Here is a 72,089-nt window from a genome sequence, read left to right as displayed (position 1 = left end):
ATCACTTTTTAAGAAAGGAACATCAATTTAACAATCACTTTTTGTCTTTTATGATATCCACAAACTTGTGGGTACAATTATTAATTAAAGATCACAAATGGTTTCACTATCATTTTGTCTCATTCTCCAACTTTAAGGAAGTAATATTATTGCTTACGTTGATTTGATCAACTTCTTTTTCAAATTCAGCAATTAGAGAGATAATTACATTAAGAAATTCTTTTATGTAAACTGGAAAAACTCTCACTAACACTCTTGGACAAGTTTGTTGTGATTTGCTAGAAGAAAGAAGTATTTTTCCTTTCTTTTGGTGATGCAAATTCAAGTCAAATTCCAACCTAAGAGCATGTTACGATCTTTTCACAAGGTATATTTCCTTACTATTATATGCTATATCTCAGTACAAACAAGACGGAGAATGAAGTCTGTTTTCAATTTCATGACATTTTATATCACTGAAAATCTATATTGTGACTTTTTTATATAAGAAGGAAAATAACACTTACCATCATCATCATCATAAGAAACTAAATCATCCATTTAGAATATTTGGGTAAATGTTTGGTTGAATTCAAAGTTTTAGATATTACACAAAGTTATATGTTTTAAAAAAGTACATTAATATGTTTGAAGGAATAGTTTAGTCTTTTAAAGGTACAAAATCGGTAAGTTGAGATCTAAATTAAAATTTATATTGTGCCATTATTGTTGAATGGATATACATCGGATAAGACTTCATAGGTCAAATATGACGCCATGGAAAAATAGGTGACTTTTTCTTCTTAGAAAATTGAATATCCTATAATATAATAGAAGAAACTATAGGAAAACAGTAAATTGTCACGATCCAAAATTCCCACCTTCGGACCGTGATGACGCCTAACATTTCACTTGCTAGGCAAGCCAACGTTAGAATAATATTAACCAATTTTTAAACAATCTTTAAATTATTAATAATCAAAAAAATAAATGCGGAAGCAAAGTTTGAAATATAGTAAAATGACCCATAAAAACAACGGTGTCTAAATACCATCCCAGAATTGGTGTCACAAGTGCACGAGCTTCTAGAATAAATACAAATAAAGGTTTGAATAAAATAAATTTGTCTGAAAATAATTAATAATTGAGTGAGTGATTGTTTCGAACTTGAACTCGAAGTATCGTAGCCCGTGGGCCTTTTATGATCGAGTGAGTGATTGCTCGAACTCGAAGTAAGATAGCCTTAGGCTTTAATAATTGAGTGAGTGATTGTTTCGAACTCGAACTCAGAGTATCGTATCTCGTAGGCCTTTTATGATCGAGTGAGTGATTGCTCGAACTCGAAGTAAGATAGCCCTTAGGCTTTAATAATTGAGTGAGTGATTGTTTCGAACTCGAACTCAGAGTATCGTAGCCCGTAGGCCTTTTATGATCGCTTGTATCAAAAATTCTTTTGATGGTGGTTGGCCTTTAAGCCTGTTTGAATCATGAAGCGGGAAGATCTTTTCAAAGTGTGAGATATCTGAAAAAAGAAGTTCTCCTTTATAAGTAATTATACATGTGCTTGTATCTTGTGCCAGAGTTCGAGCAAAACTACGTGGGCATGGTTCGTTTTGACCATTTGGCCCTTACACTTTTCTCTATCGAGACCCTATTCGACATGAATTTGATATGGAACAACTTTCTTGTGCCGAACTTGATATATTCGATTGGTAGCCCCCCAATATTCGAGGTTGATTACGAAGGAGCCTCGGATACTATTGATTTATCCCCGGGTAGCACATAGTTGTTGCCTCGTTAAAAACCTTGCCGAAAAAACTCATTTGGGATAAAAAGCCAAACTTAAGGGAAAAAAGAGTACAATGCGTGCTTTGAAACCAGAGGTCTTAATATTTTTTGTCGAATTCCTGCAATGAGTTAGTGTCAAATATACGTATATAGATGATAGAGAAGAGAAAATCATACCTTAACAATAATATCGTTTGAGAAGCGATATGTTCCAATTGTTTGGTAATGGTTTTCCATCCATTTCTCCAAGTTTATAAGATCCTTTTTCCCGACTATATCGAGGACTTGATAGGGTCCTTTCTAATTTGGGCCGAGCTTCCCTTCATCAGGATCTCAAGTGTTGACGGTGACCTTCCTTAGGACCAAATCCACGGTCTTGAAATGGCGGAGGTTGGTTCTTCTGTTGTAGTACCTTTCGATTTGATGTTTTTGTGCAGCCATTCGAACCAGTGTCGCTTCTCGTTTTTCATCTAATAATTCGAGGCTAATATTCATTGCCTCGTAGTTCGATTCTTCCGATGTATGTTGGAACCTTGCGCTTGGTTCCCCGACTTCGATCGGAATTAAAGCTTCGGAGCCATAGACTAAGGAAAATGGAGTCGCTCATGTACTGGATTTAGATGTTGTCTGATATGCCCAAAGGACTTCGGGCGAAATTTCTCTCCACTTTTCTTTAGCTTCGTTCAATCTTTTCTTTATGTTTTGGATGATAATATTGTTCGTTGATTCGGCCTGTCCGTTCCCACTAGGATGATATGGTGTTGATAGTATCCTTTTTATTTTATGATCTTCGAGAAATTTTGTCACTTTACCGCTGATAAATTGCTTATCATTGTCACATGTTATTTCTGCTGGTATACCAAATCTACACACGATGTGATCCCAGATGAAATCTATAACCTCTTTCTCTATTACTTTTTCGAATGCCTGTGCTTCAACCCATTTAGAGAAATAGCCAGTCATAAACAAATAAATTTAGCTTTACCTGGGGCCGATGGTAGAGGGCCGACGATATCCATTCCCCATTTCATGAATGGCCATGGAGAAATGACCGAATGAAGCTACTCTCCGGGTTGATGGGTCATTGGTGCAAACCTTTGACATTTATTGCATTTTCGAACGAACTCCTTAGTGTCCTTTTCCATGCTATCCCAGTAGTATCCTGCTCTGATGATTTTGCGAATTAGTGGTTCGACGACGGAGTGGTTTCCATAGGTGACTTCATGGACCTCCCGTAAAACATAATCGGTGTCCCCTGGTCCCAAGCATACTGCTAGTGGTCCATCGAATGTCCTTCTGTACAATGTTCCATCTTCAACCAACGTGAATCGAGCAGCCTTGGTTCGTAGAACCCTCGATTCTTTAGAGTTCGATGGGAGTTTTCTGTTCTTTAAGTATTCAATATACTTATTCCTCCAATCCTAGGTTAAGCTTGTGGAATTTATCTCGACATTCCCTCCCTCGATTATAGATCTCAAAAGTTGAACAATAGTCCCCGAGTCGATCTTATCTTCTTCGACCGACGACCCCAGATTTGTGAGCACGCCGGCCTCATTATTTTGTTCTCGAGGCACATGTTGTAGGGTCCATTCTTTGAAACGGTGTAGAGATACCTGCAGTTTGTCCAAATACCTCTGCATCCTATCTTCTCGAACTTCGAAAGTTTTGTTCACTTGGTTCACCACTAGCAAAGAGTCACATTTGGCTTCAATGACTTCTATTTCCAAGATCTTAGCTAGTTTAGGACCTGCAATCATGGCCTCGTACTCGGCCTTATTGTTAGTTAATCTAGTAGTTTTGATGGATTGCCTAATAATGCCATATGTGGGAGGTTTTAATACGATGCCAAGCCCAAATCCCTTCACATTTGAAGCACCATCTGTGTAGATGGTCCAAACCCCCGACGATGTACCTGATTTTAACAAGAGTTCCTTTTCAACTTCGGGTGCGAGGGTTGGTGTGAAATCGGCCACGAAGTCTACTAAAATTTGGGACTTGATGGCCGTTCGAGGTTGATATTCAATATCGTACCCACTGAGTTTGATGGCCTATTTGTCCAGTCGGCCCTATAGTTCGGGTTTGTGCAAAATGTTTCGAAGTGGGCAAGTTGTTAAAACGCATACGGGGTGATATTGAAAGTATGGTCTTAATTCTCTAGAGGCGCTTATCAATGCAAGCGCCAATTTCTCTAAGTGTGGGTATCTAGTCTCTGCCTCTCTTAAGGTCCGACTTACATAATAAACAGAAAACTGCGTACCTTGCTCTTCTCGAACTAGGACACCACTTACCGCGATTTTCAATACCGCTAAGTATAAGTAAAGCTTCTCATCTGTCTTCAGAGTGTGGAGTAATGGTGGGCTCGATAGGTACCGCTTCAGTTGTTCAAGTGCTTGTTGGCATTCTGGGGTCCAGGTGAAATTGTTCTTCTTTTTTAGCAGAGAGAAGAATTTGTGGCTTCGATCTGACGACCTTGAAATGAATCAGCCTAAGGCAGTTATCCGTCCGGTTAGCCTTTGCACTGCTTTCACACTATCCACGACGGTAATGTCTTCGATGGCTTTGATTTTGTCGTGGTTGATTTCGATCCCCCGATCCGACACCATGAACCCGAGGAACTTGCCTGATCCAACCCCGAAGGCACATTTCTCGGGGTTGAGCTTCATGTTGTATTTCCTTAAAACTTTGAACGTTTCGTGCAAATGAGTCAAGTGGTCCTCTGCACGCAGGGACTTAACTAGCATATCATCAATGTAAACTTTTATCGTTTTACCTATTTGTTCTTCGAACATTTTATTCTCTAGGCGTTGGTACATAGCCCCTATTTTTTTTAAGCCAGAATGGCATTACATTATAGCAATAGGTTCCATACTTAGTGACAAATGAAGTTTTTTCTTGGTCCTCCGGGTTCATGCTAATTTGATTGTACCCGGAATAGGCATCGAGAAAAGTGAGGATCTCGTGGCCGCTGTGGCGTCGATCAAGTGATCGATGCTAGGCTGTGGAAAAGAATCTTTGGGGCATGCTTTGTTTAGATCTTTATAATCTACACACATTCTAAGTTCGTTCCCTTTTTTTGGGACTACAACCACATTGGCTAACCATTCGGGATATTTTACTTCCCGAATTGACCATATTTTGAGAAGTTTAGTTACCTCATCTCTTACAAATGCGTGTTTTACCTCGGATTGAGGTCTTCTTTTTTACTTCACCGGTTTAAACCTAGGGTCCAAACTCAGCTGGTGCATTGTTATCGATGGTGGGATCCCTGTCATATCTAAATGGGACCAAGCAAAATAATCTATGTTATCAATAATAATTTGAATAAGTTTTTTCCTGAGTTCGGGGGTCAACTTGGTCCAATATTTGATTAATATGACCTGCTCCAATTCTTCTATCGTCGACTTGGTGGCGTCGGAGTCGTCAGGGACGATGAGAGCTCGAGGTGTCGAAAACTCTTCCTCGTCATCTTCTATTTCCTGCTTCACCGATTCGGTCGAGACTGGTTGTTGTGATTGCTATTTGGTTTCTCACCTATCTTTTGTGCTCGACCTTTCTGGGACCGATAACCTTGGTATCGGTGTTATCTCATCGACCGCAAACATTTCCTTCACAGAATATTGTTCCCCGTATATTATCTTCACGCCGTTCGACGTAGGAAATTTCATCACTTTGTGTAGAGTCAAAGGCACTGCCCTCATATTGTGGATCCATGGTCTTTCGAGTATGGCATTGTACCTCATATCGCCTTCGATTACATGGAACTTGGTGTTTTGGATGGTTCCAGCCACATTTACGGGCAGAATAATTTCCCCTTTAGTTGTTTCACTGGCCATATTGAAGCCGTTTAAGACCCGAGCTGCGGGCACGATTTGATTCTGTAAACCGAGCTTCTCCACTATCCAAGATCGGATGATATTCGCAGAGCTACCTGGATCCACTAAGACTATACCTGTTAATCGGGCCGGGCTGACCCTTTTACAACCCGGTTCAGCCCGGGTCAGCCCGGTACTATAGCATTAGGGGCGGGCTGGGACGGGTTGGGCGAGGAGCAGGTTTTAAACGAACAGTTTTTTCATACCGGTACACCGGAACCCGCTAAGCCCGCTAATCCGTTAACGGGTTTTTAACGGGCTACAGTCCGGTTCAACCTGGTATCAAGGAGATAATAGAAGTGCTAGATTAAATGTATTTAAAGAAAAATATGTACACCATGGACTAAAACCAAGACTCATGCCTGAAGAAATAGTTACTAGGTGGAATTATACTTATTTATTCTTAAAATGTTGTTATAAATATAGAATGTCTATAACTAAAGTTGCTAATTCTCATTGTACCGATCCTAACCGTTTGTTAACATCTAGAACTTGGGATGTCATTGAAGATGTTGTAAATTTTTTACAAAAATTTTATGTGGCTACACTTGAGTTTTCTGGAGCTTATTATCCTATTATTGCAAATGGTTTAGTTCATATTGCTGAAATTTCTCTTTTACTACATAATTTAAAAAAGAAAGAAGGATATACTTCTATTGTTGAACTATGCTAGATAAGTTTAAAAAATATTTCTACCCAATTCCCCCTATTTACCTAATTGGTGCTATTTTAAACCCTTCTATCAAAATGGCCACTTATCGCCAATTAATCAGTGCTTTATATTCTTATATGAATATTGTATCAACTAAAACTCCTAATATTGACACTTGTATTTCTGATCTACACAAACATTTAGAAACATTATATAATTATTATGCTAACATTGTTGATGCTTCTTCTGTTGTAGATGCAAATATTCCTTCAAGTTCAGTTTCTGATGTACTATTTCTTATTTTTTATAATTGTTGTAAACTTTTAATTGCAAGTTCAAAAATAAAAAAATCAAAAAAGAACTTGCAACTTAATTTGAAGTATTATATATTATTAAATAAAAATATAAAATGAAAGCCTTCGGAGCTTGATCCTTACATATTGCCTATTGGTCGTATTAAATAATTTTTTGTAGCCACTTACTTTCAAATTTTAATTTTAAAATTTTAAAATTCAAATTTTAAATTTCAAATTTAAAACTTTTAACTTCAAAGTTTAATTCTAAGCCTTAAAAGTTTGCAAACACTTAAGTATCAATAACATTGAATAAGAAAAATAAAATTTACTTTTAAAAAAAATTTAAAAAAAATAGTCCGGCCCGGTCCAGCCCACTAAGCCCAAACCCGGACGGACAAAAAAAACCCTGAAAAATTACAACCCGCTAACACCCTGCTAATTCAGCCCGCTAACAGCCCGAAACATTAACGGACGAGCTGGGTTTTTTTGTGTACAGCCCGTCTCAGCCCGCCCGTTAAACACCTCTAACTAAGACACGCTTAACTTGAACTTTATTTATTAGGATAGAAATTACCAGAGCGTCATTGTGAGGTTAAGAGATGCCCTCGGCTTCTTCAATTCCGAATGATAAAGTGCCCTCGGGTACATAGCCTCGAGTTCGTTTTTCCCCTGTGGCCGGTATCTTGCCGTATTTGAGCACGGGTCCCTGTGGAGTATCGACCCCACCGATGATCATATGAATGGTATGCAGAGGTTCCTCTTGTTTATCTTTTTTGCTGGCGTCCTTTTCTCTGAAGTGATTCTTGGCTCGGTCACTGAGGAACTCTCGAAGGCGGCCCTCATTGAATAGATGGGATACCTCTTCTCTTAATTGTCTGCAATCCTCAGTCCTATAGCCATGTGTACCATGATACTTACACATCAAATTCGGGTTCTTTTAGGAAGGGTCGGTTGGGAATGGGTATGGGCCACCTAGTATTTTTGATTCTCCCGATCGCCGATACAATGCCCGATGCGTCGACGCTGAAATTGAACTCCGATAGCTGAGGTGCCTCTATAGGATCAACATATTTATCAAAGCCACTCTTGCTCATAAGTCCCCGAGAATTTTGTCCTCGATCACTCCTTCGATTGTCCCAAGCAGCATTGCGCGTTGAACCGTTGTTCATTCGATCTGCGACGTACGGTTGATATCGGTCTCTGTTCGGCCTTTGCTCTCTGTCGATGTCCATCTGGTTTTTAATAGCTGTCATGTTCTGATGCATGGATCCGGAAGGAGCTCCCAACAGGTCGTCTTCGACCCTAATTTTTGACTGATATCGGTTGTGTACATCCGCCTAAGTTATTGCTGGATACTCGATCAAATTTTGCTTCAGCCAACGTGATGCTATTGAACTTTGCTCGTTCAACCCTTGGGTGAAAACTTGGATGGCCCAGTCGTCTGTGACCGGTGGCAATTCCATGTGTTCCATTTGAAATCGGGACACGAACTCCCTCAGCATTTCATTGCCCCTTTGTTTTACTTTGAAGAGGTCCAATTTCCTTGTTGCAACCTTTATGGAACCAGCATGTGCCTTTACAAACGAATCCGCTAACATGGAAAAAGAATCGATGGAATTTGGTGGCAGATTATGATACCAAATCATCGCTCCCTTCGAGAGGGTCTCTCTGAATTTTTCCAATAACACGGATTCGATCTCATCGTCTTCCAAATCGTTACCCTTGATGGAACACGTGTAAGAGGTGACGTGTTCGTTGGGATCAGTCGTACCATTATATTTGGGAATTTCGGGCATACGAAATTTTTTGGGGATTGGTTTTGGGGCTGCACTTGAGGGAAAGGGCTTTTGTATGAATTTTTTCGAATCCAACCCTTTTATCATTGGTGGAGCTCCCGAGATCTGATCGACCTTGAAATTATATGTTTCTACTTTTTTATCGTCGGCTTAGACTCGTTTTGTGAGTTCCTCGAGCAATTTAGTAATTTCGGGAGTAGTCCCCGATTCTTGCTCGTTTGACTTCACTATGGCTGGCTCCGTTCTGTGGGTGATTTCTCGAAGCAGATTGGGCTCCGGCCTGCTTTGTACCAGAGTTTGGCTCTACAACTGAGCTATCGCTATTTGATGGGCTTGTAATATCTTGAAGATCATCCGTAAGCTGACTCCGATCTCCTCCACATTATGGGTGTCTCGAGCTACGGATCGAGTACCGCCCCGAATGCTTTTTTTTGGTTCGGAACGTTGGTTCATCTCAGGAGCCACTTGTGAATTGACACCTAGCGGTACTTCGACTCGAGCTTCAGTGACATCGTTAAGTGGCCTTCCGGCCCTAGGTATCAAGTTGTTGGTTTCATCTTGAATGTCGGCTTCGTGGTCGATAGGTAAAGCCATCAATCGAGGGTTTGCCATTGCTGATTCGAAGTTGTAAACTGGTGTGTATTGCAGATTTATATCAAACAATCACTGTTACCCTTAGCCCCACGGTGGGCGCCAAACTGTTTACCCGAAAAGTCGGATATAGTTAAATTTATAAGTAGTTCTAAAGATATGTGATATAGCTTGACATAAATCATACGTAGAAGTGGATATGTTTAGATTCTTGGCTATAAAAATGGGATATAAATTATTGAACAAGAAGAGTGAGTATACTGAGTAAAACAAGCTCAAGAGATTTATTATTCAATAAGAGAAGTAGTCTTTTCTTACAATGTGTGTACCTGCCCTGTGCTTACAAGGATTTCCCCTTTTATAGTACATGGATCTTACTTTATTTATAATAAAAAATATATAGTGGAGAACCCATGATGAATTGTCTCTTCCTCAATTCCCGCCAAGATTTTCTCCCCTAGTACTGTTGCAACAACTCTTGTCTGCGAGCCCGATATTGGCTCGAGCTCGGTATTGGGTCGAGCCCTCGACCTTGGTTCGAGTTCTTCATTCGGGGTGAGTGTCAATCGGTCTGTGCGTCTCCGACAACCTTCACGTTGCCTTGCGGTTCGATTTGGTCATGGGCTCGATAATGATATCGAGCCGATTCCTCGATCGGTCTTGGAGCTCGAACCTTGTTTGTACTATCTTCGGAACTCGTCTCGAAGTCTCACTTTGGTCGCTTACCATTCGAACTCGATCAAACGTACGAAGGCCGAAATCTATTTCGACCGTATACAAAAATATAAATAAATAACACTCAAGAAAATTATTGATAAATTTAGACAATTGAAGATTTTAAAACAGTATAACATAAATATAATATATATTTCTAGAATAAGAAAATATATACGTATATTTTACTAGAAGAAAAGTAATATCAAAATATTAAGACAATTGATAAATTAATAAAAAATCACATTAGTAAATGTATAGTACTAATTACTTGATAATTTTATAAAGAATAAATAAGGAATAAATAATTTATTTGATTACTATAATGCTTTGTATCCATTGATTTTGTATAGATTTTATTATATTTACATATACTATAATGCTTTGTATCCTTTGATTTTGTATAGATTTTATTATATTTATGTATACTACATTAAATAATAAAATAGTATAACTATTATTTATTAAAATAATATGATATATTAGATCATAATTTTATAAAATTAATATTCCGTCAAATTAGTGCGGGTTCTAACACTAGTCTATACTATATTAAAAACACGAAGGCCCTTAGCGAAATATCGTTCGCCTTTTTTACCCTTTAAAAATGGAATTTACACCAGACAAAATAGTCAATTTAATTAAATTTTCTGATATTTAGGACATTAAATCAACTAAAATTTTACTCATTAAATGATTCCTTATTTGAATTATGTATGAAGTCCTAATATTTAGGACTTCAAAATTAATAAATAATCTACCTTATTTATATAAATCAAATACATTTCCAAGTACGTATTCCCGTATTCACCAATTAGAATTTGGATGTGTTAGGAAGAGTTTTAAACTATCAATCCTTTTGCAAGCTCCACTCTCAACATAAATAAGAGGGATATGAATCCTTGAAATCAATCTGACTGGTTAGAAAGGTATAAAAGTTTCCAATAGAGACCAAATCTAATTAGTTGACTTTAAAGTACTATAAGGTAAATTACTAAATATTCAATTTTATCCAAATAAGTTAAAGCAACAATTCTCTTTTGAAGGTTATCAAAAATGGTCAAAGTATTTGGATTATCTTCATGTAAATTACGGAAGAAAATGTAGGCCAAAACAAATTTATAAGTGCATTCGAATTAACAAGCAGAAAAACAATCAAATACTAAAACATGGTATTTCTTGAAAAAATATATTAATTATTGAGATATGTACAAAAAAGTTTAATTATTCGAATAGATTGTAATAGTAACACTAGACCTAATTGTGATAAAGGTCTGTCGCAAAAAAATATTTAACTAAATTTAATTTTTCAAATTTGTTGGTTCAAACAAAATTTAATAGTTTTGAATACAGTATTAGATCATGAAATGTTGATATTTTTCATAACATATTTTTAAAAAAAATATGCTCTTTAAATTCACATGAAATACATTTGCGATGTACAATTATAAAAGCACGAATCTCCAATGCGAAATTTTGATAGACTTTTTGACCTTTAAAAATAATTTTTACATTAAACAAAGTTATCATTTAATTAATTTTAAATATTTAAAACTTTGATATCCACTAAAATTTATAATTGAAAATTAGATATTCGATTCTATTTTTTGCGATAGTAATTTATTCTTTTCTAAACTGTCAGATACAATTCATACAATATTTTTATTGTTAAAGAAATAATATAATTTGTACTTTGTTTATGAGAAATAAGAGATTATCTTCTATGAGTTAATTGACCATATTTGTTTCTTTTAGAATCAACTTGAAAATGTCAAAAAAGAAGAATGAACTTAAAATAGTTTTTCAGGGGAAAAAAAATCAGAAAAGCTCTTAAAATCATCAAATTCTATATGTTCTTGCATAAACTAAAAGGAGGCATACTAATTTGTGAAGTTGAGATGATAAAATTATAGAACTGAAACTAAGTTTAAGTTAAATATATGGAATGATGATCGATGGATTCTATGGAGCAAAGTTTCCTTCTTTATTGAGTTAGCTTTATAGAATTGACATTCATCAATTATGGACCTTATATTTTTAGTTTAATCTTAATTAATTTTTAATATAATATTTATTTTTAAAAAATACACTCATCGAGATAGGGTACACGCGCAAAGCGCATATTCTAGTTGATTTTGGTTATTACATCCTCCCTAATTTAGCTTTGTATCTGCATAGCGATACTAAATGCTTTAAGTGTCCTTTAATAAATGAACTACTAATATTTAGGAGATCATTAATGAATTTGCCACTTTTATTCTCAAACAAAGAAAGATCAATTTTAAAGTATACACCAATATATGAATGATAAAAATAAAAATTAAAGCCAAAGAAAGGAACTCCAAAACATGGTTTCCAGAAACCCCAACAAATCTGATAACTTCACATCACCCAAAAAGAAAAGAAGATAATTTGAACCCCCAGGCAACATGACAAGGCTAGCCGTGAAAAAAGGAAGATCATTGTATGTTGCACGGATACGTCCAATTTGTTTTGTATATTTTTGTACGAATAATTATTTATCAGATAAATATAGTATCAGTGATTCAGTATGATTCTTCAGAACGAGACAATGTGGAATATAGTGCATATGATGAGTTTAATGAAGATCCGTTATAAATGCAGAATTTATGAATATAAAAATTATTTGAGAAAATTCTTTTGTATGTGTCTACTTTTACTCGCGCGCGAACAAAAATAATTTGAATTGACCTTTTATTAAGTCATACATATATGCGACAACTATTAGTCGTTGAATGGGAATGATAACAAGAATATATACACCCTCTCCCAAAACACACACACACATAGTTGTCGCATATATATATATATATATATATATATGTTGAGAGTTTTTTTATGTAGTGCGAAGATAGGAATCTGAGTCGCTGAAATCATTCCTCATACTCATAAATGCATGTACTATATGCATTAGTATAGTTTATACAAAAAATTATACTAATTATTGAAATGATTTGTTTGAAATAGTCAAACTTTGTAAGTGCAATTTTCGTTAATTCTCTAGGAATAAGTTATGCGTTGATACAAAAATGAACAATAAGTTAAAAGAGGATTCTTACGAAAATAAATTGAATGCACAAAACGAGGGCCTTGTGTATGACATTTAACTTTGTTGATGAAGAGGTAAAAATTTTTCACGATTATATTAACTTTCTCGCTTTAGTTAGATTACGGAGTTAGTTATGGTTCAACTTTTTATGGGACACAAATACCCCAACTTTAATGATCTTATCATAAATTTTGGGAGCATTTGTTGAACCAAAAAAAACCTATTAAATCATATAATGGACAAATATATCACTGAATTATCATGTCATAAATACAAAATATAGAAGTCATAAAGTTAGTCAAATAAACATTTGCATCATTTAGCTCAACTGTAAGCTTATTAGATAATTTCATATGTGTTATAAAATAAAGACTATAAAAGAAATAAACTAAAGACAAGTATAGAAGGAGATTGATATTTTATTCAACTTTCAAACTTATGTATATAATGAACTGAAAACTCCGCTATTTATAGAAGAAAGGAAGTAGCTGCAAGGCTTTTCTTTAGCTGCTTGTAAGCTGTCTGCATGAGTTGCTTGCAACCTGCCTGTTTAATAAGAAGCTGCTACAAATCATTTCATTGAGCTGCTTGCAACCTGCCTGCATCAGCTGCTTGTAGATAAACTTCAACAGAGTACTAAATGGATAATCTTCTTCAGGAAGATTATCTATAGCGGAGTAATAAATGAACATCCACAATATAATTATTTTCATAATAATCCCCCTTGGATGTTCATTAAAAGGTATTGTGCCTCGTTAAAACCTTACTAGGAAAAACCCAGTGAAAAAAATCCTAGTGAAGAAAAAAGAGTACACATATTTAGTAATACGCATTTCTAGCTACCTCATTAAAAACATTATAAGGAAAACCCTGTGGGAAAAAATCTTAGTAAGGAAAAAAGAGTACATCGCGTATTTTACTCCCCTTGATGAAAACCTTGTTTCAAATATTTGAGTCTCCGCATTCCAATCTTGTATACCATCTTCTCAAAAGTTGAAGTTGGCAAAGATTTAGTGAATAAATCTGCCGAATTGTCATTTGAACGGATTTGCTGCACATCAATGTCACTATTTTTCTGAAGATCGTGTGTGTAGAATAATTTTGGTGAAATGTGCTTCGTTCTATCTCCTTTTATAAATCCTTCCTTCCATTGGGCTATGCATGAAGCATTGTCTTCGTATAAAATTGTGGATCTTTTATCACATTCCAGACCACATTTTTCTCGAATGAAATGAATCACTGATCTCAACCATACGCATTCCCTACTTGCTTCATGAATAGCTATTATCTCAGCATGATTTAAAGAAGTAGCAACAATAGATTGCTTTGTGGAGTGTCATGATATGATAGTACCACCACATGTAAACACGTACCCGATTTGAGATCGAGCTTTATGGGAATCAGATAAATAACCTGCATCTGCATAACCAACAAGATCTGCACTACCTTTGTTAGCATAAAACAAACTCATATCAAGAGTTCCCTTTAAATATCGCAATATATGCTTAATCTCATTCCAATGTCTCCGTGTAGGAGAAGAGCTATATCTTACTAGTAAATTAACAAAAAATACTATGTCAGGCCTTGTAGCATTAGCAAGATACATAAGTGCACCAATTACACCGAGATAGGGTATTTCAGGACCAAGGAGTTCTTCATCCTCTTCTGGAGGTCGGAACGGGTCCTTATTTACTTTAAGTGATCGAACAATCATTAGTGTACTCAATGGGTGCGCTTTGTCCATGTAAAAGCGTTTTAAGATCCTTTATGTATAGGCGGATTGATGGATAAAGATCCCATCTGCTAAATATTGAATTTACAGACCAAGACAAACTTTTGTCTTTCCAAGATCTTTCATCTCAAATTCTTTCTTAAGATATTCAATTGCCTTTTGGAGCTCTTCTGGAGTTCCAACAAGATTTATGTCATCAACATAAACATCAAGTATAACAAATTCTGATGTCATTTTCTTTATAAAAATATATGGACAAATAACATCATTTATGTAACCTTCTTTCAACAAATATTCACTAAGGCGATTATACCACATGCGCCCAGATTGCTTTAAACCGTACAAAGATCTTTGTAATCTGATTGAATACATTTTTCGAGATTTTCAATTTGCTTCAGGTATTTTAAATCCTTCAAGGATCTTCATATAGAATTAATCAAATGAGTCATATAGGTTATGACTTACATTTAAATGGCATGACATCTTCAGGTGTCTGGACTACAGGTCCGATCCTCACAATCTTTTATAATATTGTGCACTATATTGTATCAAATATATCGTCGACGATCATTTCGTATCAGTTCACAAGCGACATAACTTGTTGAGATCTCATCACTTTCTTTATTTTCAGGTACCTGAACTTCTTCTGGAGTTTCATGAAATGTTATGTCGTGGGCTCTTCCAGAGCTCATTTCCTCTTTATTATGATCATTTTGATCATTTGCTCCTATTCTTTTCAAGGATTGTTACCTTTGGAACCAACTGGTCTACCACCTTTATGCGTACAGTAAACTTTATCCTTCAGGGACTTTAATTTTAATAGAAGCATTTGCAGCTGAAATATGATATTTAATTTTGGATCAGCAAATGCTTCTGGCATTTGACTTGAATTATCTTCTAAGCGAGGATTATATTAATGATAATTCGATTCATATAGCATATTTTCCAGCTGCTTTATTCCATCCCCCAAATGTTAGAAAAACTAACTCATATCCCCAATCTTCTTTGGGAAATATATTTTTGTGCATTGTGGTAGAGAAATTAATTATATACCACACATCAAAAGTTATTAGATAGTAAAAATATTTGGTTTATGATCCTAAATCAATTGTGAGGGGATTACTTATCATATTTTGTTGGTCTGATGCATACAAGTGTTGTTGTATGCAATTTAGAAAATCTTAGACCAATACATGAGGCTTTGTTCTCATAAGCAATAGTTTAGCCATTAATAGGAGGTATTAAATGCTAAATTAGCTTGGATATAAATCAGCATCATCAAGATGAACTATCTTGATTTCATAATCTGAAAATTATGCTCTTAATTGAGAAAGACAATTTCAAATGCCAAACTGCAGGTTGATAATAAACATACATGTAACCATCTTATATATGCATCTATAAGTGGTTCACATGATGGGTGAATAGGCCATATTCACCTTTTATATATTCCAGAATTCAGGGATTTTAGTCCCAACTTTAGTTGGTATAATCAAGTTATTATGAGAACAAGCATTTAAAAACTTGAAGAATCTTCCAGTTCTTCAGTATATGCTTATCTGAATTCTCAAATAGCTCATTTAAAAATGGCAGATGAAAACTTCAAGTTTGTCATGGCATGTGCTATCTCTAAGTAAACTTCTGGTTTACTATGGCATAAACTTTTGCATCAGTAAACTTCTAATTTACTGGGGCTACTTTTGTATCAGTAAATTTCTGATTTACTGTGACTGCTTTTGCATTAGTAAACTTCTGGTATACTGTGATACATGATATAGTACAAATTTGAAGAATAAGGCGGGTAACTTCTTATATACTATCTACTACAAACAACAAAAATTAAAATATTTACATTTCTACAGATTCACTACCGATCACATGACTTGTTTCTCCTTCTAGGAGTGCAAAATAATCAGCTACATCCAAATGCATGAAGTCTAAATTATCTTCAGAAATAAAATTTGCTTCAGCATTTTTCTCTGTCTTCTTCAGGGAGGCTTGATACAGCTCAACCAGGTACTTTGGCGTACGACATGTACGTGACCAGTGCCCTTTTCCTCCACATCTATAGCATGCATTTTTTGGCTTTGCTTCTTGCACCGCTTCATGCTTTTGTTCCTTCCTTTTTCACTGCTGGTGGTGAGGAGGATTCTTTGGTGCATTGTTATTACCACGATTAGAGTTTCCTCCCCAACCACGGCCATGACCACGACTGGGGCCACGTCCTCTTCCATGCTTAGCTTGGTGGAAGTTCGTCTCATTCACTTCAGGGAACGGACAAGAACCAATAGGTCGACTTTCATGGGTTTTCATTAATAGCCCATTATGTTGCTCGGCTACAAGAAGATGTGAGATAAGTTCAGAATACTTTTTAAATCCCATCTCTCGATATTGCTGCTGCAGGAGCATATTCGAGGCATGAAAAATGGTGAAAGTTTTCTCCAACATATCATGATCATTAATATTATCACCACATAATTTCAATTGGGAAATAATTCTGAACATAACAGAATTATACTCACTGATAGATTTAAAATCTTGTAGCCTTAGATGAGTCCAATCATAACGTGCCTGTGGAAGAACAACCATCTTCAAGTGGTCATATCTATCTTTCAAATTATTCCACAGTATTACTGGATCTTTAACAGTAAGATATTCCATTTTCAAGTCCTCATCAAGGTGATGGCGTAGGAATATCATTGCTTTGGCACGGTCTTGGTTTGATGCCTGATTTTTATCTTTGATGGTATCTGCCAGACCCATCGCATCAAGATGAATTTCGGCATCAAGCATCCAAGACATGTACCTTTTGCCCGATATATTCAGGGATACAAACTCAAGTTTAGAAAGATTTGACATTATTTAGAAAAAGAAAGTTCGTACCTCTGATACTTTCAAAGTATTTTCTCGAGATGGCAGAGTCTCGTGCTGATAACATGTTATAAAATAAAGACTATAAAAGAAATAAACAGAAGATAAGTATAGAGGGAGATTGATATTTTATTCAACTTTCAAACTTATGTACATAATGAACTGAAAACTCCTCTATTTATAGAAGAAAGGAAGCAACTGCGAGGCTTTTCAGGAAGCAGCTGCAAGGCTTTTCTTTAGCTGCTTGTAAGCTGTCTGCATGAGTTGCTTGCAACCTGCCTGTTTAATAAGAAGCTGCTACAAATTATTTCATTGAGCTGCTTGCAACCTGCCTGCATCAGCTGCTTGTAGATAAACTTCAACAGAGTACTAAATGGATAATCTTTTTTAGGAAGATTATCTATAGCGGAGTAATAAATGAACATCCACAATATAATTATTTTCATAACAATATGTATCTATTTTGTAACTCAAATAAATATTTTTAGGATATATACGTAATAAAAAACTTTATAATTTTCAGATATAAATGCAACTAGTAAATAAAAATGGGCAGCGCAAAGAGATCAGTGGTTCTATTTTCATAATTCACTATAAATATGTGTATATATTTATTGACAAAGCTGGAGAAATTTTATTCTGAAAATTTTTTTGAGCAGTTAAATTTGTGCATCTCAAATGGACGCTGAAGCCTCTCTTCAACACCCAAATCCTAGCTTGCCACAAGAACTCATCACTGAAATCCTTGTAAGACTTCCTGTAAAGTCCCTCTTACCGTTCAAGTGTGTTTCGAAAGACTGGCTTTCTTTAATATCTAGTCATGAATTTGTTAATACCCATCTTAGTTTTAATGCTAAGGATTGCGCCCGCCATAGGTTGATGTTGCAATTTGTGACTAATCTTAAACATTGTTCTGTTAGCCTTTTATTTTCTAAGTTTTCTACTGAGGCATTTGACTTGGATATTCTTACGAAAACTCCCGATGATTGTTTTGATATTGTGGGTTCTGTCAATGGGTTGATTTGTTTTTCCATTGGGGTTAATTGCTTGGTTCTGTGGAATCCATCAACTAGAAAATTTAGCATGTGCCTGATATTATGAATATGCCTGCATTGGATTTTGAGTGTCGGTCCATGTATGGTTTTGGATATGATGAGGTTAATGATGATTATAAGGTAGTGGCTGTTTTCTCTAAAATGACTAGTGCATGTGTCAGTATATATAGTTTAAAGAATGATTCTTGGAGAAGACTTGATGATATAAAGGGACGGTGGCGTACAATCGTTGGCCTAAGTTGGTGAGTAGGAAGCTTCACTGGGTCAATGTGGGTGAAGGTAGGACCATCATGTCTATTGATTTGGTTGATGAGAAATTTGGAAAGGTGGAGCAGCCCCGCTATGAAGAAGGGCGGAAAATTTTGAAGCTTGGAGTGTTGGGAAATGATTTTTCTGTTCTCTGTAATTATGACCTAATTCGAGCTGATGTGTGGGTTATGAAGGAGTATAGGGTTAAAGAGTCTTGGATAAAACTGTATACCTTCAAATACCCTAATGACCTAGAGAGCCAGGTGCTTTTTCCACCCATTTGCATGTCAAGTAAAGGTGAAATATTGCATGTGTTTGAATACTCTTTAGTGATATACAATCCAGAGAATGACTTAATCACATATCCAAAGGTTTACTAATGTTGATGACAGTCTTGAGACGGAAGCGGAACTCTACATTGAAAGCCTGGTTTCTCCTATTTTACAAAATAAATCAACAGCACAAACATTGCAGGGTGCAAAAACCCAGGTGAATGAATGTTGTGTAGGTAACAACTTGTAAGATTTTTATATTTTTTGTGTGTTGTTCAATTCTGCTTCTTTTGTCAAATATTGAACAATATATTCCATATTTAAAGGCCATCTTTACAAAACATCTGCTTAAGTATCTTGGTAATCCTTTTTGTTGTTGCATTTTTCCGAGGAACAACAACTTTTGCAAGAACATTTTTGGTTGTAGTGTTTGGTGCTTCTGCATTCTAAGTAAATGACATGGGACATTCTCTCTTTTAAGGATATATGTTGTTCCACTAGACAAAGTAAGACTAAGGCGAACTTGATTGCTAATAATAATTAGCTTATATAGTCCTTGGCAGGGTCGTTGTTTGATCTAGGGCTTTCTTTAATGTTCGTTTTTAGTGACACTTAATGAAGAGGCGGAGGAATCTCTGAAATAGTTAAGTTCTGAAATATCATCAAGTTAGGGTGTCTTTTGTTGCTGTTAATAGCTTACAATTGTTTCTTTATGCCTATCTAATCATTTTTATTAATTATTTGGTCAATCAAAAGGCTGAATCTTCTTCTCTTTGGTGATACTATTGATTAAAACCATGAAAGTAAAAGCATCCTGCAAAAGGGAAATTAGTCTCTTAGGCAATGTTACATCTCACTCTGGTAGAAATATGCAAGCTCGCTATATGCAAACAATAAACTGGGTTCAGGTATCCCTTCTATAGCCAAAATGAGAACCTCCAAGCAATGCAGTACCTCAAACTTTTCTAACTGACCATTAGTTCATCTCCAAGTTTGATTTCTTCTCCTTATTAGACATCTCATCAGATTGTAATTACGTCAGCAACAACTGGGAACTTCATTATTAGCTCTTTGACAAGAGTGATCACAATCAGCAGAATATTAACATGGAAAGCAGTAGTAGCGTCAACCACTGCTCACCAAAATGGCTGCTCAAAGCTTTTCTATTTGGAGTACAAAGCGCATCGTGTATATTGTTGAATAGTGTAAACGTCTCATTTAAAAACCTTAAATATCTGAGAGGGTTCATTTTTTTATATTTATTTTAGGTCTTAGACACATACTCTTACGTGTTAGTTTCTATAACTTAAGGCATTATGCTTCGTTCTAGGGCAATTCTGATTCCTGTTATAAGTGCAAGAAGTTCAGTGTATATATTTATAGCATGTGGAATGTGCTGACTAAATCATGCAATCCAGTTCCCCCTTGTGTCTCTGATCACTCCCCCTATGCCCTATTTTCCTGGATTCCCCATTTTGATTTGTACAAATCAAGCTCCCCCCGGTTCTTTCTAGTTATTCTATCTCTTATCATAGGGAAGCGCAAGTATTTACCAAGGTTTTGAGTAAATTTCATAGTCATACATTTGGAGATCTGTCCCTTAATTGACATTTTGGTATTGTTTGAGAGGACAATTCTGGACTAGTCAAAGTTTGTACTTTGTCCCGATAGAGAGCAAAGTTTAGTAAGTTGTTACGATTTTCTTTGGTTGCTTCAGCAAGTAAGATCAGGTCATCAGCAACAGGAACCGGACTTAGAAACTTATGTCGGTTTCCATTTCCTTTGGTTAACTTGTTCCATTTCCATTTCTCTTCTGTTATTTTCTTGGATGTACTGATGTACTAAAAGTAGTACATTATTTATTCAGTACAACCCTAAATCAAAGGTATAATGATGTTACTAAATAGTAGTATATTATTTGCTAAATATGCACGATATTACCAAATTCTGAGGCATACTGATGCACTCAATGTAAACCTAATTTGAGAGATCTGAAAATTTGAAAGAAGAAAATGAACGAGAGGAAACTTGATTGTTGGACATCAATTATCATTACATCAGGTGAAAATACTCTTTAACATAACCAAAGAAAAAATCATTACATCAGGTGAAATACTCTTTAACATAACCAAAGAAAAAGAAAACTTACATTTCCAAAGCTTACATCAATTTGAATGATCTCTTTCTTATACTCTGTCTTTAGTGGCTGAGCTGCAGGAGTGAAGTGCACCAAACAGACGAAATTGATTGCTAGATTGTACTGTAAGTCTGTAATTAATGTTAGCCCTTCAAAGATAATGACTGCGCAGCATAACATGTTCCTGGACTAACTTTAAATATCATATTAAAACACGTTATGTACAACAAGAAGTCAATCCATGGAGAGGAAAGGATTTGGCAACTTTATTTGTTTGGTTAAAAAAAATGAGGACGATGAAATAATACAAAATAGCTGCATTTGTTTTTGAGCTTTGGACTAAAAAGAGTAAAAGCCAGGTTAAATAAATTAGCCTACGCACTCAATTGTGTGTGAGCAACACAGCAGTTGCCGTGTAAGTGTTTCATGTTTAATAGCACACTTTAGTGGTAGTTCAAGTGTCTAATAGGTCACAACCTCAATTGAGATATCGAAATGAAAAATCTTGACAACTTTAGGGGTTGTTTATGGAATTGGCCTTGTTAAAACAAAAGGCAACAAAATCTTAGTAGTAATATATTAAGAGGACTTAAATTGTGTGCATATTAAAGGTAAGGGGTGTATCTGGAGTCAATTAATAAATTTTGCTCCCTCCAAAATAAGTAATAAATGAAAACTGATTCTGAATCCTGAAAAAAAAAAATTAACGATGGAGAAATGTTGGCATCCAAAATATTTAACACCATTTTGCACATTGTTTTAGAATTTTGGTACTATGGGCACAATCAAAACAGTAACACAATTTACTCAAATAAGAAAGTCATATCTTGTTGTTTAAAGTATTTTATGGGTATAGTTTAATTTAGAACAATTAGTATTATGTAGTAGTTGTTGTATCCTAATAAATATTGTAGTTAAGTAACTAAAGAGGAGGTACAATTGACTTATTTTCGATAGTTAGAGGTGTTTTTATCCTTTATTGTACTCCCTTTTGAGCTGCAGGAGTGAAAACGAAGTGCACCAATATAATGTTGTATACGGTCGAAATAGATTTCGGCCTTCGTACGATCGATCGAGGTCAAAACATAATAGATCGGAGTAAGACTTCGAGATGGGTTCCAAAGATAGAACAAACAAGCTTCGAGCCCGAGGGACCGATCAATGTCGAGCTCGAATCCAAATCGAACTATGATGCAAAGTAAAGTTATCGAGCTTATGATTCAGAGACCGACCAACACTAACCCCGAATCAATGCAAGGATCCGAGTTAGAATCGAGCTCAAGTCAAGATCGAGAGCTCGAGTCAAGACCAAAAATTCGAGTCAATATCGAGCTCATAGACAAGAGCCGTTGCAATCCCACTAGAGGAGAAAATTCTGGCAGGAATTATGGAAAAACTGATTTATCATGGGTCTCCCACTATGTATTTTTAATTATATCTAAAGTAAGATCCCTCTACTATAAAGAGGATGGTTATTATTTCTCGAATGACCAAGTTTTTGCTTACATTGTAATTCAAGCACCATATTCTCCTATAGTAAAGAGTTTTTCTTTTAAGCTTCATAAATTGATTCAACCCGTTCAGTCCTAAAAATCATCTTCTTTACAACCTTGTTTACTTTGTACTCTTTGCAATCCATATATGATATTTCTATTGATCCTTACGGTTTGTATTAAGCTATACCACATATCCATCGAACTACGTACAAATTTAACTCTATCCGTTTTTTGGGGTAAACAGTTTGGCGCCCACCGTGAGGCTAAGGATAACAGTGTTTGTTTGATACAAATCTGCAACACACACCAGTTTACGCTCGTCTTTTGAGGGTGTCTCTGACTTCGAATTAGCAATGGCAAACCCTCGATTAATGGCTTTACCTACCGACAACGAAGCTGACCTTCAAGACGAAACCAATAACTTGATGCCCAGGGCTTGAAGGCCGCTTATCGATGTTATTGAAGCTCGAGCCAAAGTACCGCTAGATGTCAACTCGCATGTGGCCTTTGAGGCAAACCAACGTTCCGAACCTGAAAATAGCATTCATGGCGGTACTCGATCTGCAGCTCGAGACTCCCATAATGTGGAGGAGAACGGAGTCAGCTTGCATATGATCTTTGAAATGTTGCAAGTCCAGCAGGTAGCGATAGCTCAGTTGCAGAGCCAAACCCAGCTACCAAGTAGACCGGAGCTCAGTCTACCTCGAGAAATTGCCCACTGAACGGAGCCAGCCGTAGGAATGTCAAATGAACAAGAATCGGGGACTACTCCCGATATTGCTAAAATACTTGAGGAGCTCACAAAGCGAATCGAAGCCAATGATAAGAAAGTGAAAACATATAATTCCAGGGTCGATCAAATCCTAGGAGCTCCGCCCATGATAAAAGGGTTGGATTCCAAGAAATCCGTACAAAAGCCTTTTCCCTCGAGTGCAGCCCCAAAACCAATCCCTAAAAAATTTCGTATGCCCGATATTCCCAAATACAACGGAACGACCGACCCCAACGAGCAAGTCACTTCTTACACGTGTGCCATCAAGGGCAATGATTTGGAAGACGAAGAAATTGAATCTGTGTTGTTAAAAATATTCTCAGAGACCCTCTCGAAGGGAGCAATGATTTGGTATCACAACCTACCACCAAATTCCATCGACTCGTTTGCCATGTTAGAAGATTCTTTTGTAAAAGCACACGCTGGCGCCATAAAAGTCGCAACAAGGAAATCGGACGTTTTCAAGGTAAGGCAAAAGGATAACGAGATGCTGAGGGAGTTCGTATCTCGTTTTCAAATGGAACGAATGGATCTTCCACCATTCATAGACGATTGGTCTGTCCAGGCTTTCACTCAAGGTTTGAACGAACGAAGTTCGACGGCGTCACGACGGTTGAAGCATAACCTGATTGAGTACCCAGCCATCACGTGGGCCGACGTGCACAATCGGTACCAATCAAAAATTAGGATCGAAGATGATTAATTGGGGTCTGAACTCGCTGCTCGAAGGGATATTAATCGAGAACAAGGTCCGATCGGGGATCGATACCGACCGTATAACTGAAACTGTAGAATTAGTGAATCGAGACATAACCTCAGACAAAATAACAAAAGAAATGATCGAGATCAAGGGTCCCGGGGGCTGATGAACAGAAGTAGGTTCGCCAGGCCTGGAGGATCTAGGGAAGCGCCTCGGTTATCAGAGTATAACTTCAGCATCAATGCATCCGCCATCGTGTCAGCTATCAGACGCATCAAAGATACTAAATGGCCTCAACCCATGTAGACCGATCCTGCCTAGAGGAATCTCAATCAAATGTGCGAATATCATGGCACCCATGGCCACAGAACGGAAGATTGCAGGCAACTAAGAGAGGAGGTAGCCCGGTTATTCAACAAAGGGCACCTTCGAGAATTTTTAAGCGACAGGGCGAAGAACTATTTCAAAAATAGGGATTTCGGCAAGAAGAACAAACAAGAAGAACCACAGCACGTCATTTACATGATCATCGGCGGTGTCGATACCCCTCAAGGGCCGGTGCTTAAACGCACAAGACATTGATTGTGAGAGAAAAGCGATCTCGAACTCAGGATTATGCACCCATAGGAACTTTGTCTTTCAATGATGAAGATGCAGAAGGAGCCATACAACCTCATAACGATGCACTAGTAATATCCGTACTTATGAATAAAACTAAAGTTAAGTGTGTGTTAATTGATCCAGGTAGCTTGGCCAACATCATTAGATTGAAGGTCGTAGAACAGCTCGGTTTACGGGACCAGGTCGTACCTGCAACCCTGGTTCTAAACGGATTCAATATGGCATGTGAAACTACCAAAGGCGAGATAGTTCTACCGACAAACGTGACCGGGACCATCCAAGAAACGAAGTTCCACGTAATTGAAGGCGACATAAGGTACAACACCCTTTTAGGAAGGCCATGGATCCACAACATGAGAGCTATACCTTCAACGCTACACCAGGTCCTTAAATGCCCAACATCGAGGGGAGTCAAAATAGTGTACGGAGAACAACCGGCCGCAAGAGAAATGTTTGTTGTTGAGGAAGCAAATCCAATATCCTTGACTTCGCCAGTAAAGGGATCGGGCTCAAAAGGGGAACGAGATACCAAATAGCAATCACAGACATCGGCCTTAACCCGACCAGATAATCAAAAGATCGACAAAGATGATGATCAAAGGATCCCTCGATCCTTCGTGATTCCCGATGATTCCGATGCTACCAAATCAACGATTGAGGAATTGGAACAAGTCACACTAATCGAGCACTAGCCTGAACGGAAGGTATACCTGGGAACAGGATTGACCCTCGAACTCAGGAAAAAACTTATTCAATTTCTTATTGATAACGTTGATTGCTTTGCCTGGTCCCATTTAGATATAACAGGGATCTCGCCGGACATAACGACACATCGGCTAAGCTTGGATCCTAGGTTCAGACCGGTGAAGCAAAAGAGAAGACCCCAGTCCGAGGTAAAACACACATTCATAAAGGAAGAGGTAACCAAACTTCTCAAGATATGGTCCATTCGGGAGGTGAAATACACCGAATGGTTAGCCAATGTAGTTGTGATGCCTAAGAAAGGGAACAAACTTAGAATGTGTGTAGATTATAAGGATTTGAACAAAGCATGCCCTAAAGATTCCTTTCCGTGATCCAACATCGATCGCATGATCAATGCCACGGCCGGCCACAAGATCCTTACTTTTCTCAACCGGGTATAATGAAATCCAGATGAATCCGGAAGACCAGGAAAAGACCTCATTTGTCACCAAATATGGAACATATTGTTATAATGTGATGCCCTTCGGGCTAAAAAGTGCAGGAGCTACTTACCAACGCCTAGTAAATAAAATGTTCGAAGAACAAATAGGTAAATCAATGGAAGTTTATATTGATGACATGCTAGTTAAGTCCATGTGCGCAAAGGACCATTTGACCCATTTGCAGTAAACGTTCGAGATTTTAAGGAAATACAACATGAAGCTCAACCCCGAGAAATGTGCTTTCGGGGTCGGTTCGGGCAAGTTTCCCCGCTTCATGGTATCAAATTGGGGGGATCGAGATTAACCCCGATAAAATTAAGGCCATCGAAGACATCACCATCATGGACAGCGTGAAAGTCATACAGAGGCTAACGAGATGGATTGCAGCCTTAGGCCGATTCATTTCGAGATCGTCAGATCGAAGTCAAAAACGTTTCTCTCTACTTAAAAAGAAGAACGATTTCGCTTGGACCCCGGAATGCCAACAGCTATTAGAGGAATTAAAATGATATCTATCGAGCCCACCTCTACTTCATACTCCAAAAACAGACAAAAAACTTTGCTTGTATTTGGCAGTATCGGAAATCACGATAAGCGGTGTCCTAGTTCAAGAAGAGCAAGGTAAGCAATTTCCCGTTTATTATATAAGTCGGACCTTAGGAAAAGTAGAAACTAGATATCTGCACCAAGAAAAATTGGCACTTGCACTGATAAGCGCCTCTAGGAAGTTAAGACCGTACTTTCAATGTCACCCCATATGCGTATTAACCACTTAACCGCTTCGTAATATTTTGCATAAGCCCGAACTATCAGGCTGATTGGCCAAATGGGCCGTCGAACACAATGGGTACGATATCGAATATCAACCCCGTACGGCTATCAAGTCTCAGATTTTAGCAGACTTCATGGCCGATTTCACGCCAGCCCTCATACCCGAAGTTGAAAAAGAACTCTTGTTAAAATCAGGTACATCATTGGTGGTTTGGACCCTCTTCACAGATGGTGCTCCGAATGTGAAGGGATCCGGGCTTGGCATCGTGTTGAAACCCCCACGGGTAGCTATCAAAACTTCTAGGTTAACTAACAATGAGGCCGAGTACGGGGCCATGATTGCAGGTCTCGAGTTGGCCAAAAGCCTGGGAGCAGAAATGATTGAAGCTAAATGTGACTATTTACTGGTAGTAAACCAAGTAAACAAAACCTTCGAGATTCGAGAAGGAAGAATGCAGAGGTATTTGGACAAATTACAAGTAACTTTGCACCGTTTTAAGGAATAGACTTTGCAACATGTGCCTCAAGAACAAAACGGTGAGGCCGATGCACTCGCAAATTTGGGGTCATTGGTCGAGGAAGAAGAGATCGATTCGAGGACTGTCATTCAACTCTCGAGGTCCGTAATCGAGGAGGGGCACACCAAGATAAACTCCATAAGCTTAACCTGGGATTGGAGAAATAAGTATATTGAATATTTGGGAAACGGAAAACTTCCATCGAACCCTAAAGAGTCAAGGGCCCTACGAACCAAAGCTGCTCGATTCATATTGGCTGAAGATGGAACATTGTACAGAAGGACGTCCGATGGACCATTGGCAGTATGCTTGGGACCGGGAGACACCGATTATGTTTCACAAGAGGTCCATGAAGACACTTGTGGGAACCACTCCGGCGCCGTATCACTGATTCACAAAATCATCAAAGCAGGATATTACTGGGATAGCATGGAAAGGGACACTAAGGAGTTTGTTTAAAGATGTGATAAATGTCAAAGGTTTGCACCGATGATCCATCAACCCGGGGAACAACTTCATTCAGTCATATCCCCATGGCCATTCATGAAATGGGGGATGGATATCGTCGGCCCCCTATCATCAGCCACAGGTAAAGCTAAATTCATTTTATTTATGACTGACTATTTCTCTAAATGAGTTGAAGCACAAGCGTTCGAAAAAGTAAGAGAAAAAGAGGTTATAGATTTCATCTGGGATCACATAGTGTGTCGATTTGGGATACCCACAGAAATAACATGCGATAATGGTAAGCAATTTATCGGCAACAAAGTAACAAAATTTCTCGAAGATCATAAAATAAAAAGGATATTATCGACACCGTATCACCCCAGTAGGAACGGACAAGCCGAATCAACAAACAAGACTATCATCCAAAACTTGAAGAAAAAGTTGAATGAAGCCAAAGGAAAATGGAGAGAAATTCTGCCCGAAGTCCTATGGGCATATCGAACAACATCAAAGTTCAGTACAGGAGCAACTCCGTTTTCCTTAGTGTATGGCTCCGAAGCCTTAATTCCAGTCGGAGAACCCAGTGCAAGGTTTCGACATACATCGGTGGAATCAAACCATGAGGCAATGAACACTAGCCTCTAATTATTAGATAAAAAATGAGAAGCGGCACTCGGTCGAATGGCTGCACAAAAATAACAAATTAAAAGGTACTACAATAGAATAACCAACCTCCGCCACTTCAGAATCAGAAACTTAGTCCTAAGGAAGGTCACCATCAATACTCGAGATCCTAATGAAGGGAAGCTCGGCCGAAATTGGGAAGGGCTCTATCTGGTCCTCGATATAGTCAGAAAGGGATCTTATAAACTCGGAACGATGGATGGCAAACCATTATCGAACAACTGGAACATATCACTCCTCAAATGATATTATTGTTAAGGTATGGTTCTCTCTTTCCTTTCGGCCATATATACATATTCGAAGCTAATCCATTGTAGGAGTTCGATCAAAGACGTCGAGACCTCAGGTTTTAAAGTACGCGTTGCACTCTTTTTCCCCTTAGATCGGCTTTTATCCTAAATGGGTTTTCCCGGTAAGGTTTTTGACGAGGCAACAACCATGTGCTACCTAAGGGCAATTCAATAGTATCCAAGGATTCTTCATAATCAACCTTGAATACTAGGGGGCATTAGCCCTCAAATATATCAAGTTCTGATGCAAGAAAGTTATTTCATAACAACAAAGTTCCAATAGGAAAAGTTGTAAGAGCCAAATGGTCAAAACAAACCATGCTCATGTAGTTGGCCCGAGCCCTGACGCAAAACATGAACACATGTATAATGACTTGCAAAGAAAAGCTCTCTTCTATACCGATATCTTATATCCAAGAACAATTCCTCTATTTCGAGATTTATTATGCAAACAGTATTGAGTTCGAATCATTCACTCGACTACTAAGCCTACGGGATACATTACTTCGAGTTTGAATCATTCACTCGACTACTAAGCCTATGGGCTATTTTTATTTCGAGTTCGAGCAAGCACTCACTCAACCATTATGCCTACGGGCTACATTACTTCGAGTTCGAATCATTCACTTGACCATTAAGCCTACAGGCTATTGTTATTTCAAGTTCGAGCAAGTACTCACTCGACCATTACACCTACGAGCTACATTACTTCGAGTTCGAATCATTCACTCGACCATTAAGCTTACGGGCTATTTTTATTTCGAGTTCGAGCAAGCATTCACTCGACCATTTCGCCTACGGGCTATATTACTTCGAGTTCGAATCATTCACTCGACCATTAAGCCTACGGGCTACTTTTATTTTGAGTTCGAGCAAGCACTCACTCGACCATTACGCCCACGGGCTACATTACTTCGAGTTCGAATCATTCACTTGACCATTAAGCCTACGGGCTACTTTTATTTTGCGTTCGAGCAAGCACTCACTCGATCATTGCGCCCACGGGCTACATTACTTCGAGTTCGAATCATTCACTCGACTACTAAGCCTACGGGCTATTTTTATTTCGAGTTCAAGAAAGCACTCACTCGATCATTACGCCTACGGGCTACATTACTTCGAGTTCGAATCATTCACTTTACTACTAAGCCTAAGGGCTACATCACTTCAAGTTTGAGTAAGCGCTCACTCGGTTATAAAGGCTACGAAGTCCAAATTTGATCAAGTTGCCTAAATCCTTGTGAAAATATTCATAAGGCGTGAATAAAATCTTCACAAGATAGGAAACAGAACAGAAGCAAGTCGGCAAAAAGGGATATCGTTATATACAAGATTGTTTACATATTTGATTACAACATAAAAATTGAGGACTAAGCTTCTTTGTTATCCCCAGGAGCGGTCTCTTCTCTATCGGGCTCCCCCCCGTTCTCGGACCCGCTCTTACTCCCATCATCATCATCATTATCATCATCGTCATCATCGGAAACCAAAGGCTTCAGCATCGGCTTCGAGTTCTTTGTCCCTTTTAATCTCTTCAGCGAGGTCGAAACCTCAAGCATGGATCTCCTTGAGGGTCTCCCTCCGAGATCGGCACTTAGCAAGTTCAGCGACCCAATGTGCTCGAGTTTCGGCAGTCTCGGCTGCCTCTCTTGCTTGGACCTGGGCAGCTTCAGCATCGGCCCGGTAGACGGCCACGAGTGCATCCGCACCGGCCTTTGCCTTTTCGGCGTCAGATTCAGCCTTGGCAAGTTCAGAGGCCAACCGAGCCTCGAGCTCCTCTATTCTTCTTGCTTGGACCGAGCATTTCTCCTTCATTTTTTGAAGTTGGTTTTCGGCCGATGACAATTGGGCTCGAGCAGTTTCTTTCTCTGCAGCAAAGCGGTCCATTCCTTCTTTCCACTTCAAAGACTCTGCTTTTATCACATCGACTTCTTCATGGAGTTTTCCGATCATCTTAATTTTATGCTGTAGCTATGAGACCGAAAAATTAGCCATCGTTCCGGTATCGAGCCCATAGGCTTTTAAAAGTATTATTACCTGCTCGGACAGATCAATCTGATCTTGGTGAGCCTTGGCCAACTCAGCTCGGAGGTCTTTTATTTCTTCCGCCCTTTGGCCTAAAAGAAGTTTTAGGGAGTTCCTCTCCTCCGTAACCCGTTGAAGCTCGGCCTCATATCGACGCAGCTTGGTTCGGGACAGAGAACATGATTCTCGATGAACTGCCACAGCCTGCAAAGAAAGAAGAAACAAATTTAGAAAAGAAAAGCAAACTTAAAGGTAACGCCATATAATTTAAGGCTTACCTGATTCAAAGCCTGCTGCACTCCGTGAAAAAGATTTGATACATCACTTGTATCGGTAGTGTCCTCGACACCGATAAACAGGTCACGAAAAGGATCTTCTCCATCATGAGGCCTATCTAATTTGAGGGCCCCCAAAGCTTGGTGTCACGACCCGAAATTTTCCACCAACGGGACCGTGATGGCGCCTAACATTGCTCTTACTAGGCAAGCCAACGTTAGAGAATCATTTACCAATTTCTTATTTCCATTCCGTAATTAACATTAATTAACTACAACGAAATATAACCAATGCGGAATATCATAAATTTGTATTAACTACCACCACCCGGATCTGGAGTCGCAATTCACTAGCATTCTAGAATTTACAACAAGTAATAGTCTGAAAGAAATGCAATTGTCCGAATGAAAGAAAACAGTAAGACATAAAGGATAGACGGGGACTTCAAGGTCTGTGAACACCGACAGATCTACCTTGAGTCTCCGGACAGCGGACCAGTAGAAAATCTCGATCAACCTGAGCCGGTGTCAAAATTTGCATAGAAAGTGCAGAGTGTAGCATCAGTACAACCGAACCCATGTACTGGTAAGTATCGGACCTAACCTTGGCGAAGTAGTGACGAGGCTAAGACAAGACACCCACATATAACCTGAACAGTATAATCATGCTAGAGGCAACAACAATAAGTAAAACAATAATGCAGAAATAATGGGAGGGGAACATACAGTGGGGGAATACAACATAAAGAGTGAGAATAATGAAAGGTCATAATTAAATTGGAAATCCTTAAACGAATTGAGCAATCAAGACAGCAAGGAAAACTGCACGGCATCACCCTTCGTGCTTTTACTCTTTTCCTCACAATATAAAGAAATTATGCACGGCATCACCCTTCGTGCTTTACACTCTTCCTCACAATATAATTAAATTATGCACGGCATCACCCTTCGTGCTTTACACTCTTCCTCACAATATAATTAAATTATGCACGGCATCACCCTTCGTGCTTTTACTCTCTTCCTCACAATTCATAGAATCAATAACAACGGATAGAGAGTAGTTTCACAAGAAATCAATATTTCATAAATGATTACTTTCACAATTTAACATCTCAACCTCGAATCAATATTCATAATTTTATCGACCTTGTGGAACCGGATACAATCCTTCCAATATTTCAACAACAATAATAAGCATGGATAGACATATATAAGACTACAAATTTGAAAGAAATAAAATTTTACTCGCATGCTATGACTCGACCACAACGTATAGATGCTCGTCACCTCAACTATACGTCGTATTCAACAACAAAACACGTAGCAAATACTCACACAATACCTATTCACTCAAGCCAAAGTTAGACACAACACTTACCTCGCTCCGAAGGCCACTTAATTCTCAATCACAACTTTTCCTTTGGAATTCACCTCTAAACCACTCGTATCTATCCAAAAATGACTCATTAATATCAAATATTGCTAAAGGAATCAATTATATTTCATAAATTAAATTTCCAAAATTTTCCTCCAAAAAGTCAAAAAAATCGATCCCGGGCCCGCTTGGTCAAAACCCGAGGTTCGGACCAAATTCATTCACCCCCGAGCCCGAATATATAATTGGTTGTGGAATCCGACCTCAAATCGAGGTCTAAATTTCCAAATTCCCGAAATCTCTAGTTTCTACCCTAATCCCTAATTCTACCATGAAAACTCTAGATTTTTAGTTAAAAATTCAAGAAATATAATGGATAATTGAAAGAAAATGGTTTAGAATCACTTACCAATACTTTGGGAAAGAAAATGACTCTTGAAAATCGCCTTTACCCGTTTGGTTCTTGAAAATGCTGAAGAAATGGCTCAAACCCGTGTTTGGAGTCTGTTTTAAGCCACTGGACAGGCCTTCATCGCGTTCGCGAGAGGCCTGTCGCGATCACGATGCACAATGGACTAAGGCCTTCACGTTCGCGAGTTTTCCTACGCGTTCGCGTAAGACAACTCCCCCCTAGCCTTCGCGTTCGCGACCCAGTGGATGCGTTCGCATAGAAGAACATGACCAACCCTCCCCCAGGTCCCCAAGTGCTTCGCGTTCGCGATGGTCAGGTCGCGTTCGCGAAGGGTAAATCCTCCATCATTTTGCGTTCACGACCAGGCCTTCGCGTTCGCGAAGAAGAAGTATTAGCCTCACCAGTTTACTCTTGGCGTTCGCGAGAGGACCTCCGCGAACGCGAAGAAGGATATGCCAGACACCAGAATCTGCAGAAACCAGATTTTTCCCAAGTCCAAAACATCCCGTGGCCTATCCGAAACTCACCCGAGCCCTCGGGGCTCTAAATCAAACAAGCACACAAGTCTAAAAACATCATACGAACTTGCTCGCGTGATCAAATCGCCAAAATAACACCTAGAACTACGAATTTAGCACAAAATCAAATGAAATTCTCAAGAACACTTTAAAATGCATATCTTCTCAACTGGACGTCCGAATCAGGTCAAATCAACTCCGTTTCTCACCAAATTTCACAGAAAAGTCTTAAATATCATAAAGAAACTGTACCGGGCTCCGAAACCAAAATACGGACCTGATACTGACAATGCCAAACATCGACCAATTCTTAAAAACAATTAATTTTTAGACTTTTAATTTTTATCAAAAATTCATAACTCAAGCTAGGGACCTCCAAATTCGATTCCGGGCATACGCCCAGGTCCCATAACTCGATACGGACCTACCGGGACCGTCAAAACACGGATCTGGGCCTGTTTACCAAAAATGTTGGCCAAAGTCAACTAAAATCAACTTTTAAGGCAAAAATTTTTATTTTCATTAGTTTTCAACATAAAAGCTTTCTGGAAACCTGCCCGAGCTGCACACGCAATTTGAGAAGGGTAAAAATGAGATTTTTAAAGCGTAAGAGCACAGATTCGAGTTCTAAAGCATAAGATGACCTTTTGGGTCATCACAATCTCAACCTCTAAAACAACCGTTCGTCCTCGAACGGACATAGAAAAGTACCTGGGCTGGTGAAAAGGTGGTGATATCTACTCCGCATATTGGACTCGGACTCCCAAGTAGCTGCCTCAATAGGCTGACTTCTCCACTGCACTCAAACTGGAAGGTAACTCTTTGATCTCAACTGACGAACCTGCCGGTCTAGAATGGCCACCGGCTCCTCCTTGTAAGTCAAATCCTTGTCCAACTGGACAGAGCTGAAATCTAACACGTGGAATGGGTCACCATGATATTTTCGAAGCATAGACATATGGAATACCGGATGAACTGAGGATAACCCTGGAGGTAGCGCAAGTCTATAAGCTACCCCTCCCCCTCCCAGCTACCTCCCCCACTCTCTAGAGGATCTCAAATGGCCCGATATACCTAGGGCTCAACTTGCCCTTCTTCCAAAATCTCATAACACCCTTCATGGGCGATACCCGAAGCAATATTCTTTCTCCAACCATGAATGCAATATCACGAACTTTACGGTCAACATAACTCTTTTGCCTGGACAGAGCTGTACGAAGTCGATCCTGTATAATCTTGACCTTGTCCAAGGTCTCCTGAACTAAATCTGTACCCAATAATCGAGCCTCCCCCGGTTCGAACCACCCAACTAGTGACCTACACCGTCTACCATATAATGCCTCATAGGGAGCCATCTGAATGCTCGATTGGTAGCTTTTATTGTAGGCAAACTCCGCTAATGGCAAAAATTAATCCCAAGAAACTCCAAAGTCAATAACACAGGCACGGAGCATATCCTCTAAGATCTGAATAGTACGCTCGGATTGCCTGTCCGTCTGAGGATGAAATGTTATGCTCAACTCAACCCGCGTACCCAACTCATGCTGAACTGCCCTCCAAAAGTGCGAGGTAAATTGCGTACCTCGATCAGAAATGATAGACACGGGCACATCATGTGCCTAATGTGGATGGACTTCGTGAGTTGATCCTTGAGGAGTCCTACAGTTCCCGGTATTCTATTCATCCGGGCACTGCCAAGATGTATCAGGACTTGAGATAACATTATTGGTGGAGGCGAATGAAGAAGAACATAGTTGCCTATGTATCTCGGTGCCTAAATTACCAGCAAGTAAAGTTCGAGCATCAAAGACCTGGTGATTTACTCCAGAGGTTAGATATTCCTGAGTGGAAGTGGGAGCGTATCACTATGGACTTTGTTGTTGGACTCCCACGAACTCAGAGGAAGTTCGATGCAGTTTGGGTCATTATGGACAGGCTGACTAAGTCAGCGCATTTCATTCCCGTGGCAGTTACCTATTCCTCGGAGCGGTTGGCAGAGATTTATATTCGTGAGATCATCCGTCTTCATGGTGTGCCCGTGTCTATCATTTCTGATCGAGGTACGCAGTTTACCTCGCACTTTTGGAGGGCAGTTCAGCCTATTTCCATTCTGCCATATCGCATGGCCCCGTCAGAGTTGAAAGAATTGAAAGAGCAGTTACAAGATTTGCTTGATAAGGGCTTCATTAGACCTAGTGTCTCGCCCTGGGGTGCACCTGTGTTGTTTGTGAAGAAGAAAGATGGATCGATGAGGATGTGTATAGATTATCGGCAGTTGAACAAAGCCACCATCAAGAACAAATATCCATTGCCGAGGATTGATGATTTATTTGATCAGCTTCAGGGTGCCAAGGTGTTTTCAAAGATTGATTTAAGATCTGGATACCATCAGTTGAGGATTAGGGCATCCGATGTTCCTAAGATAGCTTTTCGGACTCGGTATGGGCATTATAAGTTTCTAGTGATGTCATTTGGGCTGACAAATGCCCCAGCAATATTCATGGATTTGATGAACCGGGTGTTCAAACCCTACCTGGATTCTTTTGTGGTTGTGTTTATTGATGATATCTTGATCTATTCCCACAGTCGAGAGGAGCATGAGCAGCACCTTCGGATCATTCTTTAGACTCTGAAAGATAGCCAGTTATATGTTAAGTTCTCAAAATGCGAGTTTTGGTTGAGTTCAGTTGCTTTCTTAGGTCACGTTGTATCAGCAGAGGGTATTCAGGTGGATCCTAAAAAGATTGAGGCAGTTCAGGACTGGCCTAGACCCACATCAGCTACAGAGATCCGTAGTTTCCTGGGTTTGGTGGGCTATTATCGTCGATTTGTAGAGGGGTTTTCATCCATAGCAGACCCGTTAACCAGATTGACCCAGAAAGGTGCCCCGTTCAGGTGGTCAGACGAGTGTGAAGCGAGCTTTTAGAAGCTCAAGACTGCTTTGACTACGGCACCAGTATTGGTGTTACCCACAGGTTTAGGATCTTATACAGTATATTGTGACGCATCTCGTATTGGTCTGGGTGCGGTATTGATGCAGGGTGGCAAGGTTATTGCATATGCTTGGCGGAAGCTGAAGGTTCACTAGAAGAATTACCCTATTTATGATCTAGAGCTGGCAGCCATTGTTCACGCGCTGAAGATTTGGAGGCACTATCTTTACGGCGTGCCATGTGAGGTATTCACTGATCATCAGAGCTTGCAGTATTTGTTCAAGCAGAAGGAACTCAATTTGAGGCAGAGGAGGTGGCTGGAGCTATTGAATGACTATGATATCACTATATTGTATCATCCCGGGAAGGCCAATATGGTGGCCGATGCTTTGAGTAGAAAGTCAGTTAGTATGGGTAGTCTCGCATATATTCCAGTTGGTGAGAGACCGCTTGCATTGGATGTTTAGGCCTTGGCCAACCAGTTCGTAAGGTTAGATGTTTCTGAGCCCAGCCGTGTTCTAGCTTGTACAGTTGCTCGATCTTCTTTATTTGAGCACATCAGTGATCGGCAGGATGACGATCCTCATTTACTTGTCCTTAGAGACACAGTGCGGCACGGTGGTGCCAAGCAGATTACTGTTGGGGATGACGGAGTTTTGAGGATGCAGGGTCGTATTTGTGTGCCTAATATGGATGGACTTCGTGAGTTGATCCTTGAGGAGTCCCACAGTTCCCGGTATTCTATTCATCCGGGCGCCGCTAAAACATGGATCCGGGCCCGTTTACCAAAAATGTTGACCAAAGTCAACTAAAATCAACTTTTAAGGCAAAAATTCTTATTTTCATTAGTTTTCAATATAAAATCTTTTCGAAAACCTGCACAGGCTGCGCACACAAATCGAGGAGGGTAAAAATGAGATTTTTAAGGCTTAAGAGTGCAGATTCAAGTTCTAAAGCATAAGATGACCTTTTGGGTCATCACACTTGGGCCTCCCGAATCGCCCCTGCGGAAAAAGCAGGGAAGGTGGGCGAGTCTTCGATTGCTACTGCCCCAAGTGAATCATCTGGGGCATTCTCTTCGGTTCGAAAAGATTCGAGAAGAGTCCCTTCAGACATATCCCCCATCTGTTGGCTTCGATGGGGAGCGTCTTCGATCTCCAACAACTCGGGGACTCTGCCCGAATCTTTCTACGATATATCCTCAGTTCAAGGCGGAGCCTTATGAACCACCATAGATCCAGCTGCCTGTGGAACGTCGGTGGTCTTCTTCGTTCGGGCCGCCAGCACAGACCCATCGTTCTCTTCTTCTTCTTCATCCCTTAGATGCAGAACTGATTCTACGGTCAAAGGGATGATGTTCTTGTTCGGCTTACGAGCCGTCCTCTTCTTCAGTTTTTGATCTTCGAGGACGGGGGCTCTTTTCCTCTTATTATCTTTCACCGGCTTTGGGACAGAGGCCGAAGCCTCTTCCTCGACTGATGAGGGCCTTAAAACCGCATCTTTACCCACACCTACACACGAAAATTTTTATTAAAGTGTGTGAAAAGCATCTTATTCAAATTATCAAAAGATACGAGAAAGGTGCTTACCGTGATTTTTGGCCTCCCATCGGCCCTTCGACAAGTCGCGCCATGAGCGCTCGGCATAAGAGGAGGTCGAAACCAGATCACGTACCCAGTTCTTGAGATCGGACACTGCGCCGGGCATCCAGAGAACCGCTGCATCACAAAAGGGGAATATTGGTGAAGGAAATGAAAGGATAAAATAGTAGGAGATAACAGCAGAATTACACTTACGCTTCATGTTCTACTCCTCGGGAAAAGGCATCCTTTCGGTCGGAATCAAGTCCGAAGTCCTTACTCGAACGAATTTACTCATCCAACCTCGATCCTTATCCTCGTCTATACTCGAGAACAGAGCCTTGGTAGCTCGACACTGGAGTTTTATTAACCTTCCTCGAAAAAGGCGAGGATGGTATAATCGGACAAGATGATCAAGGGTGAAAGGCATCCCCTCGATTTTACTCACAAAATATCGGATCAAAATAACGATCCGCCAAAAGGAAAGATGTATCTGGCCTAGGGTTATTAGGTATTTACGACAAAAATCTATGATAACGGGGTCGAGAGGACCTAACGTAAAAGGGTAAGTATACACGCTTAAAAATCTCTCACGTGAGTAGTAATATCCTCTTCGGGAGACAATACTACCACTTCTTTGTTCTCCCAGTTACAATCTTTTTTTATTCGCTCGATATGCTCCCGGGTTATCGAACAAATATATCTCGATACGGGCTCACATCGGCCAAGAACCGGCGAACCTTTATCGAGTTTGAAATCGGAAGTAAGAACACACGCCGCCGAAATGCACTCATCAAGCCGTGGATCCACCGATGTTTTGTCGGCGGCGGATTGGGAAGAAGAAGCTTTTTCTTTTTGGGGGACGGTTTTTGATGTCTTCACCATTTTGGATTTAAAAAAAGGTAACAAAGATTTGGTGGTTTAGAAGAAGAATCTTGCAAAGAAGAATCACAGATTTGCAAATAAACTCAGAGAATACGAAAAAGAATTTGGGAAATTTGGAAGATTGAAGATGTAAAAGTGATAAATGATAAAAGAAAGGGCCATTTATAGATTAAAGCAATGGCGGTTCAGTATCAGCGGTGGCCGACCACCGTCTGACATGCATTAAATGCCTTGAAAGACTAAATCGACGGGACAACTATCACGTGTGTCATGGTCGAGCCCAATATAAACGTCAGCTTATAATCCGATCGAGCCGTTGAAAAATCATATCGTTTCTCACCACATCCTTCCCGAGAAACGAGGGGACTATCTGTATACGGTCGAAATAGATTTCGGCTTTCGTACGATCGATCGAGGTCAAAGCGTAATAGATCGGAGTAAAACTTCGAGATGGGTTCCGAAGATGGAACAAAAAAGCTTCGAGCCCGAGGGACCGATCAATGTCGAGCTCGATATCATTATCAAGCTCAAATCCAAATCGAACTATGATGCAAAGTAAAGTTATCGAGCTTATGATTCAAAGACCGACCAACACTAACCCCGAATCAATGCAAGGATCCGAGTCAGAATCGAGCTCAAGTAAAGATCGAGAGCTCGAGTCAAGACCAAAAATTCGAGTCAATATCGAGCTCATAGACAAGAGCCGTTGCAATCCCACTAGAGGAGAAAATCCTTGCAAGAATTATGAAAAAGCTGATTTATCATGGGTCTCCCACTATGTATTTTTAATTATATCTAAAGTAAGATCCCTCTACTATAAAGAGGATGGTTATTGTTGTGAACAACTAATTTTTGACTACACCCAAATTCTATACTATTTTAGTGTAAATATTTATTTTAGGTCTAATTTTTATATTTTAAACTTTTATCTTACTTTTAATAGGTTTTATTTAAGAAAATTAAAAACTACAAAAAATATTCACATTCTTAGAGTATAAGTTTTGTTCTTATTTTTATATAGAAGAAAATTCTTCTAATTTTAAATGTAAGTTATAGTATTTTTCTTAGTATAATTTAAACTTTAGTGTAAATATTTAGTTTTCTTATGTATATAATATTTAAGTATAAAAGTAGCTGACTAATACTTTTAGCTATGCATTTTACTTTTTCTTTTTATTCATCTCAAAAAAAAAAAAGAGTAAAAGTTATTTTTTTTAAAAAGGCAACTAACGAGAAGAACAAAAAAGTAACAAAATAAAAAATACAAAAGTTTCTCCTACTAACTATCTAAACACTCACCCCATAACTTCCACTCTCTCACGTCTAGCACACACCCTCATATATTTTCTCACCTCAATCCCATGTAAATCAACTCCTTTGCACATTATCAGGTAACTACCAAAAGTTTCTTTATAAAAGAGGAGGACACATTTTGAACAAAGGGGGTCCAATTTTTGAAAAAGAGAAAATTTTGAACAGGAGAGGAAAACGAAAATTGAGAGAAAAGGAAGAAAGTCATCGTTGATTTCCATTCCTAAATTGAAGCTCTTGTCTTCTCTGTACACAACAAAAGGTTAGAAATCTATCAATAAAAGATTCTTTCTTTTTAATCTATTTTTTTCTTTAAGGCTTCTATTTTGGTTTAGTTTTATCTAAATGTTTCATTATTTTCTCTTTTGTTTTGTTTCTGTTTGTCTGTTTAAAATTAGTTTTTTTAAGTAGTTAGAGTTTGTTCTTAAGTGTTAAAGTCACATAGGGATTAAAGTTTAGATCTTTAAGGTGTAATTGAAAAGAATATACTTTGGTTTACTACTTTACTCAGTTACTGTAGTTTGGATGACTATATATATTTTATTCTTTTTTTTTACCTTGCCTCAAAATTAAAAGTTAAAATTTGTTTATATCTAATTTTTCAGCATGTCCTATTCACTATTGCGAGGCTAAGATATTCTTTCCTAGCTTTTGTTTTGGTGTTAAAATGACGCTATTGCTAAATAAGTAAGAGTATTTAATCAATAGAATTATGTATGATGTTGTGTTATTCATTAATAAGTAGTTTCTGATGCTTTAAATTAAGTTGACAATGAGTTTTTTACTGACCATTAATTTACGGCAGTATCACCTTTCAAAAAGATAATTTTACTTCCCTTCAAAAATTTATGTAAGATCCTTGTATCATGTTTTGGATTTAGATTTTATTTGAATCTTACTTTATGCGTTGTTTGGAATTTTTTTTATTTTGTTTGTAAGACTCACGAGAGAAGTGGGTGACATTTTCATTGATTAGTTTTACGATCTTTCTTTAGTGTGATTAATAGTAAATATCTATATTTGGTTTGATTTGTGATTTGATTTATTATTTTTAATATTTTTTTATTTTAGCATGTTTGGATTCTGATTTGGAGCTGATAGAGATAAAAAAAGATAGATAAATGGAATACTCTAAATACGCTAGTATGCTTTAGGCGCGTGTTAACCAATCAATTATCGTGATTATGTACACGTTCGCGTGACATAGTTACGATTTCCCAAATTAAAGGCAAAGTATGTGTTCGCGCAACTTTGACAAACCAATCTTAAAAATAATAAAGTGTTATTAATTGTGTACACGTACGCGTGACATGATTCATGATATACCAAACAAAATGAATACACGTACGCGTGATTCGTTTCAAGATAACTCTATAATTACGAATAATAAAGCAATTAAAATCGGTAAAAAGGTAAATGTACATAGGTTCTAAAATGAGTAATTAAATAATTTAATTAAGTCAGGTATGATTAAACCGACCGTGCTAAAACCACGGAATCCGAGAGTGCCTCATACCTTCTCTCGGGTTAACAAAATTCCTTACCCGGTCTTCTGTATTCGCGGACCGTAATTCGGAGTCAAAACTTCCTCGATTTGGGATTTCAAATAAACCGGTGACTTGGGACACCAGAAAGTATCCCAAGTGGCGACTCTGATTAAATAAATAATTTCATTTCGAATAATGTCACTTAAATTGGAAAAACTCCTTTCTTTCTTATCCCACGAGAAAAGTGGAGGTGTGACAATTGCAGAGGACCAAGTTTTTGCTTACATTGTAATTCAAGCATCATACTTTTGGAAGGACCAAGTTTTTGCTTACATTGTAATTCAAGCATCATATTCTCCTATAGTGAAGAGTTGTTCTTTTAAGTTTCATAAATTGATTCAACCCGTTCAGTCCTAAAAATCATCTTCTTTACAACCTTATTTCCTTTATACTCTTTGCAATCCATATATGATATTTCTATTTATCCTTACGGTTTATATTAAATTATAACACATATCGATAATTACATACAAATTTAACTCTATCTATTTTTGGGTATACATTATTCTTCAATTTGGTATTATCCTTTTCTTTCTTCATCTCCATTGTTCTTGTCAACTAAACTCTCAGATACCCAGCATTTCCATTTTCTTTTTGCGGCAACACTTTTTTTGTGCAATCCAAGTGGAAGCTGAACGGAGCAAACCCACAAGCCATGCTCAAATTCCATCACTGATATCCTTGTATAAGGCTTCAAGAAAAGTTTCAATGTTGACAAACCCTAGCTTGCCCCAAGAACTCATTGCTGATATCCTTGTAAGTCTTCCTGTGAAATATCAATTGAAGTTTAAGTGTGTTTCAAAAGACTGGTTTAGTTTAATATCTACTCCTGAGTTTGGATTGCACCGGCCATAGATTGATGCTGAAATTAGATAAATTTGATTCACTTAAGTTCAAATGTCTTGACTCTTGAGCAGAATCTTAAACATTGTTCTGTTAGCTCTTTATTTTACGGGTCTGTTACTAAGACATTTGACTTGGATTATCCCATGAAAAACATCCGTAATATTGTTGGTTCTGTCAATAATTTAATTTGTCTTTGCATTGGGAATGATGACTTGGTTCTGTGAAATCCATCAACTAGACAGTTCAAACAACTGCGTATGAAAAGATGTTAAGTTACATGTACATCTTTGGTTTTGGATATGATAAGGTTCATAATGATTACAAGGTAGTGCATATTTCCTCTAGATTCACTCATGGCTATGTGGATATATGTAGTTTAAAGAGTGATTCTTGGAGAACACTTGATAACTTTCAAGGAGGGCTGTTATTCGAGCCTTCAGCTAAGTTGGTGAATGAGAAATTTCACTGGGCAACTATGGATGGTGATGGTTGGGGCATTATGTCTATTGATTTGGCTGATGACAAGTATTGGAAGATGGAGCAACCCCTCTACGGAGAAGGAGAGTTTCATTTGAAGCTTGGAGTGTTGGGAAGTGATTTATCTGTGCTCTATAATTATGAGCTAACTCAGAGCTGATGTGTGGGTTCTGAAGGAGTATGGGGTTAAAGAATCTCAGACGAAATTGTATACCATCAACTATCTTAATGACCCTAAGTACTGCGTGCTTTCTCCACCCATTTGCATGTCAAAGAAATCTGAAATTTTGCATGTGTTTGAATCAACTTTAACGATATACAATCCAGAGGATGACTCAATCAGACATCCAGTGGTTACTTACGTTGATAGGCTTGAGGCGAAACTTTACATTGAAAGCCTGGTTTGTCCAATTCTACAAAATGAACCAACGACACAACATTGAAAGGCTGAACAACTCAGGTAACTGACTGTTGTGTAGCTAACAACTTGTAAGTGTCCGTACATTTTTGCTTCTTTTGTCAAATATGGAAAAATGCATTGCATATTCAAAGGACCATCTTTACACCACATCTGCTTAGAGATTTTTGTTGTCCTTTTATTTTTGCATATTTTTGAGGAACAACTTTTTACAAGAACATTTCCCATTGTAGTGTTTGGTGGCTTCTGCATTCTGTAAAAGACATTGGACATTCTTTCAGTTTTTCAGCAGTGTTTGAAGGTTACATGTCATGAATTTGTGGCTTCAGATCCTATGCTTCTTGTATTACTGCAGGTGAATTTTGGAGTTTTATAGGGGTTGGGTCCAGAAATGTGCGTATGGTCTTGGCATGCGTTCATCTTATTTCTACAAGCATGTTGGTGTATCCTCTTCAACGTGCTGATTTGCTTATCCAAAATATTCTGAAATTTTTTCACTTCATATTTTTCCCCTGTACAGATAGGAAGATCAACTTCTCTGTATTTTTCAATCTATACACTCCTGAGTTGTTTTTTCATATACTTTGACATACTTTGCTTCCTTTTATTCAACTGTTATGAAACCTTGATCACCTCTAGATGTAGGAAGCAATGATATCCTTTCATCCTGTCAATAAAATCTTCTTCTATGGGTCAGGATATCCTTGCATGAACTTTCACATCCTCAGATTTATTTTCTTTGTAATGTAATACAAGGCACACGACTCGTGAGCAAACTAGAGAATTTACATGAAGATTTCTCTTGGTTATGTCTCCGTAAAAATTGAACTGGTTGATGTGTGCTCATTTGCATACTAACCTTTAGGGGTGTAAAAAAACTGGTGCTTAGCTCTTACATTGCCTTATCAATAAGAATGACGACTTATACTTTCATATTGTGAATGATTGCAGGTTGATGTGTTGTATCATGCACCTGTGCAGGGAAGCAAACTAACAAGCTGATGCTTTGGCAAACAACTCCACTACTACTACTACCACCACTATAACTACTTCTACTTGTATTAGATGCGGTTGATCTATCTACTGCTACTACCATTGTTATGAATAAATGTCCGTACTTGCTGTAGTAGTGACCAGGAGGGGCTAGTATATTATAATACCCCTCAAATTTTGTTGTTGATCAGGTCACTAAGTAAGCATTGATACTTAATGATATGTAGCTGATCCTAATGATTGGTTACCTGTTACGGTGGTGGAGCCAAGAATTTGAGTAAACAGAGCAAAAAAAAATATATTTTTGCCCTTCACTTGAATGTTTACTAGTGTCAAAGGTTCAATTGGTTATTTTTAAAATATATATATATTTGCCTAGTATAATTTTCTGGCCATGGGGATTCAATTGAAACTCCTTGCCAAAAATCCAGTATTTGAAGTCCGTGGGTGGGGAATAACAAGGTGTCTATCGCCTCTTTTTGACAATAGATTTGGACTTAGTATAAATACTATATACTAGTATCTGTTAAAACGAATTTCAATTCACCTAGAGTCGAAGACAGTGGGTGCATCTGCCCACACTGCGGTCCTGGTAAATCAAGCTCATTGTATTGTCAAAAGCTCTTTGTTTTGGACACAAATGGACATTTCCCCTCCTACAAACTTTTCCTGCTATTGGAAAAAGTTGTTTCCTTGTTTTCCAAACAAGATGGGAACTGAAAAAGATCAAATAGCATACAAGAATATGGGCTGTCAATGGTAGATATTTCTCAATCAATCATGGTAAAATGTTACTCAACTTTTCTTCTATTCACAAAAAAACTACAAACACATGTACAACATTCATTATTTGTTTTTTCCTGTATGCTAAAAATCATACATTGTAAACCATTCCTACCTCTAAAGTAGAAGCATGGGGTACATTTAATGTGTATGTAGGTGGTCTACTGTTCCTTCTCAAAAAGTCAAATCCAAAATTTATAACTATTTTCTTAAATAAGCTAGATCCTTGTTTGGCTCTTACATAGGAATGTCCCAATATGTAAGCTATGCCTGCTTCCCTTGCTTCCATTAGTTCGCGCAACTCCTCTTGTGCACCTCTATCAATCTTGGGAGATTCCGGTATGACAAACCTCACCCTTTTCTTAGGCTTGGTTACGCGTGGAGAAAGTATTTCTTTACGCTCTGATGGTCCAACTAATTCAGCATTTACATCCTCATCGTCGCAAAGTTGAACTCCTGATAAATGAGTTGAAGGGGTTCCAACAACGGTGAGGTCCTCGAAATCCTTTCTAAGATCTTCACCGTTAACATTCAACCCTGTCCTTCCTGTTCGTATAAACTCAGCTATGCTACATACAAGATCATTCTCGAATTCTGAATCATCCTTGTGAGCATCGCGATAACCATACCTGACAATGCACCTGTACATGCGGTACTCTCTTGGGCCAATGTGTCCAACCAAGAAACGCTCCTCATGTTTAACATGAGGAACTGGGACAGATTTGACACAAAGGAAAACTAAGACCTGGTGGAATGCCGGAAGATTGGTAACAAAGTGTGAAAAAATTGCTGGGATTCCGGATACAAGCTCAGTGTGTATGAGGCCAATGCCACGAACCCGTACAATGCCTAGACTGGGACCAAGACCGAGTAGCCACTCAACAGAGACCTTATTTTGGACATCAAATTCGTACTTCTTTAAAGAGCCGTAGTGCCAAATGCACATTACTATCATGAAAGTAAAAGCCATTGCAATAGGCACCCATGCTCCTTCCAAAAATTTAATCAGAGAAGCAGAGAAATATAAGGCCTCAATCGTCCCAAAGAATATAACAAAGCAAAGTGCAAGGAGGACACTCTTGCGCCAGCACAAAACAATCACCAACGACATCAAGCAAGTAGTAACCAACATGACAGTTATGACTGCCAAACCTGATACAAAGCAAAATTAGGGATGAGGATTAGTAGTGAAATATTATTCAGCATGGAAACAGTCTTTTCAACTATGAGATCCTCATATCCACAGTGCAAATACGTGCGAAATAAATTTCAAAAGAATACAAATATTTATGCAGGGGAAAGAGAAAATACAGAGAAAGCACGGGAAATTGAACATGAAAATGTCCCTCCTCGTGCATGGAAAATTGTAACTGGGAATATAAAATTGAGCAGTCAATCTAGATTGATTCTCTGGAACCCGAATAAAGGCATTTTAAGTTTAACACCAAATCCAGGAAGGATAAATGATCTCGACTAATCAAAACTTTACTTTCCCTTATTCATATCATTACATTCATACCTGAAGCATTGCCCATCCTTTTGGTGTCTCTAAAGCCAATAGTAACAACCAAGCATAGTAGCATTAAGGTCCAATTAATCTCTGGAATATATATCTGTCCATGTATTTTGGATGACGTATTCACTATTTTGACTCGAGGAAAGCAACCCAGCGAGGAGCATTGTTTAATAATTGAAAAGGTTCCAGTGATGATGGCTTGGCTCCCCACCACGGCAGCAAGTATAGCAATCACCAGAACCGGCAACCTTAGTTTCTCTGAAACAACAATTTGAGATGTCCTTCATCAGCACAATTTCCTTCTAGCTTTATTCTTTTCCCCGTAAAAGCAACTAGGAAAATACATACCTGGTACAGAAACATAGAAGCCTATTCGATAGCTTTCATTTTCAATAACATGATGCTGTGAAAGATAAGCAGCCTGTCCCATATATGCAAGAATCAATGATGGATAAACCATGAAGGTAAAAGCAATCTGCAAAAGGGAAATTAGTTTCTTAAACAATGTTATATCTCACAAGCCGCGCTATATGCAAACAATAAGCTGTGTTCAGCTTTCTCTTTTTCTATAGCTAAAAGGAGAACCTCCAAGAGCTGTAGTACCTCAAAACAATTCTAACCAACCTTCAGTTCATCTCTATCCCTCTCCTGATTAGACATTCTCATCACTTTGTAATCACATCCATTTAGTCAAATTGAATCTGAAAGTTGGCTAAATTCTTCACTCATAGAAAGCAAAACAAAGGGGCCGGTCTTCGCTGTGCAGGGGTAACTCGATTCGGATGCCACGAAAATTTAGAAAGGGTGATACTGATAATAGAATGTCAACATGCAAAGCAGTAATAAATCCCATGGAAATTGAATGGGCAAACTTAGAATCAACCCCCTGGTCACAAACGCTGCTCAAAGCTTTTCTGTTGGGGGTACTAAGGCCATTGCCTATATTTTATTTGAATTGTTTAACGGACTAATCCTAAAGCTTAAACCATTGGAAAGGTTCTGTTTTTATTATTTATTTTAGGTCTCCAACACATCCCTTATGTGCGGGCCTGATTCTTTTCTAAGGCTAGGCACATGAAAATATTTCCTGAGGGGTCGTGTTGAGAGTTGAACTTGAAACTACAACCATCTCATCTAAAGGCTTAAGCTATTAGAGATGGCCTGCTTTATTATTTATTCTAGGTATAAAATAACTTTAGCCACCTATGATTAACATTTACTCAAACTTCTACTTATTTCAGCCCACCTAAGAGACTAAATTCAAACAGAGGAAAAAAGGGGACCATTGTCACACTTATGGCTTCTCATTTTTTATTATACTGTATCAAATATGCACCTTGTTATTTAGCAATTTTAGATATCTACCTGTATTGACAACTGGGAGAAGTGTCCTAGATCAGCAAACATTGCTTCAGAACCTGAAAGAATATATTTGTGTATTTTGTGATCATGGTACCAAAGGAAGATAAGCAGCAGATTAATCATAAAGCAACTGACAACTATATCTTGCCTGTTATGCACAGGAGGATCCCTCCCAAGGACATCCAGCCTCCTCTTTGAGTTTTTTTCAGGAATTTGTACATGTAATATGGAGACAGTGCTCGATACACATGACGGTCCCATTGTACTATATTATATACACCAATAGCACTGATACACACAAGCCATGTTATGACAACAGGTGCAAACAAAAATCCAACCCTGTGGGTGCCATAATGCTGAAGGGCAAACAAGGCTATCAGTATGACACAAGTAAGTGGAACTTCTACATCTGCAAATGACATATTTTACAAGGATAGCATGTCATTTTGAGCATAGGAATTAAATACTATTTTGAATGATTTAGATGATGTTAAATAAAATAAAATAATCAAATAAAAGGAAAGAAAACAACAGAGTAAGTAAGCTTAATTTCCTTAATCAAAAGCAGAATCTCAAGCTTTGCATCTATCACTCAAATGGTAGGAAGAGAATTCTAGATGCTTCTTCATGATTAAGTAGGCTGTAAACCTATTGGAATAGACATTTTAAGCTATGAGGATCTTGAAAGTAATGCGAGAATGAATGATTTGGCCTAAGACTACTCATGACCTGGTTAGATAACCAGCAATTATCATAGAAGTGATTGACAAGTAGGGTAGATATTTGTTCCTCATTTATATTTATTATTGTGGGGAAGTTGGATGTCTCTGACTGCATTTATGTATTCTAGAAAATGAGACTGCTGCCTGGTCAAGCAAAGAAATCTAATCTGCCATCAAACCTAAAACTTTTTTTTTTACACACTTTAACCATCTGGTATCCATAACCATTGGCCTGACTAATCCAGACTCGCGCCGCATAGAGCCCACTTAAGGAGATGCTTGCCCTATGAAGAACTTCTCCAGTCCCAGGTTTCGAACCCGAGACCTCGGGTAAGGGTGGATGGATGTGTTTCTTACCTGAAGAAGAAGGGTTTAAATGTTAGGTGGTCTTAATGACTTCCTATCCACCATCAAGAAACTCCATGTGGCCACGAAATTAATGGGACAATAGACACTCACATGCTCAAGTGGTTTGGTGGAAAGGTTACCATAAATTAGTGGCAATACTATTGTAGTTCTGCAATAATATTGGATAGTGGCGATAATATTGTGCATTTGCAATTATATTGGATCACTGCCAGGGGATATTAAGTTCCTTATATTTCTCAGGGTCTGAGGATATTTCTGGCCATATTCTGCCAACATCTATTGATTGCTCCTAACTTATGAAAAGAATCTACTGATTGCTCCTAAATACACTCGCCCGACCTTACCACTTGACTAGTAAGGGAAAAGCCCTTTACTAAACTAAGTTCTCTTTTGGAATCACAGAATAATCTGGATAGACTTGTGTTTGGAGAATATACAGGACGCTGAAAGGAATAAACTAAAATCAAATATTGATTGGCTGATCATTTTGCATTTACATCTATGCTTGCATATTTGAATTTTTATTGGTGATATTGGATGCTCCTCCTTAATGGGGAATCGTGCCTTTTTACACATTTGCTCCTATCAGACGGAATTGATCATCGACGGACATGTTAATTAGCATATGATAAGATCACCGCGGGTTTCAAGAAGTTGGGAGATCTGTTTGAGTCCATATATGACTTCAAAACATGCACTACGGAAATAGTACAAGTGCTTTATAATCTTTAACTTCAAATTATTTTGTTTTGAAAAAAGTCAAACACTGAATGAAAGAGAACAACTATCTTATTTATTTCTCTTAGATTAGCTGAAACTGCTCAATTTTTAATTTGAAGGTGCATTAAGTTTCCCCTTGATAAACATCTACAAGGAAGCGACAAAACATGTTTCATAAGACCTAAAGGTTAAAAAACACAATCACCGTTAGCCATTCAGGAAACAAAACACAGCATAACAATCTCACTAAAAAAAATTAGATAAAACTTACATTTGTGATGTTCTTTTCCAATAGCAAGTTCAATGCCAGAAACTGCTGAGAAAACTGCATAAAAGTCCACAAAAAGTTAATGCTGTCAGAAACTAACAAACACCATAAATTCCAAACTCTTAGTCAATCAATCAACCCATGTCACAATCCCAAGTCAGTTGAAGCCAAAGCCAGTTATATAAATCATTTATACCACACCGTTCTATTCAGGTCCAATTCATGTCAATATTAACTAAAATTAGGGATTCTCTAAATCTAATACTTATCCCAATACCGGCTAGCTAGTTTAATCCTAAGTGATCGATATCTCCTACACAGATCCCTTGCTTCTATTGTACTCTTTTCTTAACCAAAAATAACAATAACATGTGTTTGTAGAACCCATGGGGCTATTTTGCCGAGCTCCTTAGAGAGAGATACCTCGCACCCCCAAGGTATTCTCTACCTACCCAGCTGCATAGGCAGAGAATATTTACTTCCATAATCTCATCGGTTTTTTTACTTGCAATAACTCAGGATTTAATCTTAAATCTTTGGACAATAAAAATAATTATATCGAAGGTCGAACCAGAATTGGCCATTCAATCTTATGAGCTACAAAAAACATATTGGCATACCTGAAAGAGCAGGTGTGAGGATACCATCTCCAATAACCATACAAGCTCCAAGTAAAGCCAATACAAGCAGAAATCTCTGCAAAACTCTATACCTCTCAAGAGTTGACTTAAGTGTGGCACCAAAAGTAGTTGGGGCAGGTCTAATTATATCCTTCTTATAACTTGATAACTCTTCATCAGCTAACTGACAACTGGGCAATGAATTAACCTTAGCATGTCTACAAAGGAGTGAATACAAAGCAAAAGTTCCACCTTCACCATTATCATCAGCTCTAAGCACAATGAACACATACTTCAAAAGTGGAACCAAAGTCAATGTCCAAAACACAAATGATAAAACCCCATATATTTCTTCATTACTCTCTGAATGTGTAATATCTTCAGCAAAAGTACTCTTATAAACATATAAAGGTGATGTACTCAAATCCCCATATACAACTCCTAAACTCTGATAAGCCAATGTCAAGATTGTCCTCCAAGATTCTTTCTGCAAACCCAAAAAAATTATTATAATTCTCATTAAGATTGATCTGAATTTATAAAACCAGCTAAAGAACTAAGCTTCTAACACTTACCTTGATTCTATTCTGATTAACCCCTGTTTCAAGATCCATAGCAGGTGCTTTTTAAAACCATAAAGATTCCATTTTTTACAGCAAATTCACGAATTTCAACCAAAGAACAGAACTTTCAAGATTATTGGGAAAAAGAGATTTATATAATGGAGAAAATGGCAGTGGTAGCTGTAGGAGTAGAGTTGATGGTGGTGGGGGTAGGGGGAGTTTAACAATATGGCAAAATGCAGTTGAACAGCTCAAAGAGAAAATATTTAACACGAAAAGCCACAGAGATATTGGTCTAAACAAACGATAGAGAAAGATAATAAAACTTGGAATCAGAGCATAAGAGTAAGAGAATATTTTGGTCACACACACTAGAACAAATTTAGGAAGAGTTATTTTAAAAAATACATTATTTATTTATTTATATGATTTCTTCTTTCTTTATTTTTTAGATAAACGAAAGGGGAAAAAAATAATAGATATAGTTATGTATTATGTGTACGTTTCCTTTTCAATTGGCCCTGGGGGAGTTGAAAGCTGGCGGTTTCTGCGAGGGTGGGCTTCTAATAGTTTGCCTACTTGTTTTTTTCTTTTTTCTTTTTTATTATTATTACTTCCTTCGATTCATAATAATTAATAATTTTATCTTTGACACACCCATTAAAAAAATATAAACTCCTAGAGAAAAAAAGATATATTCACTAAATTAACTTTAATTAATTATTACTTTGACACATTAGAATATGTAAATAAGGGTAAATTTTAGAAAAATAAAATTAATTCTTTCTTAATTATGTAAATTGACACTTATTTTAGACTAAAATAAAAAAATAAAATGGTCAATTATTATAGAACGGACTCCGGGGGAGTATTATATTTTCGAGAGTTTAACTTATATATACATCATTCGTTTATAAAAAATAATTGTTATCTTAAAAATAAAGCAGGTATCTGCTACATAGGAAATCTAAACCAAATACTGTTAATTAGCGGTGAGCATGTTAGGTTTCACAATTGTGAAACTAAATTTAGGTTGTGATTTCTTGACCATTCAATTATTTAGATTACGTATGCTCTTATATATATATATATATATATATATATATATATATATATAGTAATCCTTCCGTTCACTTTTACTTGACACGTTTTGACTTTTTACGCCCCTTAATAAATAATAACCGAAGTGCATAATTTACCATGATACTCATATTAATTGATGCATATTTTATTGGATTTGAAAAAATGATTTGAAATGAATAATAAATACTGTGGGTATAATAGAAAAAAAAATTATCTTTTCTTGATATGCATAAAATGACAAGTAAAAATAAAATTTTATTTTTAGTAGTGCCAATTAAAAGTGGATGGAGGGAGTAGAAGACAAATGATAATATTTGTTGCTTTTTTCCATTATTATAAACTTGCATTCATTGTGTTTTTGTTATTTTCTGGAGTGGTAATTTATGCATTTAACATGAGATCTGATGTAAGCTTAGTTGACGTTCATGAAAGTGATAGTTTTAACGATTTTATTTTACCTAACAGTACTCCATTCATTCACTTTTATTTGTCCAGTATTTTAAAAATAGATTTTCACTTTTAGCATATCAAGAGAAATTGTCACATTTATAATTTCTTTTTTCATGTTATACCCATAGTATTAATTATTCATTTCAAATTATTTTCTCAAATCCATTAAAAATATGCATCAATTAATATGGGTATCATGGTAGTATTATACACTTCATTTATTATTTCTTAAGGGGTGTGCAAAGTTCATAGTGGACAAGTAAAAATGAACGGAGGGAGTAATAGTTTCTAGCTACTCCTATATGATTTATGGTAGTGCTTATAATAAATGCACAAATAGAAAGAAAAGTAGATTTGATAATAACTTACATTTACTAAATCTTATGGTAGTATTACATTTACTGATTAAGTGATGAATCACATGCAATGAACTCTCTTTTTCTTTCTTGAGTTTAATTTTCTTACCTTTTCCTCCTACTTCTTTTTCATCTTTTCCTTTCTTTCCATTGTTTCCACGTTTCTACTTTTACCATCTTTCCCCCATCAACTTTGTTGAATTTATTCTTGAAATTCTACTCTTATCTTGGCTAGAAAAAGACGTGTAATTCAATATTTATCTTACTTGAAGTATTGGAGATCAAAACTTAAAGTAGACCAGAAACATGGAAAAGGAAAAAAAAAAAAATATCATTTGGCCTTGAAGTTTTAGTTTATTTCTTTTGTTATTTTAGTGTCTGTGAATTAAAATCTGCTATATAAATATATATATCAGTAACTAATTTTAGCTGAAATAGTTGTTTTTAAACAAATCGGCTCATACAAGGAAAGACAAATTTAGAATAGCAAAATCAAGTAAAAACATAAATCTAAAACATGCATGCATCATCACATCACGCCCTTGAAATAGTTGTATTCACAAACTCTAACAATAAAACAAAAGAGTGAATGTGTTTCCTATTTTTTAAATTCATAAACTGTGAATTTTGATCAGCTAAAATTATAAAGAGCACTCTCAAACAGTGTTTTAAAAGGCGTGGGCGTAAGGCGAGGCATTTTACATATGTTTCAGCGAGGCATAAGCCCCGAGGGATGGGGCTTATGCCCATAGGTATTTAATTTTTAATATTTTATAAAATAATATAATGACAGTAAATATTTATAAACAGGTAAAAATTGAAGAAAATTATAAATATGTGAAATATATCCTCACAAAAAACTAATCAAAACAATCTATTATACGCTACTTACAAGCACAAGTAATTTGAGTCTAAAAGAATAAAGTTTTCTATATGGAGGAACAAAAAGGATGATTAACCTGCAATTTGAACTTTGAACTTGCTGCTATGAAGACGAATATAGTTCTCTTTGTATTTATAAAAAAATTAAATATTCGTTGCGTTTGGGAGATATTAGCAGACTAGCGGACAAGATAAAAAATTAGGAAAGACCGTGAATTAGGGTTTCAATCAATAAAAAAGGTCTTGACTTTTAAATTTAATACTTTTGAGTTCCTTTTAAACCTTTTGAGCAATTACCAAACTGACTTTTGAGAATTTGGGTATTATATGAAAAACTTATTCAACAATTTTTGTTTTAATTTGAAAAAGTCTCTAGAGCTTACTCTTCACTAAAACAATGCGCCCCGAACACTTGGGCGTACGCTCCAAATTGCTCGGCGTACGCCTCTTAAGACTTTTGCCTCACACCATTGCCCCGAGACGTTTTTGGTACGCCTCGCCCCGGGGCTCGCTCCGAAAACGTCTTTTAAAACAATGCTCTCAAATACTTTTTTCGAGAAGAAAGTTAGACCATAAAAACTTTTAATTTTCTGAAGCTTATTTTCCTTTGTCCTTCGTCTTGCTCAACGAAAAAACATACTTCCAAATTCCAATCTACAAATTTCCTAAGTACTTTTTTTAGACCATAAAATTACACCATCTATATATTTAAAAGTGGACTCCATATGCTATAAGAAACTAAACCACGACAATTTTAATAACTGTTTTTCCATTATTTTTTTTATTTGTTATTTTCAATGTTATACATACCTACTTGGGGGCAAAGCAAAAATACATAAAAAAAATTAAATAATCTTGTGATTAGTGACGAGCTACCGACCACAAATTATGTCAACAACTGTCTTCTGGTTTTGTATTATGATCATCAATATTTAGGCATAAAATAATGTATTAATTTTCCATCTCGATCTTAAAACATGGTCGAAGCAACTAATGACCTAAGATTAGATAATCAATAATTAAATTTTATATTTTATTACAGATCCCCCAGATTCATGATCTCGACATTAAGCAACACTAATAAATAATTTGCATCAGATTATCGTCATTAGTTTATGCCCCAGCCCACGCTTGAATTTGTTCCTTTTTCTCTTTCCTTTTTCTAAAAGTTGCCGGCTACATTTATTTAGGTCCGTTTATTTTTATTCTTATAAATAAAATTCAAATATCAACAGCATTTGGATTGAAAACAAATATTTGGTCGTTTAAAGTCGAATAAAATATGTGCCAAAGATAAGTAACAATATGTAATGAGGGGGGTTCTATTAAAATGGAGAAATATAATTTACACCAATAGAAGAGTTCATCTCCTTTCTTGCAACAGAGTTCATAAATGAAAAGATAAACAAAGAAGGGATAAATATTCCATATTTACTCTAAGTTAAAATTTTAAAAAAAAACATAAAATTCTTGCATAAATCTTAGTGAAACATCTCCTCTTGGATATATAGAGTCTCTTTTTTTTTGGGGGGGAGTTTCCACCCGATATCCGGTAATCATATTGGGGCTCGACTAAATCCGATCCATTTGCTGAGAAGTCCCACATTAGGGGTAAAGCGTTCCCTAACAAAGATGACTTCATATCCAAGGCTTGAGCCCAAGACCTCTGATTAATAATGAAGGAACAATTAACACTTCACCACAACCTTTGTCGGTGATATACAGAGTCATCTTCCCACAATACACATGTTTCTTTTAATCAGGGTCCAAAATATAATATGACAAGTTCTCAAATGGGTCCATCACCGAGGCCAAATTCATAACACAATAAAATCCAGAATTTTTCAAAAATATATTTTGAAAAAACTGATTGAAAGACACAACTTTTTTGTATAATTATAATTCAAAAAAAATCATTAAAAAAATTATTCTTCAAGAAACTAAATCAATCAAAACTAAACAAGATGATTGGGTAGAAAGTATAAATTGGCATGGAGTTGACCAAACAAGGAGCAATATATTTGGAGAGCTGTCATGAACACACGAGCCAATTTGACTAGTAAGATATGTTATGTTTTACCTAACTATTTGTATATATTTTGTCCCCATAATGGAAAACAAACATACAACTATACAAGTATGATTTTTCTTCAAGATTTAAGAGGCGTCGATGTCTCGTTTTTAAGTTGGCCATATATAATTGACTACTAAGTTAGTCTACTTTTCTCTTTGAAAGGATTTTTTATTTGTCCATAAAAGTCTTGGAACTTGGATGTTATCTGCTTCTATTCCTTTTCTTCTTTCTTTCATATATTTCAGTTGGTGATATATTATTGAAAAGTTATATGAACTGTATTGGTGGAAAAAGATATAGTGGATGCCCATTGTTTAAAATAATTGTCAAAAGGTTAGTTCGTGTGATGACAACCAACATTAAAATAAAATAAATTAAGTTTCCTCTTGGGAAATAAGAGGGTCGGAGTACCAAATTAAAAATAAAAAATGTCTTTCCTTTCTTTTTTCCACCAAAAGATTTTATTTCTTCTAAAGAAGAGAAAACGTAACAAAAGAGAGGAAATAAAATAATTTCTGCTAAAGCCATGGATTTCGATCTTAACTATATATGCTCTTTCTCTTTCGTTTTAGGAAAATCAGATAAGTTCGCTCATTTTAAGATGTTTCTATGAACATTTGTAATCACACAAATGAAGTTTGAGGAGGATAGTGTGTACGCAGACCTTACTCCTACTTCGGAGTAGTAGAGAAACTGTTTCCGATAGATACCCGACTCAAGAAGCTGATTTTTCTTAATTATATAATTTTTGTTTGTATAGACCTATAAGTCATGTGTTTGAATTATGGAACCAGCTACTTATCCTCATGTTAGGTAAGTTGCCTACAATCTATATGGAGTATATCTTTTTGGGCGTCACCTTTCTCTAAATCCTACGTGAATACAGAATATTTCATAAAACTTTTTTTAATCTTCCATTTGATCTTGAAATGTTAAAATTTCCTACAACCCCTGTCTCGATAGCTCTTTCTCTTTACTTTTTATAACAACTTTAAGAAAGAAGCATCAATTGTGTATTCTATCAATTACAATAATTAATATAAATCATAAAAGAAAATAATCTGGTCTATTTGGTAAGTAAAATTTTGATGAATAGATGCTGAGATAGAAAATAATTGGTAGGACTCTTTCATTAAAGGATACGAACTTAGCTAGCTGTCAATGAACTTGACGTGAAAATCTACAAATAAATCAAATATCAAATCACATGAGCTCACGTACACATGTTTTCTTGACCAAATCTCGCCCTCCTACCCACCCGCGGTCCCGAAGAAAACGAAAAGAAAGACGATGATTGGTCTTGGATAATCATTAAGTCGGCCTTTGTGTGTACACTACTAGTAACGTACTTAACGTTTATTTATTATTTTGTTCATTACTATTACTTTAAAATTTAACTCGAAAAGGAAAGTTAGAAGTTTAAAAACTTATTTAAAGAGTATTTTCAGTGAAATAATAATTTTTTCTCACAAAATTTTAATTTTTCTTAAATGTAAAATACATATTCGCATACAATTTTAATTTCTTTTCAACTTCAATATCAAGTACCGACTTTTTTCATCTTCAAGAATATATTAATTATCCAAACTCCAAAAGAGATTTCCACTTAGAAAAGTGAATTTGCTATGGTTCCAGAGAACAAGACCAAATAAAACTATATTGTCCTACAATAATTGGATATACACTATTTGTAAATTAGCACTTATTTATAGTTTTATTCATTATTTGAATTTTAAGTTGAAAAAAAGAATTGGGCGTTAAAAGCGTAATTAAGGAATACATGTCAAACGCAATACACAATTTGAACTTCAACATCAAATACTGACTTTTCTTTATCTTCAAGCATATATATCAATTGTCCAAAGTCCAAAAGGGGGTGCCTTGCCTCTTAGAAAAGTGGATTTGCTATGCACCGAGAGAACAGGACCAAAAGAAAACTATAGTGTCCTACAATAATAGGGGCTGCCTAATATATTGAGGATTGCGCGTCCTGTTTCCTTGAATAAGAGGTTACATGTCTATTAGGCAACAAGACTAGCCTAGGTGCCAGCAGCGGTCTCCAACTTACAATTTTTTGGTACATGTAAACATTACTGGAGGAGGATCCATAATTTAAAGACTAATTTTATCTCTAATCATGCCTTATACAAGAGAAAATATCCAAATTTGGTTTTGTGCTGTTTGAATCGGAGCGACATTGACCTCCATTTGACTTTCGGTTTATTCATCGTCTCCTTATCGTTAGCAAATTATCTTATACTTATACTTGTTATTAACAAAGTTCCAATGTAAAATGGATGGCGTCACGCCCCGAAAATTGGAGCGAAATGTGATGGCACTCAACCTATTTTACATGTAGAGAGAATCCTATTCTAATTGGCTAATAATCACTCAAGCACCGAGCAAATTGCCCGTAAAAATGAATAATGATTTAAATGATAAAAAACCGACAAAGCTAAACCCACTAGTCAAGTCATTAACCTCTGCTGAAATAGGAACACATGAAACTTTAGGATATTTCCCGAGAATAATATAAATGTCTATAAAAAATGAAAGCCTGAAGAGATCCGGTATGGCTGGAATGAATCAACTGAGCCTGAACTCTGAGTCTAGAAAGCTTGCTTCTAGCCACGAACTTTGTCAATTTCATGCTCAACACCTGCCACACGACGTGGTAGGCCTAGACAGACTAAGCATCTCCAAGGATACCCAGAAAATCTCATTGTAATGACTCTGTTGGTCGTTTTGAGTATTAGGACCCATTCTCCTATTTGATACTTCATGTATATTTGTTTGATATTTTGTAACTTGCAGGGATAATTGGTTAGGTTTCGGGAAGGTTTGGGAATAAATTGGAACACTTAGATTTTATTTTTAGAAGCTTAAGTTGTAAGAGTTAACCAAGAGTTAGCTTTTGAGTAAACGACATCGGAATCGAGATTTGATGATTTCAATAGATTCGTATAGTGATTTTGGACTTGGGCGAATGTTTGAATTTGATTTTGGATGTTCCTAGTAGATTTTGACTCTATATGTCGAAAGTTCGCAATTTGAAGAATTGGAGGGTTCATAGGTTTGACTGGTAGTTAACCTTGATGTTATTAGATTCCGATTAGTGATCCGAAAATTTGGACAGGTTCATTTGGTTGAATGAAACTTGTGTGCGAAGTTTGGTTATAATCCGAAATATTTAAGTATGATTCTAACGCATTCGGCGAAATTGGAAAGTTGGGAAGTTAAGAGATGGATTTGATCTTCGACTCATGGTTTTGTTGTTATTTTTAATATTTTGAGCTTTAGAATAAGTTTGAATAAGGTATTCAGACTTGTTAGTATGATTAGCAGGAGCTTGTGAGGCTCAGGTGTGTTTTGGGATGATTTCGGACCCATTTGAACTATATTGATGTGGCTGGAGTTTGCTGGTATTTGATACACCGCACTTGGGATGGTATGTGGGCAGGTGCGATGGTCGCATCTGTGGTGCATTCTGCGCAAATATGACAGGAGGTCAAGTTGGGGATGGTCGCACTTGCGGAGGATTTTATCACACATGTAAAGCCACATCTACGAAAGATGAGTCGCAAATGTGAGGTTTGGCCAGGTCTATGGAAGTCGCAGATGCGAGGATATGGTCGCACCTGTGATTCCGCATCTGCAGAGTTTAGATCACAGATGCGAGGTTGGTTCCTTGGCTGGAGATGTTCTAAAGCGCTGGATTTATCGCAAAAGCGAGCTCGCACATGCGACTAAGTGTATGCTGATAAGTGTTGATTTTTACCACTTATTAGTACCTTTTTTACTTTTGTTTTAGTCTGAAAGTATTGATTTATGTTTTCAAAACTAATGAAAGTATGCAAATTGTAGGAATATTGGAAATTTGGGCTCTTATAAAGAAATCCGACTCAAAAAAGAGTGTTCCGACTCACAAGGCAAGAAGGGGCGTATCATATTAGAAGTGTGGTCCGCAGAAGCAAGTGCATACCACAGAATTCTCTCTGCGGCCGCAGAACTGATGAAGAAGCCCAGAAGTAATTGAAGCAGAAATACAGACCGCACACAATTTGTGGGGCCATAGACCATGGTCCGCATTGACAAGAATTCAAAAAGTTCAGAGAGTGTCCAAATGACCAAAATTGAAGCCTTGCCTGAAGTGCGGACCGCACATGAATTGTGCGGTTGCAGAAGCTGAATTGCAGCCGCAGACCAAATTGTGCGGTTGCAGAATCCAGTCTCCTGCAAACTCAAGCAATGTGCAGATCACACATGGAATTGTGCGGCCGCAGAACCTCCCCGAGGGTATTTTTGTCAGCGAATTTTGGGCAATTATAAATAGACAGGAATCACATTTTTAGGTCAAGTTTTGAAGTTCTCTCAGCTGTAGCTGTTGTAGTTTTCCATTTTAGGAAATTTGTGATCATTTTGGGATAAAAACATTATAGTTTATCATTTTAATTTTATATTATGGGTTTAATTAGTATTTCTTGTTTGTTTTCTTCATTTTTCACTATGAGTAGCTAGATTTGTACTAGGGTTGTGACCCAAATATAGTGTATAAACCTTATGGGTATTTAATTTAATGCTTATTTATAATTGAGTGTTTGTTATTTAGCGTTGTTCATGCTTTAATTTTAGAATTAATGATCACAAACATTGATTCATGCCTTTTTGACTTGGTCTTTACTTGAGAAAGAGGAACCTAGTCTAGGAAAACTTGGCTAACAAAAAATTGGGCTAGTTGAAGATTTGACTAGACTAATTAAAGGGTTTGAACTAGAGATAGGAAAAACCCGACTTGAGCTCATATCAACTATTTAGCTTGGTACCCATTTGGGCTTGAGAAAGCCAAATTGGGCAAAATTACTCTATGACTGAGAGGTATTGCGTGGGTAGCTTAGAGTTGAGAGCTATAATATACCCCGATCAATAAAATAAGTGTTAACGTACTTAACCCATTAGGCGAACACCTAGGTGAAGGTCACATCCCTAGGCCTTTTACCCATTTGATAAAAATAACCAAAAATAATTACTTGCTTTCTAGTTTCTTCTCATTAGTTTACAATTGTTAGTGTTAATTTAGAGGTAGAAAACAAAATCGCTTGTTTGGAAGCACAATTGAGCTATTTTATTTACTCTCATCAAGTGTACACCCTAACACCCATATTAAACTCCATGTGAAAATCGACCACGACTCTTGTTGGGTACTATTCTTCCAACGACCATTTCCACTCACTATTGAGTGCGGATTGGACGTGAATCATCTGCATATGCAAGAATTCCTAACATGGGTTGTATTTCGAGTTTTGACTCATTTTCTTTAATTTTGAGTTTTAGAGCTTGGGAAAAAGGCGATTTTGGACGAGATTTTCATTACAACTTTGAGGGTAAGTAATTTCTACGTGGATTTAATTATATATCTTGATTTTTTATAAATTTTTATAATTAAAATATAGAATTTTAAAGTGAAATTGGGGGGGGGGGGGGGTTATATATAACCTAAGAGAGTATAATTTGAAGATTTGGATATCGATTTGGACTCGATTTTATAATCTAATTATATAGTTGGACTCATGGGGTTATTAGCAATCGGGATCTAACCCAAGACCCCGGTTCTGATGATATAGGCTTGAGTTGATTTTTGTTGAATTTATGGGATTTGATTAGAGATTGAAGCTTTATTGTTTGAAATTGATTTCTATAGCTTTGTTTGATGTTGTTGAGTATATTTGACTAGATTCGAGTAATTCGGAGTTGAATTTAAAAGAAAAGGCAGTTGTTGTTGATTAAAACTAGCCAGGAAGAGGTAAGTCTCTTGTTTATCCTTGTAAGGGGGAATTTTTTCATAGGTAATCTATTTGCTACTTGTTGTTTGACTTAGGAGCCACGTATATGCAAGGTGGCGAGCTTATATGCGTAGCTATGTTATGACCATATCTAGTAGAGTTTGACTTATGATATGCCTTGTTTGGACTATGTGAAATTATTATCCATATTTCATTGATTCTATGACTACGCGATGACTCATAATTATGATTTAGAAGCATGGTTAAAGTTATGACTTATTAAATTGGGTATAAAAGATTATATTACCAAGTAGAGCTTTCTTATTGAGCCATATCCATATACTTGTCTAATTCATTCACAACTTAATAATTACATGGCTTAATTTTACTCATGTTAAATATTATGATTAGATTTTTGAATGATGAGATACCTTATTGACATGTTGTGATAAATTGAATTACATGAATAGCTATAACCATCTTTTAATCATGTGAGCTTTTATTCAAATTTTTATTATTATATTCTGTTGCCTTTTAATTTTATTAGTTTATACATATATGCATGACTTGTAGAGTTGGATATTGAGAAAAGTTGAAGATGTTGGCACCAAGGACACTATGAGAGGATATTGATTATTAGTTATTGATCATTGATTACAAAATAATCAACGCTTGGATATGGATCAATCTCTCTGGGGTCAGGTGATTATCCATGTTACTTTGGGCCTTGTGAGTGTAGATACACACATTTGGTGCTTAGTTTGGACATGTGGCCCGTGTCGGACACATGGATTTGTGATATGAGATATTGAGAATGGATCCTGAGAATGCATATATAAATATCTTGAACTCATGCAATAGTTTTTTATATAAATGTCGCTTGGTATACATCATATGTCTTTATGCGAGGATTGAGGCATTGATATCTTATTTGATCTTCTCTATTTGCAAAGCGTGCGTAAATTTCATATGTTAGGTATTTCTAGCTTTTGAACCTACTTGATGATACTATGCCTTCTTCCGTATCTTATTTATGCTTTCACTTAATTATTGGATTATTAGTAAGTGTCAATGTCGACATATCCTTCGCTACTACTTCTTCGGGGCTAGACTTGATACTTATTGAGTACCATAGTTTTGTACTCATACTAAACTTCTGTATATTTTTGTGCATGTTCTGAGGCATGTACTAGTGGTCCCATTCACTTGAGTAGGAGCATATTTGGAGACTCTGTGGTGAACTTCTTGTCACGACCCAAATCGAAAGGCCGCGACGGGTGCCCGAATCCTACTTGTCGAACATCCTTAAGCATGCGTTTAAGATATAAACATGAATAACATACGTGAGAAAAACCTGTCCAAAAGATACATATACATATGCATGCGGAATATAGTGGGACGAGCCGGCAGGGCTACTATAGACAGCTATATACCCAAAACTGGAAGCCAACAAGGCCGCATACTATCCGACTATACATAACTGTCTATAGACCTCTAATAGAAATACAACTGTACAAAGACAGGACTGAGCCACGTCATACCCATATATGTATACAAGCATATCGTGCCAAAATCAAAAGCAACTTCGGATCAAGTGGAGCACGCTAACTTTCGTTGATCAAGGATCCTAAGAAGGGGGACCGTCTGCTTGTCTACCTGTACATGCGGGCATGAAACGCAGGCCCCAGGAAATAGGGCGTCAGTACGAATAATGTACTGAGTATGTAAGGCATGAAAATCAGTACATAGAAGACATAGATGAAATATGGAATAAAGAATTCCGCCTGTAAGTCTAAATAACTTTATAAATCCCGAAACTTTTAAAATGTTATGCACATGCGTGTAAATGTCGTGTCATGTATAGGTATAGGTGTACATAACATCATCAAGCCTCTGAGGGCATCCCATCATATCATCTCGGCCACTGTGGGCAAAATTATCAACATATACCAGCTGATCAGGTGGTGGTGCGTATATAACGCCATAACCTTTTACCATATCCCACATACATATAATATACGCGTATATAATGCCATCTGGTCATGGGTCAATGTACATGTATAAATGCATGAAATGCATAAGAAATACGTTAATAAGATTTTCTCGGAATGTCATAAAAATAATATGCCTGTCGGATAAATTTTATCAATACGTATTTTTCTGAGACCCATGAACAGAAGATATAATAATAATTCACATGAGGAATCAAGAATATAGACACCCCTAATATTTCTATGAATAGTCATTTATGAAAATTGTGCATTTGCTCATTTCGTTCGTATCGTATAGATCATGCCAAAAGAAAGAAGGGATAGCCTTAACATACCTGAGTTGATTTTTTTGACATTCCTCTAACACACGTTAATTGCGACAAAACATGAAACACGTTGTATGAAAAGCTCGTTGCTTATGCAAAGATTATCTTGGCTGAACCTCTCCTTGAGTAACTATGAGAAGCTTGAATTAAGCTCTTCAGAACATGACGTTAAAAGGTATGGAAAGTTTTGTTGAACTTTGAAGAGATTAAGATGGTCATTCCTAACAGAAGCTTTAAGAGAAATTACGTTAATGAAGTTATGGAAAGTGTTTGTGAGAATTCTTTCATAAGACATTGTAGTTATTATTCAACGCTTTTTAGGTGGCCCCATAATTAAGCTTGGTGTCACACTTCTTTCTCAAAGTGTGACACCTTACAATCTTTAATGCTTAGTCAATTAAGTGTAAAGGATGATTGCCACGTTGGGGGTTAAATCTTGGTTAAATCTTATCCTACTTTTTAATTAATTACCCAATAATTAATTAATTACCCATATAATTAAGAATTATCTCAACTTACTTAAAATACTACTCACTTTTAATATACTTTACGTATCCTACTATCGTGGTTGTGGGGTACCTTGTATGGCATTAGTCCATAAATGCCGGTTATTGTAGCTCGGACCGTATTTTATCCCAAATTGACAATCTTCAACGAAACACATTTTCTTTGATTCGTTTACCCTTTATCCTTCACGGCACTTACTTATCACTCGTTATAAATAGCATAAATACATATAATCTCAAGATAATCTCATCCCCGAGCTTACGTCGATTAACTTACGACGAAACTTTAACGTACGAAAACGCGAGATGTAACATCCTTCCCCCCTCAGAAACATTCGTCCTCGAATGTTTAATTCCCTGGGATCTATATAACTTTGGTAGAGTCGCCTTTGTAACAATACTACTACCAACTCTTCCTGTAGAAACTCAATAATTTAATGCCACATAGGACCACAATCATCAATAACGACAATGGCCTCACACGACCAATGACAATAATTAACACAAGAATCCATACACGTACCTTAAGGTTGTGATGTCTCAGTCGGACCCTTCTCTGGAGGAGGAAATAAGTAGGGATATCTAGACTTCATGTCTTCCTCGGCCTCTCAAGTCATTTCTTCCACATTGTTGTTTTTCCAAAGTACTTTTACCGAAGCTACGTCTTTAGTTATCAATTTCCGAACCTGCCTGTCTAATATAGCAATGGGAGTTTCTTCATATGATAGCTGCTCTGTGACTTGAACGTCGCCAACTGACACGATTCTGGAAGGATCCCCGATACATTTACGGAGCATAGACACATGAAAGACTGGATGTACATACTCCAAGTCCGAAGGCAAGTCTAACTCATATGCTACCTGGCCTACCTTGTGTATGATCCTATATGGTCCAATGTACCGAGGGCTAAGTTTTCCTTTCTTACCGAACCTCATAACACCTTTCATCGGTGATACCTTTAGGAATACCCAGTCATCAACCTGAAACTCCAAGTCTCACCGTCGATTATCCGCATAAGACTTATGACGGCTTTGAGTTGCTAATAGCCTTTGCTGTATAAGCTTAATTTTCTCGACTGCCCGATGTACCAATTCTGGTCCTACTAACGTAGTTTCCCCAATATCGAACCACCCTATAGGTGACCTACACTTCCATCCGTAAAGAGCTTCATATGGAGCCATCTGAATACTGAAATGGTAGCTATTATTATATCTGAACTCAATAAGCGGCAGATGATCATACCAGCTACCTTTGAAGTCTATCACACAAGCTCGTAACATATCCTCAAGTGTCTGTATAGTACGCTCAGCCTGTCCGTCTGTTTGGGGATGAAATGATGTACTAAGACTTACCTGAGTCCCCAATCCTTTTTGGAAGGACCTCCAAAAGTTGGCTGTAAATTGAGCTCCTCTATCTGAGATAATAGATACAGGGATACCATGCAGTCATACTATTTCCTTAATATAAAGCCTTGCATAATCCTCTACAGAATATGTAGTCCTAACGGGCAGAAAATGGGCTAACTTTGTAAGCCTATCAACAATCACCCATATCGAATCGAACTTACGCTGAGTACGAGGTAATCCTACGTTGAAATCCATATTGATTACTTCCCATTTCCAAGTCAAAATCTCCATAGCCTGCAATAATCCACCGGGTTTTTGATGCTCAATCTTGACCTACTGACAGTTAGGGCACTGAGCAACAAACTCCGCTATATCCTTTTTCATTCCGCCCCACCAATATACTTCCCTGATATCATGATACATCTTTGTCCCTCCTGGATGGATAGAATAATGAGAATAGTGAGTTTCTCCCATAACCTGCCGATGCAGCCCTACAACATTAGGGACACATAATCGCCCTCGATATCTGAGGACCCCATCTTTTGTGATTTCAAATGGTGTCTTCTCCTTCTGAGGGGTGGTATCCCTATAATGAACTAACACATGATCCTCGTACTGGCATTCCTTTACTTCAGTTACTAAAGAGGATGTTGCCGTATCCTGAATAGTAATTCCAATATCACCTGAGTCCAGTAACCGAACTCCAAGACTAGTTAGCTGATGAATCTCATGGTCTATTCCCCTATTTTCTGGCTGTAAATATGACATGCTACCCATAGATCTACGGCTGAGGACGTCGGCTACTACGTTTGCCTTCCCCGGATGGTATAAAATATCAACGTCATAATCTTTAAGTAGCTCCAACCATCTCCTTTGACGTAAATTCAATTCCTTTTGCTTGAAGATATACTGGAGGCTCTTATGATCCATATAGATATCAACATGAATGCCATACAAGTAGTGCCTCCACATCTTTATTGCATGAATTACTGCGGCTAACTCTAAATCGTGGGTCGGGTAATTCTTCTCGTGCTTTCTTAGTTGTCTAGAAGCATAAACTACAACCTTACCATGCTGCATCAGCACACAACCCAATCTAATGCCTGAAGCATTACAATAGATAACATAACCATCGGTCCCTTCTGGGAGCGTTAGAACTGGTGCAGAAGTCAATCTGTCCTTTAATGCCTGGAAACTCCGTTTGCAAGCATCAGTCCATTGAAACTTTGCTCCCTTCTGAGTCAACTTTGTCAAAGGTGCTGAAAGGGAAGAAAATCCCTCTACAAATCTCCTGTAATAACCTACCAAACCGAGAAAACTACAAACCTCCGTCGGTGTCGTGGGTCTAGGCCAAGTCTTTACTGCCTCAATCTTTTGTGTATCAACCCGGATAACTTCACTCGAAATGATATGCCCAAGGAAAGCTACAGAGTTCAACCAGAATTCACATTTAGAGAATTTTGCATACAACTTCCCTTTTTGTAGAACTCTGAGCACAGTACGCAAATGATCTGCATGCTCGGCCTCTGAATGAGAATACACCAATATATCATCAATAAATACAATTACGAACAGATCTAAAATGGGCCTGAACACACGGTTCATCAAATCCATGAATACTGCCGGGGCATTGGTCAAACCGAACGACATAACACGAAACTCAAAGTGCCCGTATCTGGTCCTGAATGCTGACTTCGGAATATCTTCCTCCTTAACCCTTACCTGATGGTACCCGGACCTCAAGTTTATCTTTGAAAAACACATGGCACCTTACAACTGATCAAATAAATCATCAATCCTCGGGAGCAGGTACTTATTCTTGATCATTACCTTATTCAATTGTCTATAATCAATACACATCCGTAAGGAACCATCTTTCTTGCTTACAAATAACATAGGTGCTCCTCACGGTGATGTACTAGGTCTGATAAAGCCTTTTTCAAGCAAGCTTTAGTTGTTCCTTCAACTCTTTCAGCTCCGCGGGGGCCATTCTATAGGGAGGAACAGATATTGGATGAGTATCTGGTAGTAGGTCAATAACAAACTCAATTTCTCGCTCTGGCGGAAGACCCGGAAGCTCATCGGGAAACTCATTAACCATAGGGATAAATTGAATGGTTGGTGACTCTACTTTCACATCCTGAACCCGAACTAAGTGATAAATATAGCCCTTTCTGATCATCTTCCTTACCTTGAGATAGGAAATAAATCTACCTCTCGGTGACGCCGTATTACCTTTCCACTCCAAAACAGGCTCCCTTGGAAACTGAAATCGGACCATCTTTGATCTACAATCAATGTTGGCATGACAAGAAGCCAACCAATCCATACCCATTATAACATCAAATTCTACCATATCTAACTCAATTAGGTCCGCTACTGTATATCGACTATGAACTACTATTATACAACCTCTATATACTCGCTTAGCTATCACTAAGTCCCCAACAGGTGTATACACCTCAAAAGGTTTAACCAATTCAGGTTTTATTCCAAACTTACTAGCAACCGGCGGAGTAACATATGATAAAGTGGAACCCGGGTCAATCAGTGCATATACATCATATGGGGAGACTAATAATATACCTATAACAATATTAGGCGATGACTCCTGATCATGTCGTCCTGCTAGCGCATAAATGCGGTTCTGAGGACCGCTCGAGCTAGATGCTCCGCCTCTGCCTCTACCACGACTCATTTGTGCTTGTGAACCTTGCCCGGGGGGTGTACTGATGATGATGAACTAGCTACAGATCCCGCTGGCTGAGCTATGCTTGCATCAACTCTCGTCGGACAATCCCTCATAACGTGGCCCGGATAACCACAAGTATAACAAACACCCAACCTCATGCGACACTGCCCGACATACTGCTTACCACACTGGGCACATTGTGGCAAGGGCGGCCTTATCTGACTTGACTCACCCCTATACTGAGAACTTGAGGCCCTAGATTTCTGGCCAGGCCCCAAATATGAGGAACGATCATATATCTTATCGCCCAACTGAGGGGGTGCGCTAGCTGATGGCTGGGCTAGATGCCTCGGGTATTGTTGTCTCTGACCACCTCGAAACTCACCCGAAGGACCCGAAGACCTCGCTCTCTTATTCTGGGACCTATCATGCTCACGATCGGCCCTCTGCTTCTAGTTACGCTCCTCTACACCCTGAGTATATACCTGAATACGAGAAATATCCATGTCTGGATAAAGTGAGACCGACATACAATCGATAAGCAAGTGCGGCTCTAACCCCATCATGAACCAATGAACCCTATCCTCCATCTTAGATACATTAGTGGGAGCATACCTAGCCAACGAATCAAACTGAAGACTGTACTCTCGAACACTCATGTTACCCTGCCAAAGGGTCAAGAACCTATCAACTCTGGCCCGTCTAAGCTCTGGTGGCAGATAATGATGAAGAAAAGCTTCTGTAAACTCCTGCCATACTGCTGGAGGGGAATCCTCACCTCTGGACAATTTCCAAGACTCGTACCAATTAACTGCAACATTTTGGAGTCTATAGGAAGCTAGCTCAACTAACTCAGTCGCAGTGGCCTTAATTACCCTCAAAGTCCTCTGCATTCTATCGATAAATAACCGAGGGTCCTCATTTGGATCTGCCTCAGTGAATATCGAAGGGTCCAAATTAATGAAATCATGAACCCTCACACTGACGGACCTATTTGCATGACCAATACTTACTTTCTGACACCGAACCTGTGCAACTACTAATCGAGTTAACAGATGAATAACATCTTTCATCTCCTGACCCGGCGCATCTGGCTGAGGGACTGAACGAACATGGGCGGGTGCTGGAGTTGGTGCCCCTCGGAGCTCTTCTGGAGTAGGCGGGGTATGTGAAGTCTGAGATGGAATCTCACTATGAGACTCTCCCCGAGCCCTGGTAACTCGTGGCGCTTGAGTAGTAGTCTTGCCAACCACGGACTTTCTCTTCTGGGCGGCTGTAGTCTTTGGAGGCATTGTGAAAATATAACATATCGTTAGGAACATGAATTTTTATATCGTACGATCTAATATAAAAAGAGAGGATAACATCCTATATGTCCTGTAGTCTCATGTCTATAAGTGTGGTGCACAACACACCCATAACAAAACTCTACTAGACACGGTCTGTAGACAACCCTAGTGCAGAACTGCCCTGATACCACTTTTGTCATGACCCAAAACGAAGGGCCGCGACGGGTGCCCGAATCCTACATGTCGAACATCCTTAAGCATGCGTTTAAGATATAAACATGAATAACATACGTGAGGGAAACCTGTCCAAAAGATACATATACATATACATGTGAAATACAATGGGACGAGTCAGCTGGGCTGCTATAGACAACTATATACCCAAAAATGGAAGCCAACAAGGTCGCATACTATCCGACTATACATAACTGTCTACAGACCTCTAATATAAATACAACTGTACAAAGACGGGACTGAGCCACGTCATACCCATATATGTATACAAGCATATCGTGCCAAAATCAAAAGCAGCTCCGAATCAAGTGGAGCACGCTAACTCTCGCTGATCAAGGATCCTAAGAAGGGGGACCGTCTGCTTGTCTACCTGTACCTACAGGCATGAAACGCAGGCCCCGGGAAATAGGGCGTCAGTACGAATAATGTACTGAGTATGTAAGGCATGAAAATCAGTACATAGAAGACATAGATGAAACATGGAATAAAGAATTTTGCCTGTAAGTCTAAATAACTATATAAATCCTGAAACATTTAAAATGTCATGCGTATGCATGTAAATGTCGTGTCATGCATAGGTATAGGTGTACATAACATCATCAAGCCTTTGAGGGTATCCCATCATATCATCTCGGCCACTGTGGGCAAAATCATTAACATATACCAGCTGATCAGGTGGTGGTGCGTATATAATGCCATAACCTTTTCCCATATCCCATATATAATATACACGTATATAATGATATCTGGTCATGGGTCAATGTACATGTATAAATGCATGAAATGCATAATAAATATGTTAATAAGATTTTCTCAGAATGTCATAAAAATAATATGCATGTCGGATAAATTTTATCAATACATATTTTTTTGAGACCCATGAACAGAAGATATAATAATAATTCACACGGAGAATTAAGAATATAGACACACCTAATATTTCTATGAATAGTCATTTATGAAAATTGTGCATTTGCTCGTTTCGTTCGTATCGTATAGATCATGCCAAAAGAAAGAAGGGATAGCCTTAACATACCTGAATCGATTTTTTTGACACTCCTCTAACACACGTTAATTGCGACAAAACACGGAACACGTTGTATGAAAAGCTCGTTGCTTATGCAAAGATTATCTTGGCCGAACCTCTCCTTGAGTAACTATGAGAAGCTTGAATTAAGCTCTTCAGAACATGATGTTAAAAGGTATGGAAAGTTTTGTTGAACTTTGAAGAGATTAAGATGGTCATTCCTAACAGAAGCTTGAAGAGAAATTATGTTAATGAAGTTCTAGAAAGTGTTTGTGAGAATTCTTTCATAAGACATTGTAGTTATTATTCAATTCTTCTTAGGTGGCCCCACAATTAAGCTTGTTGTCACACTTCTTTCTCAAAGTGTGACACCTTACGATCTTTAATACTTAGTCAATTAAGTGTAAAGGATGATTGCCACGTTGGGGGTTAAATCTTATCCCATTTTTTAATTAATTACCCAATAATTAATTATTTACCTATATAATTAAGAATTATCTCAACTTACTTAAAATACTACTCACTTTTAATACATTTTACGTATCCTACTATCGTGGTCATGGGGTACCTTGTATGGCATTAGTCCATAAATGTCGGGTATTGTAGCTCGGACCGTATTTTATCCCAAATCGACAACCTTCAATGAAACTTATTTTCTTTGATTTGTTTACCCTTTATCCTTCATGACACTTACTTATCGCTCGTTATAAATAGCATAAATGCGTATAACCTCAAGATAATCTCATCCCCGAACTTACGTCGATTAACTTACGACGAAACTTTAACGTTCGAAAACGCGAGATGTAACACTGCTTTACTTGATTCGATCCGCAGCACATGAAGTTCCCCTTCCTACTTATTTATCATTGTCTGTTTATTCCCTTTCTGGACAGATATTGTTATTCAGTTGAGATTATTTACTCTTATAGATGCTCGTGATAATGTGATACCGGGTTTTGGGCGTTTGTGAGATAG

General features: G+C 37.6%; 3 protein-coding genes across 15 annotated transcripts; 1 reads left to right on the top strand and 2 right to left on the bottom strand.

The window, feature by feature from the left end:
- The first annotated feature begins 17,988 nt into the window (after nucleotides 1-17,988).
- On the top strand, nucleotides 17,989-44,492 carry LOC104100651 (uncharacterized). Of its 11 annotated transcripts, none has more exons than XM_070187741.1 (5): nucleotides 17,989-18,108; nucleotides 18,578-18,962; nucleotides 19,058-19,154; nucleotides 42,643-43,233; nucleotides 44,114-44,492. In XM_070187741.1, the coding sequence occupies exons 2-4, from the start codon at nucleotides 18,707-18,709 to the stop codon at nucleotides 42,902-42,904; spliced, it is 615 nt and encodes a 204-aa protein (XP_070043842.1). In that variant the 5' UTR covers nucleotides 17,989-18,108; nucleotides 18,578-18,706; the 3' UTR covers nucleotides 42,905-43,233; nucleotides 44,114-44,492. The 11 variants fall into 11 exon arrangements, 6 of the variants coding, with proteins under 6 accessions (XP_070043842.1, XP_070043845.1, XP_070043843.1 ...); XM_070187744.1 differs by lacking the exon at nucleotides 17,989-18,108 and adding an exon at nucleotides 43,518-43,555 and having other exon boundaries at nucleotides 18,459-18,962; nucleotides 42,643-43,204; XM_070187742.1 differs by lacking the exon at nucleotides 17,989-18,108 and adding an exon at nucleotides 43,518-43,599 and having other exon boundaries at nucleotides 18,459-18,962; nucleotides 42,643-43,204.
- A 441-nt stretch (nucleotides 44,493-44,933) lies between these two features.
- On the bottom strand, nucleotides 44,934-51,488 carry LOC104100652 (potassium transporter 6-like). 3 transcript variants are annotated; one of them, XM_018772258.3, is made up of 8 exons: nucleotides 51,073-51,488; nucleotides 50,516-51,002; nucleotides 49,899-49,952; nucleotides 47,965-48,225; nucleotides 47,820-47,872; nucleotides 46,803-46,875; nucleotides 46,458-46,712; nucleotides 44,934-46,090 (listed from the first exon to the last, which is right to left on the bottom strand). In XM_018772258.3, the coding sequence occupies exons 1-8, from the start codon at nucleotides 51,127-51,129 to the stop codon at nucleotides 45,030-45,032; spliced, it is 2,301 nt and encodes a 766-aa protein (XP_018627774.1). In that variant the 5' UTR covers nucleotides 51,130-51,488; the 3' UTR covers nucleotides 44,934-45,029. The 3 variants fall into 3 exon arrangements, with proteins under 3 accessions (XP_018627774.1, XP_018627773.1, XP_009606223.1); XM_018772257.3 differs by having other exon boundaries at nucleotides 46,803-46,929; nucleotides 51,073-51,487; XM_009607928.4 differs by having other exon boundaries at nucleotides 46,803-46,929; nucleotides 51,091-51,485.
- Nucleotides 51,489-65,134: 13,646 nt separating this feature from the next.
- On the bottom strand, nucleotides 65,135-68,570 carry LOC138900118 (uncharacterized). Its single transcript, XM_070186825.1, has 4 exons — nucleotides 68,108-68,570; nucleotides 67,199-67,398; nucleotides 65,879-65,940; nucleotides 65,135-65,291 (listed from the first exon to the last, which is right to left on the bottom strand). The coding sequence occupies exons 1-4, from the start codon at nucleotides 68,568-68,570 to the stop codon at nucleotides 65,135-65,137; spliced, it is 882 nt and encodes a 293-aa protein (XP_070042926.1).
- Between the last annotated feature and the right edge of the window lie 3,519 nt (nucleotides 68,571-72,089).

This window comes from Nicotiana tomentosiformis, chromosome 10, assembly GCF_000390325.3.
Source record: "Nicotiana tomentosiformis chromosome 10, ASM39032v3, whole genome shotgun sequence".
Classification (NCBI taxonomy): Eukaryota; Viridiplantae; Streptophyta; class Magnoliopsida; order Solanales; family Solanaceae; genus Nicotiana; species Nicotiana tomentosiformis.
This window is presented reverse-complemented; position numbering and strand designations above follow the sequence as displayed.

Coding starts and splice junctions, on each gene's coding strand:
- LOC104100651 (XM_070187741.1), top strand. CDS start 18,707: ATGTCTATTGATTTGGTTGATGAGAAATTTGGAAAGGTGGAGCAGCCC. Junction 18,963..19,057: donor CATTTGCATGTCAAGTAAAG/GTGAAATATTGC, acceptor TGTTGATGACAG/TCTTGAGACGGAAGCGGAAC. Junction 19,155..42,642: donor TGCAGGGTGCAAAAACCCAG/GTGAATGAATGT, acceptor GGATATATGTAG/TTTAAAGAGTGATTCTTGGA.
- LOC104100652 (XM_018772257.3), bottom strand. CDS start 51,129: ATGGATCTTGAAACAGGGGTTAATCAGAATAGAATCAAGGTAAGTGTT. Junction 49,953..50,515: donor CCTCACACCTGCTCTTTCAG/GTATGCCAATAT, acceptor ACTTTTATGCAG/TTTTCTCAGCAGTTTCTGGC. Junction 46,930..47,819: donor TCTCCCAGTTGTCAATACAG/GTAGATATCTAA, acceptor TCCCTTTTGCAG/ATTGCTTTTACCTTCATGGT.
- LOC138900118 (XM_070186825.1), bottom strand. CDS start 68,570: ATGAGTCGTGGTAGAGGCAGAGGCGGAGCATCTAGCTCGAGCGGTCCT. Junction 65,941..67,198: donor GACCCACGACACCGACGGAG/GTTTGTAGTTTT, acceptor CTATTATCTCAG/ATAGAGGAGCTCAATTTACA. Junction 65,292..65,878: donor AAAAAGGATTGGGGACTCAG/GTAAGTCTTAGT, acceptor GGATCCTTCCAG/AATCGTGTCAGTTGGCGACG.